General features: G+C 43.5%; 2 protein-coding genes across 2 annotated transcripts; one reads left to right on the top strand and one right to left on the bottom strand.

Moving 5' to 3' along the window:
- Positions 1 to 13,781: 13,781 nt before the first annotated feature.
- TRMT112 (tRNA methyltransferase activator subunit 11-2) lies at positions 13,782 to 32,691 on the bottom strand. Its single transcript, XM_078660506.1, has 4 exons — positions 32,563 to 32,691; positions 24,496 to 24,597; positions 22,138 to 22,230; positions 13,782 to 14,095 (listed from the first exon to the last, which is right to left on the bottom strand). The coding sequence occupies exons 1-4, from the start codon at positions 32,635 to 32,637 to the stop codon at positions 13,994 to 13,996; spliced, it is 372 nt and encodes a 123-aa protein (XP_078516632.1). The 5' UTR covers positions 32,638 to 32,691; the 3' UTR covers positions 13,782 to 13,993.
- A 194-nt stretch (positions 32,692 to 32,885) lies between these two features.
- Positions 32,886 to 70,531, top strand: PRDX5 (peroxiredoxin 5). Its single transcript, XM_078660505.1, has 6 exons — positions 32,886 to 33,023; positions 55,304 to 55,444; positions 58,838 to 58,969; positions 65,488 to 65,526; positions 66,165 to 66,226; positions 69,120 to 70,531. The coding sequence occupies exons 1-6, from the start codon at positions 32,925 to 32,927 to the stop codon at positions 69,223 to 69,225; spliced, it is 579 nt and encodes a 192-aa protein (XP_078516631.1). The 5' UTR covers positions 32,886 to 32,924; the 3' UTR covers positions 69,226 to 70,531.
- The last annotated feature ends 1,558 nt before the right edge of the window (positions 70,532 to 72,089 follow it).

Genomic DNA, 72,089 nt, shown 5'->3' with positions numbered 1-72,089 from the left:
GAGGGTGATAGATAGAGTGATGGCGAAAGATAGACAGAGCAATAGAGTGAGGGCGATAGAGCGAGTGAGGGCGATCGATAGATAGATAGAGTTAGGGCGATATATATAGATAGAGTTAGGGCAATAGATAGATCGATCCTGTCCAGCAACGTAGCTATAGACAAGACCTCCAATAGGTCACATTGTCATTTACAAGTTGACTTGTAGTTTGCAATGCAATAGGTCTCCCATTAAGGATCGAGCTATTGGCACTGCAAATAATAATGCAAAATCAATAAATCAAACTTTCAGTAACGCAAGACCTATTGCAGCCAGACCTCCTGTGTGTATGTTGGGGTCCTGAATGGTAGATACGGGTTGATGCAAATAAAGATAAAAGTAGTTGAGGCTTTTGCAGCCTGTCAAAGTAAACGGTATGGTTTGTTCACAAAAATAAACGTATTTGAGAGGCTTCTGCAGCCAACTGAATAATTGTGTAAATGCTAAATGTATGCAGCCTACAAAATGAAACGGCATAGAGTTTACTAAAGTAACAGAATTGTGCATGGGAGTAAGAATTATTTTTAAAAGAAGCATAAGAAGACGTAACAAACTACAAGTATTTGTTTTTTTTTAAAGAACAATATTAAAAGAAAAGAATAGCAAGCGAGCTGTAAATGGAAGCTGTTAGGCCTGCTGTGTGTATGGTGGTGGGTGCGCGGCTAAGACGGAGTGACAAATACAAGCATTAGCGAATACTGAACTGCGTGCTGGTGGCACAAACACTTTTTAAAATGTGTAATTGCCTAAACAACGTAAATACTGAACAGCCATCAGAGGTTGAATCCTAATAATTTGAAAGAGCACCTAAACCGGTCAAGCATTTATAAAAATGCATGCTGCTGCTACTGAAGTTGATATTATGTAAAAGATAAATAATGACTTTTAAGGCATTAGAGACCAAAATCTTTTTAAAAACCATAAGTGGCTGTGAAAAAACACGCATACATTTCCTGATGTTGCTATGGCACTAGTTCTGAAAGTATATGGTAAAAACTGAAGTTAATTATTTACTAAGTATTTGAGCTAATATTTTTGTAAAAAAATTTAAATCTACAGGAAACTGTTTTTGCAATGTGTGCAGATGAGGGAATGCGTGCAGACATGAGCAGATAAACAACCCCAAAAAGTACATTTGAAATATGTGGCGATAGGAGGAGCCAAAGTACTTACAACAAAGGGTGTTAACAAGGAGGCTCGAAATCCAGAGCGATTGCAATTAGGGAAATGAGGCTACAACCAGGTCAAGCTTCCTCAGGGACAGGAGACTCTTAGGGGCCCCTGCCAAGTGTCCTGTATGCATGGCCTGGGGTGCGAGGTAGAGAGGTGGTGTGGTGATTTCTGATAAACTTGTTTGTGAGGCTTCTGCAGCCAGAGCAATATTTACATATTGCTAAATGCACGCACACTGGGAAAGTGAAGGGTTGCGCCAAAATAAAAGTTCACAGCTTCATTAGCTTAAAAACTGCTATTGAAATGTGCAGAAAGCATTAAAAAACATCAAATAATTTCCCCTCGTAAATAAAGCTAGCCCAGGCATATGGAGTCCGAGTTCCTGGCAGCCATACAACTCAGCCTGCTGTCGTGGGCTGCTGATCAACAGCTGCAGGGGAGGAGGGGAGGCAGGCAGTTCGGAGCCCAGCACAGCGGCTGATCACCATGAACGGCAGAGGCTTTTCCCGGCCGCTAATGAAGAGGTGAGAGGAGCGTGAAATATGCAGCTTGTTTTTGGTGGCAGGAGGTGGAGCAGATGCAGCTTTGAAGCTGCAAATAAAATGAAAGTATAGTGCTTTAAAGCTGCAAAAGATAATTAAAGCTCAGCGCTTACAAAAAATGGTGGAATGCAAGCAATGATGAAACAAGCTCTTGGCATTGCTGTGGCGGGGGAGCGCATTCCTTTGAAAGCTGCAAAAGATAATTAAAGCTCAGCGCTTACAAAAAATGGCGGAATGCAAGCAATGATGAAACAAGCTCTTGGCATTGCTGTGGCGGGGGTGCGCATTCCTTTGAAGTCTGATGGGGGGGGGGGGGGAGCGGCTTCCTTTGAAGTCTGATGCCGAGGCATGGTGTGGGATGTGCCTGGCGATGTACACGCGCCTGGGTCACATGAACTGTATCGAATCCGCAGTTTGGGGAGGTTTTTCGGACGCCTTACTAGAATCTCGACAAACAAGCATTGCTAAAAGAATGCTGTAGGTCGAGACCTAAAAAAAAAAAAAAGAGTCTGGGTAAGCAACCTGCAGGGTAATGCAAGCTCTCGAGCTTCTTCTAGTAGTCTGATATGTAAGCTTGCTGCTGAGCAGTACTAGCGATTAAGGAGGAAAAAACTCAGCATTCAGTGTCCACCTCATCTGCAGCACTTGCCCATTTGTCTGCAAAGTGCGTGTCTCATGTGGAACATGGAAAGATCACTCCCAACCAGCAAACCATCACCCTTCACCACCATCCTCCCACCCAGTCATCTGGCTCTTGATTTCCTGTCTCCAATCTACGCACTTGTTTCACCTCAGCAGGGCAGAATTTGTGTTTGATATTTTTTCAGAAAGTCTCTTAACCCCTTCCATGCTGGGCCGATTCTGCTCCTGTGCTGAAGATTTCAGCGCGGGTGCGGTCATGACGGCCCCCAGCGGTCATCAGCACACGAGCACTGTAGTGCATGACGGCTGGGGGCCGTCATCAGCATGGAAGGGGTTAAGTTGTGCACCCAAACAATGATCTGACTGTTGTGACCATGTGAAGCGCATCGCCCGAGAGCAGTCCTAATCTGGTTTGTACGAACTCTGCCACCAGGCAAATAAAATAGTGTTTATTTCCACGTCTGACTGAAAAGGAAAAGATACACTCAATCTGAAAAGCAAAATAAATGTATATGGGACAAAGGCAGCCTTTTTTCATGGTAAGTGATATTCCTGTTTATTTGTGCAGAGCCAACTTTTTTCTCTTGCCAGTGTACTTCTCAGGCTGCTCTCTAGACACAGTCATTGTATAAAGTGATACTTCTCACTGCAGGCAGGAGCTGACTCCTAGATAAGGTACCCACAACATGGGCACAATTAAGTCTGAGATCACGGCATCTAGTTATGATCAACCTCCCATGCAGCAGGTAAGAGCAGGGAAAAGGGCTGATATGGTCTAGAAAAGCCTCACCTTGAGCAACAAAAATTAGTCCGAGCCTCATCCAACAATGGCACTGTTGAAGAAGAACTAATTGCAGCACCTTGATAACAGTCTTTATGGAAATTCTAGGGGTAGCCTTGTCCCCGTCCTCCCCCTCACTTCAGTGTTAGGGGCGTTGCCTTCTAACCACAGGAATGGAGGCATAACTATTCCAAGGTCTGTGGAGGCTATCCTCAGCCACACTTCATTTCAAAGAGTCTTGGAAAGTCATATGCCTGTAACCTAAAGCGCATCTATTACTCCACCATCCATCAGCATGATCATACCAAATTCCTATGAATTTAATCTATCGCAAAATAGGTGAATAGCATGGTTTCCTAGACAGCACAAGACTAAACCCAATAACCACTGGATTAACCCCTAATCTTGCATTCCGTTGAAACAGGCAGTCTGGCATAAAACGCAAAACCACATATGGGGTATTAGGTGATATTGATATACAAACGGAATTACAATTATATAGTTGCATTCGGTACTGTGCCCAAGAATAGAGGCTCTCTTTAGGATGTGATATCATCTTGCCTGATATGACATAAAACTCATATTTGTGTAACGTTGCAATCTGGACTTCGTTATATGAGTAACTGAGCATGCAGTTCTTACGGAATGCATTGTAAGGGTCTGAGACACTGAGATTCCTAACCATCTGTTCCACTTATCCTTCTTTTTCTGGAGGTCCGGAGGACAGGATATTAATAGGAAGCATATGAATACACATCAATGATTTGCCACAATTGTATAGATAAAAAGAAACTACAGAAAGGAATGACATTCTATGCAGTTTTCCTGCAGATTTAAAAAGCTTGTTAAATGCCCACAATGACACAATTAGCAGAAACACTGTGTTGGGGTACTCAGCCAAGTTCAGCAATTATCCATCAATAATATAGAAGGGAGAGAGCTGCTGCCTAAGAGAATCCAACTTATGTGTTTTTTCGGTATTTTAAAATGCCCGAGTACATCAAGCCCAGTTCTGCTAAGTACCTTTATCATCCTAAAATGACATACTTTAGGTGACATTCTGTGGCATATGTTTGTACAAAATGGTGTAGTTCATGACGCTTGGCGCCATGTCAGATCAGCAACATCAAGTCTTGGCCTTTGAGGCTTTGGCCAAGAATATTCAGTGGTAAAATCTAGACTTAGGCAATGCCCAGCCTTCTTGCATTCAAGTTAGACACTAATAGTGCATAGCTCACCTCAGCCATAATTGCCTCAAACACAAGAAGAAATTGCAGAACTAAGCCATAAAATACTGAAGCTGGAACTTCGAGAGGTAAAGTTCTAAATAAGAATACTATATTGGAAAATATAGTAATCTTTATCAAGTTTCTCTTCAACATAGGGGAAAAGGGTAGATTCTCCAGTCTCTTACATATATAGATGCATTCCTTCCGAAACAATTCATACCTTGCCTTTAACATATTCACATTTTTGTACCTGTAACAATCTTCATCAGTAACTCGGGTATCCAAGTAGTCTGTGCCCCCTTACTATATCCCCTCTGACTTGGAGAGATTTAATGTGTCCCACGAAAACCCTCAAATGCCCCAGGCCACAGCACTACAGCAGGCACTGCAATCGAAGGGTAAGGAGCGCAAATCAACAAACTACACCCAGGAGCTAAAATCTTAATTTCAGAGGCCGCTACTAATAATGGCAGTGTCTGCTGGATAGGAAGACCATTTGTGTAATAGGTTCCACATAAAATACACATCGACCTCAGAAAGGAGACAGCAGTTTGCTCCCCTTGCAATTCTAAACGTTTTGGATATAGCACGGTTAACACAGTATAGTACCTAATAATTTGCATTCACCCAGTAAATATGCATCGATGCGTATTCTCATTATCTCCATTACTGCCCATAAAGAAAGTTCAACGTCAAAAGTCTATTTGACTGCGGTACCCCTGCCTAGTACAAAGCTACTGATTGGCAGAAACTAATGAGCAGATCATCTCAGACAGTCTTCTCAATACTGCTTAGATTTTGGTTCCTGTATTTAAACAAATACGAGGTGATACCAGGAGAAACATCCTTTAAAACTAAGACGGAATCATGCTGTGCCTTTACAAAGGAGGTAATCGAACAAACATGTCGTTATCACACATTCGTTTAGAACGCAAGTCGTTACAACGACATGCTTTAAGGGGGTGCATTGGTGGAGTGGAATGGTGTTGAATTTAAAGTCCAACACCTTAACTACTGTTGCGCAGACTGGAGTTGGCAAATCGTTGTGATGACTTGCATACTAATAAAAACACGTCGCAACAATGCATTTGTTCTAATGCCCGCATTGTAAAGGCATGTGTGCTAAACGCATGCGGGATTACGTCATAAAACCAATTACAGCTGGGATGAAGTGGCGATTTACCCAGTTGTGGAAAAGACAATATTCTTAGTGACTGATCAGGGAGAGAGTCACCTTGCCATAAAAACTTGATTAGGGAAAGGTTGGAGAAAAGGAAGAGTTAGGGAAATGCGGATTCAAAGAAATATTGGGAGTTAAAAGAGAAAGTTAGAGAAATGATCAAGTGAACACAAATTTTTAGGAAACACTGAAGTGCACCAAGACCCCTATGGGAAAGCAGGACTGATCAGTGGAATCAGAAAGGGTGTCCAGCTCTAAAAATCACTCCAACAATAGCATGTTTAGATCAATGTTTTGGCTCTTTAATATACGGAGCAAGACTGCCATCAAAGTAACATCTCGGCACAAAACTGGCTGAGCAATTACTTTTATGCCTTTAGAGAAGCATCCCCTAAATTCCTTCTTGCACATACTATAATAATCACCAAAAGGAGCTACCAAAAAAGTAAATAGATAAAAACAGACAAAATTAGAAACAAAACTGCAAATGCCTTTATTTTTTTGCAGTTTTATATAACGCAAACTTGACCCAAATCGGGTATCAGAGCGCTTTACATAGCACCACTTACGTTACATGAGGACATACATTCTTTTTTGTTATGCACAGGGAGATTAAGTTATTTGCCCAGAATCACAGGATGTTTTAGCGTCATTACCAAGACTAGAACCCAGTTCCCCCAGGTCCGAGTTATATCAATCGGGGCTAGTTAGCAAAATTAAGACCGGGGGGGGGGGGGGGGGGGGGGTAGGTGACAAGACATTCTGTCACTTAACATCTGTACTGTAAACAATTATGTAATCTCTGGGTTCATACCGGATTTCTAGTGTTACCAATCTCAATGGTACAATATTTATCAATTTGTGAACATTGAAGTACTGGATAGACTCAAAAGGAATTGAACATGCGAGAAAAAATAGATTACTTTCATATAGAGTGCTTCATACCGCACTTCAAAAGGATCTAAATATCATGGTACCATTATCCAGTTAGACTGCAAAAGGATGAAAGACCGGGCCCGACTAGTCTGGATATGGAACTAGGTGCGCATGGATTCTTTATCAGACTTCACACTTTGGCACGAAACGCACACACAGAAATATAATGCTATCTGTAGCCCAAACTCCTGTGATAAGACAAAGCCCTAGCAAAGCACATAGGTCTCACCTTCGGAAGCCGGTGTGATAGTTATTTTTAAGTTTCACCCACAAAGCGCTTGCGAAATCTGCTGTAAACCAACAAACAAAAACTAAATTAAAACATGCTTAGAGCCCACCTATTGCTTAACATTGATTGGCTCCCTTGTCACTCTTGTTTTCTGGATTCTTACTGGTCAGTCACTGCATTACCATCCTCCTGGGGTTTCAAGTGTGTCTCTGCCGTGGAGCAAGGACCAACTACAGCTTCCTGTCTGCGGCCAGAGTCCTTCCACTGGCCCCAGATTCCTACACCTACTATTTTTTTCACTTTTTTAACATGCACTCTTATAGAGTGCATGTCTCTTCAGTCCGCCATCTTTCCACTGTTACTGTTCTCTCGTTTTGCTAATTCTTGTAATAGATAAATAACCTAAAAGAGCTTTGCAACATTATATTCTTAATTGAGTTTAAGCATGGTGTAATCACATTGAGTGGCAAAACAAACCCAAATTCAACAACAATATATAACTACCTGACTGGCCAGCTTCCAGGTGACAACTATGTGCCTATGGGCTTAGGCCAAGGTCAAGGTCAATCTCTAGGGAGTACAGATTTACTCTTGAGGAGCTTGCTGTTTGGAGAACAGCCACGATCTGATCCCAAACTGCAGGCTCCTGTAACCAAAATTAAACAGCAATCTTGACTGTCTGAATATGAATTAGAAATGTAGGTTTTTTGGAGTACTGAGTTTTTTTTTGGTTAAAAGCCTCGATGGGCAATCTTCCGTTTCTCTAAGCCAGCCTGAAGTTTGTACTGCAATTGGGCAGTGGCCACTGTTCGTTTTTGTTAACAGAACGTAACTTAAAAAATATGTTTGTGTTTTGTCCACATTTGTAATTAACAGTAGCAGTTACAGTTGTGCAACACAGACAGTTAGGGTGAGCAGGAAATCAAAAGAGGTCATGAGGCAATGCAAATTCAAATTTCAAAGCTTTATTCGACATTTGTCATAAAAGCATCCTTCCTAACCATGATAGAATAAATACTACATTTAAAAATAATTCTAAAACACATATTAAACAATGACAGTCGAATAGTATACATGATAAATACAGAAAATTTCCAATTATTTCTAAAAATATTTCTTTAAAAACAATTCATACAATAGACTAATTAGATTAGGGCAACACTATTTCATTTACGTTTGACTTTAAAGTGCGTGTGCGGATTGTCCATGCCCATGCAAGAAATTTGGCTACAGCAACAAAAAATGGTGTAGAACAATCAGATTCAAGTATTCTGAGGGCTGTCGATTGGCTCCGGGTGCCAATATTAAGGCACACTGGCTTCAGCCATTTACGTCTAGGGCTAGCATATAATGGGCAACAGAACAACAAATGGGAAATATGCTCGATTTGATCTTTACAATAATAGCAATGATCATCCCACATTGGAGACCAGTGTTTTTTAAATGCATTCACTGGTAACGTTCCTATACGAAATTGGAAGTATAATTTCCTATCATATGGTTGTTCTATTATGTCCCAATATGTTTCACATGATGGATACATTTTAATATCACAAAAGCGAATTGTCAGTTTTGATTGGGGACCTTTACAGAACATTGTTACATAGACCATCTCCCAGTATAATTCTTTCAATTTCGTCTTCGAAGGGAAACTAGCCACATCATGGTTGCCCCAGAGGTGTTCCAGCTTCAACAATACAAGAAGCCCCCGTAGTTCTTTCAGCCATTCAATACAATGAAAACGATCGAACTCGACAACATCTTCCAGAGCTGCCACATAATGGCTCAACTCTGGGGTGACCATCAGACGTCTCCAGTATAGGAGTGGCCGTAGTCTGGCAATATCCTCAATATTTTTTCTACCTAGGTCCAGTTTCAACGGGACTGTGGGTGTGCTTTGGGGAACCATAACAAGCCCTCGTAAAAATCTGTTTTCCGCACGTCCCAACTCTCCCAAGTTTGAAAACCCCCATAATTCAGATCCATATAAGCAGGCACCCAATACTTTCATATTATATATTTCAAGTGCACAGTTAACCGGCTTTGTTAGTGATTTGCGATGTTTTAAGGCTACTGCGCCAGCAAGCTGGTTAAACTTCAATAGTGTCTTATTAATGTGCGATTTCCACTTCATGTTTCCCTGAAGGGTGATGCCTAAATAAGTAAAAGCATCCACTTTCTCTAAGGGGGTACCTGAGGCAATGCAAAAAAAACCAAGAAACTAGTATGCATTTGTAGCGAGTAAAATGACAAATCACAGAGACACGCTTCAGTACATACAAATTGCTCGATATTAAGAAACATATCGTAGTTCGCTGTTAAACCTACCACAGATGTATCCCCTTTTTAAAAAAATACTCCAATATACACTATCTGCATTTAATTTGGAGTTCTGCCTTGCAGGTGCGTTTAATGCACACAGAGGTTAGCATGAGCAGCCATTTTACATGTACTATTCAAATGACCATTAATATGCAAATGAATCGCCATTTCCTACTGGCAAGCAGCAGTAATGCTTAGCAGGACATAATTCAGTTGAAAAAGGGCTGCACTTTTTATATTCCAATTGGCAGGCGTGAGTTGAGCATCCAACTGGCAATGGGGTCTACTCAGATTTTCATCTTTCCGAGGTCTACATCATGAGGTCCATCCAGGTGGGCAATCTTAACAGTATTACCAGCCTCTGTTCAGCGGTGTTTGCTCAGGGTGCTTACCAGTTTACTTTGATAGTGTGACCTGTGATACTGTCTGCAACTGATACTGGATAGTCAATCTGTATTTTACACAAGCAATCACCTGGAATTCTGAATAGAAAAACTGAGATTTGCGAAGTTATTGCCTTTCATTTGACAGTCAGATGAGAAGAGTGCTAATTGCTTGAGAGTGTACACGTGCAATAGATGCAATTTTGTGTGATGTGTGCTGCTTGATAGTCGATGACTGCAGTAAGCGGAATTCAACCACAACTGTATTCATGCTCTGTCTATTTCCAGGGGCGGCTGGTGACATTTGAAAGTGGTGCGGCGTAAATACTGCACTGTGGCGAGCGCGCGCAGCGAGCGATGCCCAACCACCTATGGGGGATTCGGGGGTTCTCCCACGAGAACATTTTGAAAAAAGATTGGGCAAATGGTGCATTCTCAAGCACATTTGAGAAAGAGGTATCTTGGCCAATACATCTCTGGGAGTAAGTAGCCAGACAAGTCTCTTTGCACTTGCACAGATACATCTCTCTCCCTGCATTCGCATAGGCACAGTCACCCTGCACTCATAGACCCATTACTCACCCTTCCCTGACACATCACTCAGCCAGCATTCACCCATCCACATCACTCACCCTGGACTCACACAGGCACACTGCTCACCCTGCGCTTACACAGACATCACCAACCCAGCACTGTCACAGACATCACTCACCCTGGACTCACACAGGCACACTGCTCACCCTGCGCTCACACAGACATCACTCACCCTGGACTCACACAGGCACACTGCTCACCCTGCATTCACAGACATCAATCACCCTTCAATGCACTGCACTCAATAGGTTTCATGTCTTTAAGCCTGTCTAGGCCCGATATTGCCTGGTAACAGACTCCAGTACATAAAACCACGTCAGCTGGGGCCTCTGAGCAGCTGGGGGTGCTCAGCACAGACCCAAGAATGCAAGCAGCCCCCCCACAGACACTGGTGTTATTGTAGGCTGTTCGTCACTGCAACAGCCGACACTGCAAAGGAAAGTGGGTTTAGATGCAGCAGCCAGAATAGAACCGTGGGTCAATGCGCCTGTTGCAGTGTGTAGCGTTTTTGGCTGTCAAATGGGGGATATCGAATTCCATCTAACTACTGCGGTATAGGTAAACAATACAGGTGGTGAACGTGTTGTGACAGCAGATGACCGTCAGTGCAGTGCTGCACAGGACTCGGAGCCGTCCGGTTAACGCAGGCCCAAGGGCCTCCTAATAAACATAACCGAGAAGGGAGTGTGCCACTAACCAGTACCACAGCTTGTATGCAGACAGAGGAACCTGTGTGCTCGGTCCTATCCACCGTTCATGGCAACTCGATCAACGCTGTGCTACACTTAAAACCGTCAAGTTTCTTCAGCGCCAAGAGATGCACAATAAACACACCCATACCAATCCATAGAGCCGTGAAGTAATCTCAGGCCCAAGAGTCGCACAATAAACATACCCAATGAAGGCCTGTTTAACTAAACTTAACCACAACATGTATGAAAACAGAGGAACATGTGCGCTCGCTCTAGTCCTCTGCTCATTGCACACAGTCACGGCTCGCAGTACTCGCGAGGGGGGGTGGCGGGAGGTTTGCAGGGGGAGGGGGTCGCGGTGGGGGGTGCGCCAAGGGAGAATAACATTGAGAAAACTTACCTGACCGCCTCTGCTCCTGGTCCGCGTTGGCGCCTCATCTTCAAACAGGAACCGGAACCGGAACAGGAACAGCAGCACTGAGTGGCAACCCCCTAAGCCAATCTGCAGTGCCAGGGCACAGTTACTCCTCGCCCGCAGCACGCCCATTAGGAGACCGAGGGGCTCCTAATGGGCATGCGCTAACAAGTAAAAACACAAGTGCGCATGAGTGGGCACGGTGCGAAAATTCGCCCTCCGTCCCCATTCATGCACACTTGTGTTGTGCTGCTGCCTGCTGCCCCCATGTCTGACAATGCATGTCAGTCAACATGACGCCAGACCGCCCACCCCCTTCAGTCTCTGAAGGGGGTGGGCGGTCTGACGTCATGCTGACTGGCATGCATTGTCAGTTCTCCCTCGGCGTCGGTCTTTGAACTTAAGTAAACTATTCAGTTTACTTAAGTTCAGAAACGTCAGAGCTGCGGGCGGCTGCGGGCGGGGGGGCTACGCCCCCACGCCCCAATGGACGCCCCTCTATTTCACGTATAACATCGGTCACGTTGAAGCAGTATTCAGCAAAGCTAATGAACACTAAACCCACTCAAAGAGATAGTTTGAGGCTACACTATTTTGTGCCAGGAGACACCCCCCACCCAATCCGACATCTTAAAAAAACAAACATGCATTGGCAAATCCAATAGGTTTTGCCTACGCAAGATATATTGGCTTTGACAATGTTTCTGAAATTACTATTTTAACAGAACAGTGAGAGTGCTTCCTAGCTGGCAGAAGTACTAGTACAGCTTTAGAAACACTTTAGTTTTATATTACACCTCAGGAAAGATGAATCCGATTGGTACAAAGAAAATATATTATTGGCCTGTAATTACTAGAACATAATGTCAAAGATTAAACACACTAGGATGACTAAAAATATAAATAAGGATGGAGAATGAGAGTAAAATATCAGTGGGCAAAGTAAAGCATTGGCCACCAAGCCTGGCACTAAACTACACACCTTTGTAAGGAGAAGCATTCGGGTTATCAGGGAGAATGTCAAACTCACAGTGCAAAAGATTCAAAGATTAAAATGACCTGCCCCAATCAGTGGTGGGTGGAATCAAAGAATGAGCGACAGCTGAACACACTAATAATGGATGTAAAGAGCTGATCCAAAGCCGCTCTCTATGTGTATGAATTTGTATTTTATTATTTTTTTGATTGCATGACGCTGTTAAGACAACCAACGCTGTCTCTAAGCCAGACTTAAAGAACAATGTAGTGAATGGTTAATCATTATTGTGCAAAGCGATGTGCCTAATGAAATTTCAATGTTCTTAGTCCAGTTAGCTTATAAATATGTTGATAGGGCTTACCCCTAGTCCAGCGATTCTTAAACTGTAGTCTGGAGACCCCTGAAGGTCCCCGACTAATTAGATAATTAAGTAATATTAGCAGATTCATTAAGTGTATATAAATAAAGAAGCAAAAATGTAAACTGCAATTGTTAAACGTTCCCCAAGTATGAAGGGAATTCAAATTGGTGGGCAATAATTAAGTCAGTGGCATCAGATTGAATTGTGGTTATGCATCAAAAAGAATATAGTTTGGAAGATGTATGGCCTCAGCTGAATTTAGAAAAGCCTCAACCTTTTCATTAAAATGTATATTTTTTTATATTGGACTGTTATTTAAATGAAATATGTTGTCATTTATTTGTGTATTTGTTTTATGAATGTTTGCTTCTGTATTTTGTGCATTGTTTTGTGGCTCAAATCATCAAAATTGCTTGAGCCGAGGTCTGCATTGCTCCAGTAATGAATACGTGGCGGACCACAGAAGTCAAAACATTAAGAACCGTTGCCCAAGTCCAAAAACCAGTCACAGGCCCAGTGAAGGCTCTGGGTGGTTGGATCAGCTGTAGAGAGCAGCACTCTTGATGGAGATTCACACACTTGGTGTGCAGAAGAAAACTGGAGTATGAGACCTTCTGAGGTGAATGGTGTTCAGACAATATTTACCTCAGTCACTATGTTTCGGGCATTATACAAGAAGCTGAATGTGCTACTAAATAAACACTGCTGTATTGCAATGCATTAATGAGAATACTGTATAATACTATTTAAGTTACCAGAAGTCCCAATCCTGGCAACCCCTCATAATTCACCCATGGGAATATGAAATATCAAACTGTGGAGAAAAAGTCCATTATTAAAATGTAATTAGAGGTGCACTAGGTACACTGAACAGTAGGTCATGATTTATGTCAGGATTAAGGTACTGGCAGAGTAAAATTCAGGAAGACAATTTGTTATATCCTATTTACTAGTATAACATGTACTCTAGCCCTGCTACCTCTAGCTGCTCAGCCAGAATGTGACTTGATCTTAGAATGTTGGTGTGCCTGTGATGCGTGCAATGCCTGGGTGTATGAGTGGGATGAATGTGGAGGTTAGAGATGGGCTGAGCAGCTAGGCAGGCTGCTCCTGGTGGGGCTGGTACCACACTAGGCTGGCTGGAGTCAAGACAGAGGTAACCTGAACTGAAGACTGAATAAAGAAGACCTAAATATACATCCTGGCTCCGGGTGTCTTTCTACATAGGACACAACACAATTCCAGCAGGAAATTAGTATGGCATGAAAAATAATTAAGAAACTGTACTCATTACCTTCTTTAATTTACAAAAATGAAACATCTTTACAAAATAAACAACAACAGAAATAGCAATGATCAGCAGAAAATGTCAAATACTGAGAACAATGCTTAACTACAACCTGGCCACGGACTTTGACCAGTCCACGGATGGTTGCAAAATGGGGGGCGCCACTAACCCAGGCACCTGTAAACCCAAGGGAACGTTCTTCCATCCCTCAGCTCTCGTCTTCATTGAGCAGCATGTTTGGGATACCCTTGGTGATTGGAAACTCCCGTCCAGATTCCGGGCACTTCAATGTCCCCTCGATGACCTCCACCTGCACCCGAAGGAAAAAACAAATGGTTTAGGCCATAGTCATACACCATGCAGCTCAATTAAAAGCAGTGAACATTACAGAGCGCTTCCTATTTATCTGGCTAACCCTTTTCCCGCCACACTAGACCACCACCGTTTCTGCCGGACTTTCGCCTTTTATTCTATAACAGCATTCATTTAAAGCACACTTTCCCGGGATACTAAGCAAGAAGTGTGGTTTACAAACAACGACCAACCAATCTGAAATTACGCCAAGAATGATTATCTGCTGACTAAAAGAGAGCATATCAATGTTTATTTTAAATTCAGGAAAAAGCCTCCTAAGAGGTGAATCTCCTATAAAATGTAGTCCACAAGAACATAAAAAAGTGTGAACTATGTAAGAAGCAGGTCAGCGAGGATAATGTACCCACGGAGAAGATTATTTCCTAACTCTAAACATCACTAAGCTTTTGCTAATGCAAGTGGTTGGTTTAGGTCAAGATGGTGAAAAAGTGTTCTCAGCTATTATACGGAGGTATCCATTTGAATATTCTATGGGGAGCCATCCAAAAGAAACATGATCTTCTTTGTTATTCTTGTACTCTTAGTTCTTGCTCGCCCTATTTCATAGCTAGTTGAAAATTGCCTGCACTGGATTGCAGGAACAGAAAAACCGTTCACCAAAACCAATGCAGCCAGCAACCATGTTCCAGTATCCTTCCACGAATTTGAGGGTCACCGTCACTTGTTACAATGTTATAGCAAACCATATGCTGACTGGGACGGGGTGGTTTATTAATTAGGATAGGAAAATTACCATGAAAGTAATTGTGCCTTACTCAGTCGTCCTGCTTTTCTTTCTTCTCAACCTAACTCTGACGGTCTCAGACAGCACACATCTCAACCATGCTTAAAATAAGGGCACTTCACAAACTGTACTACACAAAAGCTGCTTCTTTCCTAGAAGATGGTTCCAGTCAAGTAATTCTTTGGAGAAAAAAAGCATGCAGTTGCCCATGTGGCTGCCATACAAATGCTGTAATGGGAACGTATCTTCAGATAGCCACTCTGGCTACTTTGCTCGAGGGGATGGGCATGAAGTGTTTGAGGCTAAACTCCTTATTTCTTGGAAGATTTTGAAACTTAAGAAAATGTTCACTCACCAAGAGCTGATGCAGTGGGTTTAAAGCTTTGTGAAAAAGTGCCAAAGATACACAGAAAACATGACTGATTTCATCCGTTACAATTACAGTTAGAATCTTCAGAAGAAAATGTTCACAGTACAATATTGTAGTTGTTTAAGACAATGTAATGTCCTACGGTTTCGACTTGATGAGATTCAGATTCCAATGTGAAGCGTAATATATAATGGGTTAATGGAAATGCAGGAAGCTGTCATTATTAGATATAACTGCTTAATGTTCCTAAAAAAAGTATCAGCATTTTCACCAGGGTTAGTCACAGGGCCTAGTCAGTAAAGTATACAGGAATCAACTTGAATCCCTTTATGAGTCAAAGAAGTAATGAATCCGACAACATCATTCAAAGAAGGCTTTACTGGATTCAAATCCCTTTCTTCTGAGATGTCCAAATCTGCAGATGCTAACTTTACAGGAACTTACAGCCTGATTCATCATTCTCCCGTTTTGCGAGCCCCTAATCGCGATTCATAAGGAATCGCTATTAAGGACTTGCAAAACGGGATTCATGTAGAAATTGCATAAAGAAATGCGATTCCTACACATTCCTTATTTGCGATTAGCAAATTGCTAATCGCAAATAAGGAATAACTCCCCATTCATTCCTATGGGCCTAAAGGCTCATAGGAATGAATGGGGAGTTATTCCTTATTTGCGAATAGCAATTTGCTAATCGCAAATAAGATAGCGATTTCAAGGGTGCCAGGGGTGTCCAAAGGACACCCTGTAGCACCCCTGAAATGTAATCTACATTGGTGTTGCGCACACACATGTCCAAAGGACATGTGTGTGTGTGACATGCAACTTAGAAAAATGCTTTTAAATGCATTTTTCTAAGTTTTCGCTATTTACCACGAGGTTTGACCTCGCGGTAAATAGCAGCCCAAAATTGCGATTTCGGTATTTTAAAATGGTTCATGAATTGCATTTAAGGAATCTCAAATAGAGATTCCTTAAATGCAATTCCTCGCAAATATGCGAATTCTTTAATAGCGAATTTTGCATTTGGGATGATGAATCCCAAATGCAAAAATTGCACTCGCAAAGGGCCAGATTCTCAGAATCTGGCCCTTTGCGAGCGCAATTAAGCTTGATGAATCAGGCTGTATGTTCTAGTTTTTAGCGATCGACAGGGCTGATGAGGTTTTCCACTCCTGTTGCCAAAAGCGAAGACTAATCAACAAACCGAACCAGGTGGAAAGTAATCTACCACAAGAAACCATCCCAGTTTTAGGTGGGGTTTGATACAGGATCCTAGGCAATTGAAGTGCCCATGAGGGAGGTGTAGGCAAATACAGCAGCATTAAAATGTAGCCACTGCATAATTTATTTAACATAGGTAGTCATCGTCGGTGTAAAATAAAATCCCTAGTCCTCAAGAAATACCACAGATCCAGTATGCTCCATCATGCATGAAATAAGTAGATGCTTACAGACAAAAAGGTTAGTAACTTGTCCTTTGACTTTTTAGGTTCGTCATAGGGTAACAATATTAAATTACGTTAAATCAACCGTAGACAACCCTACATTTGTAGGGGTATTAAATGAGAACTGAAAAAGCTTGGTTGTGTTTTCACACCATGTTAGTCAATAATATCCAAGCACTGTGAGGTCTTAAAGAGCTTTCCCTGTCAAAGAGCTTCAAAGAGGAGCAGACCAAGGGATGAAACAGGCCACCTTGTGTGGGTGATGTCCAAGCATCCTGCATAAATGTTTTCATTAGATGTTCAACTCCCATCTTTGCGGACTACTAGGTCAATGCCTAGTGCCAGTGGTCTGTTCTTTTTTTTCACACTTTAGTTCTCTGGTTATGGAGAACAAACCAACAGGCCTTAAGTATTCCTGTTGTTCCTCCTTTGTGTGATTCTAGGGATAAAATATAAACTATTCCTGCAAAAGAAGAGCTTTTACAGGGACTTGTTCCTGCATCTTTGAGCACATGGTGTTTACTTCTGAAAAGAAAAAATATATGTAGATAGTCCCAGGTTTTTCAGGTCCTCCAACACATTTCAACTGATGCACCACTTGTGGAGGATAATGCAGTCCGATGAGAATGCTTGAAGATAAGACACTATCAGGAAAGGGTTACTGTTATTTGACCAATCCCAAAGGCGAGAAGTCAGCCGAAAAAGTATTGTCGAAGAGGGAACTGTAAAACTCTAGCAGGAAAGAAAGGATGGGCTTTAGGTCAAGAAAATACCATTTTGCGCTCGAGATAGATTTCTGTTCTGGAGAATCCAGAGTCCATGAGCCAGTTGAATTTCACAATGAGCTCCCCAGGCGTACTGGTAAAAGTCCGATATTCATGACACAGAATCAACGAAGAATCAAGCCTGAAACTAACTCCCTCTATCATGTTGAACACTAAATTCAACCAGTGAAAAACGCCAAAATATGGCTAGAGGTTGCGCAGTTCTTCAGTTGAGGTTCAACAGATTGAGTAAAGCTCTGAGGCACCTGATGTTGTAAAATTATTTTCCGCAACTGAACTAAGTACACATCATTGGTCAGACCCCCCAGGATATAGCGGCATGGATTAGCAAATTTAGCGGCACAAAAATGGAAATTTAGCGGCACAAATATGGAAATTTAGCGGCAATTGTGCGGCATTTCATTTGGCCCTGGACCTTGATAAAGCGGCCTCCAGTGACCCTATCCGTCACCCGCCCTTCCTTACACTCTTTCTGCCTCCCAATTCTCCCTCTCTTAGTTGTGTTTTGCCGCTTTTAGCTCCTCTATCTTCCTTCCTGTTTCACTCTTTTCACTGTCCCATTCAGCTTTCTGTTTCTCATGCCCCCTCCTTTCTGTGTCTCATTCACTCATCCTCTCTCTCTCTCTCTCTCTCTCACACACATCTTTCTCTTCTTATCGATATCTCTCTCAGCCCAGTCTCTTCTCCCCCGTCCCTCTCTCTTTCCATCTTTGGATCTCTCTAGTTCTCTCTTGTCGCCCTCTCTCCCTACCTCACCCTCTCTTCTCTCTCTAGCTCTCATACTTTCGTTCTTCCAGACACTGTCTTTCTTCCCCTTTCTCTCTCGCCCTTTCTCGCGCATTCACCCTCCCTCTTTCTCTCCTGCTCACTCCTCTCTACTTTTCTCCACCTTTCACTTTCATTCGCCCAGTTTCTCTCACCCCCTACTACCCTTTACTTCTTTCCCACCTCTGACTCCTTTGCTCACTCCCCCTCTCTTTCACCCCTTCTTTCTCGTCTCACCTGCCCCATACCCTCAGGTTTCATTCTTGCTCCCCCTCTTTACCTTTGCGCTCCACCTTTCACCTTTCTCCTCCCATTTTCTTTCACCCCTACCCTTTCCTTCTAAACCCAGCCACTCCCCCTTTCTTCTCCCCCCACATGTGCCTCCACCCCCTCTTTCTCTCTCCCTCCTGTCTGTGGTCCTCTGTGCAGGAAGCCGATGGTAACTGCCGCTCGCATCCTCCGGAGAGAAACCCCGGGGTCTCGCAGAACTAGAGCAAGAAAAAAGAAAAGCCCGAAATAAACCAGCTCTAGAAATTAGCCGGAGGAGGAGGGGGGGGGGCTTCTCCCCAAATGAAGGGCAGAAACCATCAGCACGTGAGGGGGCCTGGCTGCCCCCTGCCTCCGTGCCCTGTTTGTACGTCTGAGGTATGTTTGTGCCGAGGCTCACACAGCGTGAAACTGGATGAGCTGCGTCATTCTTTATAGAAAACAAAGTGGGCTGGGCAATGCCAACAGGAAATAATTGGCTGTTAGCCACGACTGGCCCACTGCTACTGGATTGGGCAAAAGTAGGCACAGGCTGGAGGCTACTCACATCGGTGATTACTCAGGCTTTTAAGTGAAAGTGACACACTTTTCGATGCTTGATAATGTGCAATTTGAAAGTAGCACTTATTCCGATGTGCTACTCTGTAGTTGCTGACGTTGCAACGTGATTTGTTGATAGTATCAAGACTGTCGTTGAGGATATCTTCAAGGGGCCGGTAGAAATTGTAGCATGGCTTTATCGTTTAGGACCCTTGAACATTTGACTCTAATTATCGTTTATCCATAATGAGCGTATTTCCTTTTGAAGCTCATTACCTGCCTTTGCATTTCAGACCTAGGTTTACTGCCAATTTTATCTGTGAAGCAAGAGGAGTTCAGTGCTGTGGGGTCTCTGCCTCTTATGCACTTTGAAACACAAATCCACCGGCTCCCAGAGGTTCATCCTTCCTCACACAGGTCAGCGAACAATCACCCTTTCTATTCTTTCCCATATCGACCCTCGGCTCCAGGGGAGAGGGCGGGGGCTCGCCCCAGTCACCGGGAGGGTCTCCAGCGGGGAGCCAGACGCGGGAGGGGCACTTCAAAGCCCGTCGCAGTGAGCTGCTAATGCCCCATTAAGCCCGGAATGTTATTCTTTCGTGCTTCTGTGTCCTTCCCGCCCGCCCCAATAAACAACGTAAGTCAGACGCCCCCAGGATATAGGCGGCTTTTGTAAAAATGCCGCGATTTCTACAAAAAGTGCCGATTTCGCGGGCACTTTTGTAAAAATCGCGGCATTTTTACTAAAGTGCCGATTTCGCGGCAAATCGCGAAATCGCGATATCCTGGAGGGTCTGATTGGTGTAAGAGGCCTTTAGACCCAAGAGCCTATGAAACCATCCAACTGAAGACTGATTAAAATGTTGTTGCATTTCATGATTAAGGAAGAAAATCATCTTTGGCGATGGAAACACAGACCAACTGAGGAGTCAATCATGGCTTCTTTAAAAGGAAGCATCTATGTAGGTAGGATCAGATAAGAGAGTGCACCTCTACTTGTTAATGGAAAATACCAGATTCGAAAGGGGTAAAAAAAAATCTGACAAAAGCTATCCCCAAGGGAAGTTTGACACTGCATTTTGTTCAGCCAATCATCTAAGTGGAAAAACAAATGTGTCACCTGATGGTGAGGATATAAAACTGCACTTCTAGAACTTTTGTCAACACCCAGAGAACAGAATTCATGCTGGACCACAAACATCAGTATTGATAGTAATTATATCATACTCTAATCTTCAAATCCTAGTGTCAGTACTATTACTTTATAAAAAACCGAAGCATGACTTTGACACTTGCCAAAGTCATCCAATCCCTTATCCGCATGGCCTCCAGAATCTGAGTTTGTGCCAACATGTGGAAAGGCCCCATAAGAGAAGCTTATTCAACTCATCAAGTTCTGTCACAAGCATATTGGCCTGACAGTTTTAGACTCAATAAAATACCTGGAATATAATCTGAGTCCTTTTTCATTCTACAGGACTAAGTCAACAGCTCCAGGAAGCACCTATTCTGTATGAAGGACGTGAAAGAAGGATTATGACGCGCTTGTCCTAAAATAGCACGTAGGGATCTGTCCCAAGTGATATCTATTCACTAAAGGTGAAAGGACAGCAGTGATACTCCAACCAGTGATGCATTCCAAGGATATTCACATAAGCCTCATGGACACCCAATATTTTTCAAAGTTAGTTTGTAGCTCTTGAAGAAGCGATTAGAATCTAATAAGCTATTATGCTTGATTAGATATCGATACTTTTTGCCTGATGAAGGTTTCATTAAACTAATGCTTAGGGGCCGACTACAATCTCGTTAGGAAAGGCTCCAAACGGGATTCGGAATCTTCATATCCGATTCGGAGTCTAGGTTTCTGACCGAATCGTCCAACTTTCCAGATGACCAATGCGAGGAAGCCGTCTGAAGTGACCAAATTGGTTCCGAACGCGATTCAGTCAGTCCGACTTGTTCGGAGCCGAATGGTGAAGCTCAATAGGGACGGCTTCCAAACGAGCGAGTATGATGACCGATTCTGACAGCTGAACTGACTCGGTTTTGCCGAGATAAAACAGCTACGGGAATTGGACTAGTCCCCACCTCTCTTTACCAAGGGTCCTCCGAATCGGTCGCAGGGGGGGTACTCATGGGCAGGGTTGGATTGGGATCAAAAAACGGCCTGGGCACACCAAAAAAAAGTGGCCCACATTTGCATATTGCCTTTCCACAAACACTGCTTTGGCTAAGTTTTATGAAAAGAAAGGGGGTGTGGGGCATGTTTTATTAACTTCACATCGATAAAAAAAAGGAACAGATTAGTTCACACTGCTGAGCCACACATGAATGCAAATGAGACCACTTTTGCTCAGGCCCTCTACCCCCGCTCAATCAGCATACATTAATGGGTCGGCCCAGCAAGAGAAAAGGAGTGATACCTCCGCCCATCTGCTTTTAGAAAGGCCACTCAGACACCCACTGGGCCGCTGGCAGCATCCGAACAGCACAGACAGCCCCCAGGCTGCCCAAAAATGCAGCCCACAGCTGGAACTAGGCTACATGCCCTTCGGTCATTTCCTGAGTGCCCAGGCTACCAATCTGACCCTGCCCATGGGCCCCCCCTTTCCATGCATGCACAGTGTGGTTGACACCATGGGGTGCCCGGCACAGGGTGCACACATTTTCCCACCCACCCCTTTTTCAATGGGAGCATGTGTTCACGTTGTACACAGGCTCCCACTGAATTCAATGGGAGTCCGACTGAACCGAGTCCGTACACAAACGGACACATCGTAATCAGTCGGTGGGACTCCCTGAGTGCGATTTGTACGTCGGTAGTAATGCTTTCCAAACAAGATCGTAATCGGCTCCTTAGTCTTGAGGGCATTAAAGGCGTTTAATCTAAGAATCTGGTGTCATATATGTGGTTCCGATTATGTAAAAAAATATGAGACTGCAACTACCAAAGTTTTACATTTCCCTAATACCTCATATGTTGAAGGTGAAAATATTGTTTTTTTCGAAGACCACTGGACCAGACTGGCAGGAGCAAAAGGGATAGAGTGCTGCCGGTTGATTTGTTCACATTACCTCCAGGAGAACGTGATGTACTTTCCGCAGGAAGTCTTCATTGCTTTCATAGTCAGTGATCAGATCGCTAGGGAGATCTGACAGGTGGCCCAGCTGTAGAGGGAAAGAAAGAACGAAACTGTGAAAAGCAAAGACATGGTATAAGCGGAATGTGCATGCTGCAGGTCATACTAGGAATAGCTTTTCACTGAAAGATCAAATATGTTAAATGGTTTATGCAGTGCCATTTTGGAAGCCAGCGCCAGTGCATGGGACCTAGTAATGTTGCTAGTTATTGCCTCTTATTTCTCTTAATTGCTAATTACTCCATTTCCACATAAAATAATTTACTGGATGATGGTAAAAAAAAAATAATACAACCATTGCATGCCCAATATCACTTTCCATAAGACCAGACACATCCCTTGGTTTGCTCACGCTACCAAACAACTTAAAGAAAGTGAAAAAATTGGTATTGGAGGAAGAGATGCACTGAGCCATAATCACTTTATTGCCCTAATTCCATGGCGGAATGCCATAGACTTGAAGGAGAGTTGGAGGGCAGAACTGAAGGGAGATAGTAGATAGAAGCGCAGCCCTGCCCTACAGCACCTAGGACATTAAATTGTGCTTTGCCTATGTTTGTGTGCAGTATCCAGTTCTAACCTACATTAAAGTATTTTTTCCTTCTTGTAAGATAATCACGAAGTTGGACATTCAGTTACTGCGCTGCTGTGTGACTGTTTAGTCCTGAGCTCAAGTTGCTCCAAACTACCTCCAAGAGAAGTCCGACTGCCCGCCACTTCTACCACGAAGAGTCAAGTGCTGAAGGGGTTGTACTTGGCCCAGTTTGCAGAGTCATAGTAGCACAAACCCTGGGACAATTTACGCACTTGCCCTCTACGAATGAGACCCAGTAGTTTGGTTTACTCCTTGGCCCCCATGGGGTCAGTCAGCCCTGTTCAGTGCTCATGAACTTTGGTGCAGCTGCACCAGGAGGATTTTGGAGAGAATGTGGGTACTGGGGTGGATAGCTGGGGCAAGAGTTGAGGGTTGAAGCTGGGATGAGGTAGAGGATGAGAGGGGTTAGAAGGCGGGCAACAGGTGGTAGTGTTCTTTTTTGTGTTTAACATGAAAATGAAATTTAAAAAAAAATTATCTGAAAAGGAAGAGAGTTTTGGATATAGTACACAGTAACGCTAAAGGATGCCCTCTATGACTTTTCCAGCACTCATACCGACCATTAGGGACGTGATTAGATTCACCTTTGAACAGAGGACTACAGCAAATCTCATTTAACTCAAGCAAGGGTTGTGCTGTTCACTCTAACAAGCCTTAGTGTCTTATCTGCCACAGATACTAGTGTTTTTAGATATGCTCACTAACGACCGGTCTGTTCACACATATCAGGATTTTATACGAGCTGTCCCTGTATAACCCTGCCTGCTCCCACAAACAACTCAAGGTAAATGTTTTGGTTGGCAACTTTGCCATTGTTGTCCCCAGTTCATGTGCGTCTGTGGTTTGATCCGCTGGACTTAGGCAAAGATTTTGCTGTGATTTCCACATACTTATGGACGTGTCGCATTTGCCACATAAATTGCTGCATTAAAATTACCCTTTTTCACTGCATAATTTAGTCAACCCTACAGCGTAATTTGATGCTCCAATGCAGCATAATTCCCATGGCACTGGGTTAATGGGAGGGACTAACACACACCTAGTACTGCCTCACTACATTTCTCTTGCTTATAACGGCTTGGACTTTACTGCTGCACCACTTCCTACCACCTTTGACAATTCACCCACACATGAAATCTACCAAAAAGTTGGTCGCTAACAGCACCTTGCTACACTTTTTTGGCACACCTCTGCAAACTGGCCATGATATATAGCATCCATTTTGCTTGTAGAAGAATGCAACACAGAGTTCATGATCAATAAGATCTACTGCCACTGTTTGAGTAAGGGCAACCCTGTAGAGTGCATTCTATTTTATCTGGTGTTTTGTGTGTTGCAAATAAGATTCTTTCATTACATTAGGGAAACTGAATGACACACCCATTATCATTGTTCATTTGAAAGACTAGATGGACTCTGTACATGACAGGGTGCCAGTTGAATGTTACCTTGCAAGCATCACTAAACTCCTATAAGTTCTTACACCATATGAATACTGGGTATTGTACACTTTGACTGTGAACTAAATCCAACTTCTCTCCTCCCGAGCAATTAACCAGCTCTCTGGCAAACAGCTGCACTTTATACCCTTACAGGGACAAAGCCCCACCTATGCTATCCAGAGATGCTGCCATTTTCCCGTCCGGTTTCCGTAAGGTGTCCATTTGATGCCATTAAGACTATATCCCAGGTACGTACATTGTCTGCAGCCTCCACTAACGCTTTCCACTCCAGCTTAGGGATCATCCGCGCCACAAACTCTTGATTGAAATCCACAGTGTTCACTTTCACCTCAGTGGCCTGTGTGGGAGAGAAAGGAAAGGGTTTGTACGTGGAGAATCAATACATTTTATAATTAGAGCGCCCAGTTTTATGATATTTATTTTCGTTTGTATTTATCCACATTTATTTTCTTGTCATCTTACTGGCATTTATCCATATTTATTTTGTGTTGTGGACATAAAGAGCGTTGCAATGTGGTAGATTTACACATTTAACTAATAAACATGCACTCATACTTTAATGCCTGTTGCATTTTATTACCCCACCGTTTGCCTAATTATTATGTTTTTGATATGTTTTTGCTTACATTTCTCTTGCTTCCTTAGTTCATGCTATGTAATGCAACCTTTATCGCTCACTGTTTTTGGCTAATTATGATGCTGTTGCTTATATCTTTTTTGCTTCCTTGGATCATGCTATGTAATGCAACCTTTTTCTTCTGTGTATATGTAAAGCGCTCTGATACCCATGGGTCAAGCTAGCGTTATATAAAACGTTTAAAATAAATAAGCAGCCAAATATAACATAACACTACACCCACATGTAAATATTAGCATGATATACAAATGTATGTTAACATATGGCTGTATTTAAAGAAATTATCTCATCCTGTTTTAAGTCTCCAAGCTGCCTATCTGCTCAGCTGTTGGTGTGGAATTCAGGAAGGACAGCATGGAGGTACACTCACAAGAAGCGCAATATTCTGCATTTTTCCACTTTTAAAAATAAATACACACTCAGGCAAAACATTGTTTTTGGTCTATAGTTATCTGTAAAAATCAGTACTAACGAAAAACTGGGTGCCTTATTTATAATACATGTAGCTATGGGGCGACGTCAAGCTGGGTGACTGTTGTCACTGTGACGGGGGTTGTTTGTGAGGCAAAGAAATCTTCTGGAGCAGTGGTGACAGTTACTGCCAGGCAGGCAATGGAGCGCCCTGTATGTAGTTGGCTTTAAAGAACAAATGTGGTTTCGCTAACACCCAGGCTATGGATGTTACTTACATTTTGCGATGAGTAAAACCAGCCACGTTGGGGATGAACCCATCGATGGAGAAGCATTTTTAAGGACGCTTGACAGGACGGTTACCCGCAGTGTTTGTGGACGACCTGCTGGTTGCGGTAAGTGATATTGGGCATAATTTTGTTAATTGGTGAGGTGGCCACAAGCGGTCCATGGGAGAAGGCACGAGAGCAGCCAAGTTGCCCGCAAGGGAAACCAGCACACAAGTCTCACTGCATTCTGCGACCAGCTTGCGTGCCTCAGCGTGTCTTGTGTGCAGCCGATCTCATGCCGGGAAGAGCGGCGTGCGCCCCGCAGTGCTCATTACATGTGGTGCCACTGATTGATTTACAGCCGAGTCTTTGTACCTTGGGGCGGAGTAGGGGGTTGTGGTCTTCTCGTAATGTAGGATACGAAGAGAGAGGAAGGACAAAAGTCTTAAGGCCTTATTTAGATTTTGACAAACCGGTTACTCAGTCACAACGGTGACGGATATCCGATTCTCCGAAATATAAAGATTTAAATGTTGGCGGATGGGATATCAGTCTCCTTTGTGACAGAGTAACTAGTCCACCGAAATCAAAACCAGGCCATTAGTTAATAAACATTTAAAGAGAGATACATAAACAAAAGAGCCAGCAACGGCAGATAAGGGTGGAGCACCCAAATTCCAAAGTTCATGTATATCAATGTTTGGTGCAACTACTTCCAGCATCTGCCGTTGTTCGATGCTAAATAGTCTAAAGGAATTCACGAATAAGAATAATAATAAATCCAAGTGAACAGAAATATTCAAAAATTCTTCTTTTATTCATGAATCCATTAAGAGACGGCAAACAGCCAAAGCCACAGGAACTTCTTCAGGGCTAAGAGTCCGTCGAAATGGGGAATAATAGAACCACAGGAATACGGAGTCCAAATAATCCCAATGTCTGCTTGTGTATAGACTTTAAGTTATGTACATAAATGCCATATCAGAATCTGAATCTTAACAAGAGAGGTATGAATAATGCCTCCCATATACAGGTACCGAAACAGATCGTACAAAGTGTAAATCCTGACACGATGTGCAGACGGTACGAGATGCAATTCCCGACTCAAGAAGCAGATGCTTTACAGTATGGTAGTCAATGTGATACGGACGCGACGAGCGGCATGATAACCGGCAGCAATTCCTGCCGGTTATCATGCCGCCCGTCTTGAGTCGGGAATTACATTTCGTACCACCAGCTTTGGCACCTGTACTTTGGAGGCATTATTCACACGTCTTTTTTAATTAAAGACTATTACAATGTAAACCACCTGCACATCGTGTCAGGATTTACACTTCGTACAATCTGCTGCGGTACCTGTATATTGGAGGCATTATTCATACCTCTCTTGTTAAGATTCAGATTCTGATGTGCCATTTATGTACATAACTTAAAGTCTATACACAAGCTGACATTGGGATTATTTGGACTCCGTCTTCCTGTGGTTCTATAATTCCCCATTTCGAGTGACTCTTAGCCCTGAAGAAGTTCCTATGGCAATAGGGAACGAAACGCGTTGGCTGTTTGCCGTCTCTTAATGGATTCATGAATAAAAGAAGAATTTTGGAATATTTCTGTTCACTTGGATTTATTCTTATTCTTATTGAGTGCACCTTCTGATTTGTGAATCTCATTAAAAGAGATATCATCTAGAAATGTGGTGTCTAAAGTGTGTCTTTACTCCCCCTAAAATTCAAACTAAAGTTAATAAAGAAAAACATTGAACTGGGACTACCTTTCTGTTCTTGTACAGCCGTTTCATGGGCATAGAAACAAGACTATTCGAGTGAGAATAAAAATAACATTTCTGCACTTTACCTTCGAAGTTACTTGCGTTTATTTATGAATATTCCATACATAGTCTGAGAACGGTTAGTCAAACAGTGCAATCAGCAGCTACACCTCCAATGTTTCTATCCCAAACAGGTTCACCTCCAATTGAATGGGAGGAGTGGATTGAAAATTCTTTGGAGGCCATCGAAAGGTTACAGTTGCGCTCACCAAGGAAAAGAGAATTATTGATGAGTGCATTGGGGAAGGAAAACCCTAAAATGTTCACATTTTTACTGACAGCTTAAGGAGCAGATAATGAAGAAATAACAGATGCTTAAGTGGAAACTAAAAAATGACTAGAAGTATTTTGGTCAACAAGCAAACATAGTTATGCAGGCATACATTTTATACTCAGCCCCAGAAAAGCCTTGAAACAGTAGATCAGTTTATGACTAGATTACAGGAATTGGCTTTCAAGTGCAACTTTGGAAATATGACTTATCAGATAAGAGACCAGTTGATTGTCTAATGTAGGAAAAGATGATGTAGGAAAAGTTGTGGGTTGCAAGAAATCCCATTCATCAAGAGGCGATAGGTATTACAAAGATAGTGGAAGAATCTCACTTGTATGAGGGAAATGCAACAAACTGAACTCATTAAAATTGAGGAGGTTAATGTAGTGAACAGGAAGAAATGTGGGGTTATTTAAAAAAAAAAACACAGACGTCAAAGAGAAGTTTTTTGTTGAGAAAGGAAAAGACAAATCGAACAGGAATTACGAACAGAATACAAGGGTTGTTACAGATGTGGAAGTATGTCATACTCTGCGGACTACAAAGGATGTTTTGCACAAGATAAGGATTTTCGCAAATGTGGGAAGAAGGGGCATTTAGCCAGGGTGTACAAAGGCATGTCAAAAAATTGTGTAGCCTGTAAAAAAGAGAAGATGATATGCCGGAAAGGGTTCTTTACTTTTAAAGTGGGGAAAATATGAGAAGGAATAGATCAAAAGCAGGATATTTAGTGAATGGGGTAGCGATTGAACTAATGGTGGATCCAGGATTCCTAAAGCTTTATTTGACAAGATGTGGCTTAGGATACAGTTAAAACCGAGTGATATACAACCCAAGGGATATAGTGGGTAAAAGTTGTACATATCTTGGATTTTGTAGAGTCCACATTCTCATTCAAAGGGAGAGTGGCAGAAGGGAATTTATATATCAAAAGATGGTCCCACCATTTCGGGTTGGGTGCAGCAGTATTTCTTACATGTTTTCCTGGATCCTATGTCCAGTGAACAAGTGTTGGTTATACAAGGTGAGGAGGGTCTAGAAGTTATGGTTATACTAGACAAATTCACTGATGTTTTCAAGGAAGAGGTGGGGACTGTGGAAGGTTACGTGCACAAAATAAAGCTTAAGGAGGGTGCTAGACCAGTGAAGCATAATCAACAGAAAGTTCAACCAGGGGTGTGGAATTTATTAAAATATCTACTTGTCCATGGGGCAGGTTGCTTCATAAATCCACTTGTCCTGTAACAAAATCTACTTGTCCCTTTTGTGCCATGTAATTCGGCGACAAATTATGACAGCATATCATTATGCAAGAGCTCTGAAATAGCCTCTCTGATTATGCCAGGGCTCCTTCCATAGTAGGGTTTGAATACTAGCAATTCCCTTATGTTGTCATATTTCCACAGATCTATACTGGTGCTGAAGGTAATTGTAAGCAACAATTCCAGGGTTGGAATGCCCTTTTGAGTCTGTTCAAACCTACTAACTTGCATGTTAAGGGTTTTCACCAACTCTTCTTTAATCTTTTCCCATACTGAGAAAGGTTGGAAATGTACTCCTGACAATAGACATAAAACTTCTTCCAGGGTTAGGGAAAAAAAGTGAATGGAGGTGAACTTGCAAACACTCAGATTTTCCCATTAGCAAATCTACACCTGCATATTTGCTCATGCTAAAATGCAGTTCACAAATATTTTCTAGGAGTACTATTTCTTGTCCTACTTCTGTAAAGTCTTGTGAATTCACAAAAGCTGTATATTTGCACTTAATGCAAGGACATGGGTGCACTTATGAGACTATGTAATGATTAGGCCCCTAATTAGGTTTGGCGTTAACCAAGACCTTTTGTGTTTATTAAAATTATGTCTCTCTTTGTCTATGAGCTAGCTTCACTGTGAGTGACAGCACATTTTGTTCTTTCACAAGAAGCATATCGACACACACAGTCAGTGGCAGGAACTACTGTGGCAGTGTGTGCTTTTTGAGACCAAAACAATTTTTGCTTTTGCTAATGTTTGTTATAATGGTGAGGGTCTAGCAGCTCCTTACACCAGTAAGCTTTTACAAAACCATGCCAAAACAAGTCATACATTGACAAAACCAAAAGGTTGACCAACAATTTCAGACCTACTGCCTTTACTGATGATTGTTATTTTTAGGTTTCCCATATTCTTATTAAAGCTGGTTACCCTGATTTTACATTATGAATATGAATAATTTGGGGGAATACTAGCATACATGAACACATTTTACTAATTGATGCTGCAAGGAAATTGCACCTAACATTTTACAGTAGTTTAGCAAAATGTTTTTGCATTTTCTTGTGAACATTTTATTTTGCAAGCAAAGAACCATCAATCTTGCTTTCAAGCTTCTGCAAATATTTGCATCTAATCAGAGAGCATTCTGGAAGCATTATACATAGCCTCATATTGCTAAAAATTGAAAACGTGTGTACACATTTTTATACTGGAACCACTATCAGTAGTGCAGTCTGAGCTTACAACATTCACTAAGATCGCTCACCCTATTAAAAAGGCTTTGCATTAGTGAACCATAAATACAAGCTTGAACAGCATTAACTCATGGACACAAATATTGCCTTAACTGAAGTTAATGCCTTTCCTTGATCCATAATGTGATACTGTAAACTGGCAGCCAAAGGGTTGGGCCTACTTGTCCCAATGACAAAATATTCATGAAAACTTGTTGCCCTTGACCCCAAACAATATGTCCAGGGCGTTGGGTTATAGGAATTCCACATCCCTGCAGTTCCCATAGTGGTCCGTGACAAAGTGAAAGGATACTGCTAGACAAGCAGAATGATGGAATCATAGAAGCTGCAGAGGCAACTGAGTGGCTTTAGCCTGTGGCGATTACAAAAAACAGGGGTGGTTGCCCGAGATTGTGCATGGATTTGAGGGCCCTCAATCAATGTATTGTGATGGACACCCTTCCCCCCAAAGAATATCGGAAATGGTATTGTTGCTCAATAATGCCAGATGCTTTACCAGGTTAGATTTGAAGTCAGCATATCATCAAATTAAACTTCACCCTAAATCTAAGCATCTCACAGCTTTTATCACCATGTAGGGGGTATTCCAATTTACCAGGCTACCCTACGGCTTGGCATCAGTTTCAAGCTTTTTCCAGCATATGATGAGTAGATTATTTAAAGATGCATGTAATTTTTTCTTCCCCCGGGACAACGTTCTTGTCTTTGGTTCCACGAAGGAGGAACACAACTATGACCTAATTACAGTATTGGAGACTCTGAAGGGAGCAAGTTTAACGCTGCATAAAAAAACATTCTTTTTTATTGAAATAAATTGAATACTTGGGGTATACCATTTCAGAATTACATCTTACCACCATAGAAGACCTTGTCAAAGTCATTAGTTTAACCCCTACTGTTCAGGGGAAAGGTGATTTGTGATTTTTTCATGGGGTTAATAGAATATTAGGCCACGTTTGTCAACGGTTTTGCTGAAAAGACTGAGGCTTTGAGGGAGTTATTGTGGAAGGGGAAAGAGTTTGCTTGGGGTGAGAGGCAAGAGAAGGTAATTGTGAATATCAAATCGGAAATAGCCAAGTCACAAATGTTATCTCCTTTTGATCCAAGAGGGGTGAGCATTCTAACTATTGATGCCAGTGTTCATGGGTTAGGAGCCTTGCTGTCAATGTAAGGATGGGGTAGAGCAAAAAACTTGTGGCATTTGCAGCAAGGTCGTTGATCCAGACAGAACGTAACTACGCTGTTTTAGAGCGAGAAGCATTAGCCGCTGCATGGAGCGCTGATTTTTTTCTGTACATAACTGCTAAAGCGTATTTTTACACTATGCACAAATCACAAACCATTTTTTAGGGTTTTGCAACCCAGGGGTGTTGACAATGTTCCTGCCAGGTTAGCTAGATTTGCACCTCGCTTGTAAGTGCATCGGTATGATGTGGAGTATGTTGCTTGGTGGGGAAATGTACTTGCCGATTGCTTGTTGAGAATGCTGTTGAGTCTGGGTAACGAACAGAAAAGATCACAAGAGTACAGTGAGATGGTGTGTACAGTGACGAGTGTTGAGTATGCGTTGGCGATCTGACTAGTTAGGAGGCTGTAGAGAAGTTTGTACGTGGAGAACCAATAAATCAGTGGAAGCCTTAGCTTGATGGAACTGCGGAGCATTTCAGTAAACTAGCTGAGATCCGCAACTGCACAACTAACTGAAACCCTTTTAGGTGCAATATGAGCTTTATAATGCAAGAAATAAATGCATATTTTCGTCTGGGACTTGATATGAGCGATGTAGTGTGGAAGAAGAGGGAGGAGTTTTCCTGAGGGATGGTCTCAATCAATCAATCAATCAAGCATTTATATAGCGCACTACTCACCCAGAGGGTCTCAAGACGCTAGGGGAGGGGGGTCCGCTACTGCTCGAACAGCCAGGTCTGTGTCTGCACTGAACGTTGTGTTTTTTTGGCAGGTGTTTAGCCCTTAAGGGTTGGGTTGTTTGTAGTTGGTTAAGACTTTTATGTAGTAGGGGTGGGATATCACTTTCTATGAGTGGGTTGTATCATCCAGGTGTGCAACGACTAGGACTTTGGGTTATGTTATTGGAGATGATGGATGTGAATGGAGCAGGGCTCTAAAGTTTCCCAGTTCTATGCGCGAGTAACTCTGTCAGTCCAGATGTTTCTCTTTGCATTCTGCTATGTGTTTTCTTTTATAAAACTGCAACAAAAACGGGAAAAAAAATTGCCAGGATACGTTACTTAAGAGACTGGTACTAGAAAAACCTAAGAGTTCTGGCGTCATTCTGAGAGGCGGCCTCCAGTGTGGGGTGGGTTACTTACATCTCTTCATCCACCTCCCTGCATTGGTACTTTACCTTCAGTCCCAACGGGAAGCCCTGCTTCACACCCCGCACGTGCGAGCTCAGCATGTTGTGCGTTAACAGCTTCATCTTTGCTCCAAGCTGCGCTTCTGCGCGTGACCTCTGAACCGGACCTGCTACGACCGGAAGCGGTTATTCTGTAAACATCCCCAGCCCGGAAGCAAAGGGCACGGACTACGCATCTTTGGCTGTCTGGCGTCTCTGGGCGGGGATAGTGGCAGGGAGTGGTTTAATGAGTGGGCAATGCCCGTTGGAATATGTTATATAAATATTTTAGTAGAACTGGGAGGAGTTATTTGGGGGTAGTGTTACGGAGAGGGGTGTGGTGAAGAGAAAGCGCATGCCCAATCTCCTCCATGGCTCCGTTAATAAGCGCTCATCGGTCACTCTTTCTACTGAGAGCGGTCAGAGCAGTCAGCAGAAGCTTCATAGCATCCAGAACCATGTCTGCGCAGGTAAATATGACCGAAAAGAACCTTTTCTAGGGCGGGGAATGGGTGCCGGAGAGGGCACAGGAGGAGGGAGCAGTAAGAAGAGCAGCTGCTGTTGTACTAGTGGGATCAGAGCAGACGCAGGGTGGAGATTTGTTATTGGGGGTTGTTGCACACATTTCCCCCATGTATACATTCGAAATAATTTCACCAGATATATATACAACTTCAGCAAACATATGCTATATTGGAGAATGCACTGATATGTGGAAATAAAAGCTCATTAACTTCATACATGTTCGTCTTACATGGAATTATTTGGCAAACCATGGGGATTGGGCGAGGCAGAGTCCATTTGGGTGGGGAGACGGTAGGGAGTTACAAAGTTTCAGATTCAGTGCGAAGGTCATTTCGCAACGAGGGTATTAAAGGCGGGTGCCTGCAGAGGGCTAGAGGGAAAGAAATCGGTAGCTGGGGACATAGCGGGAGCAGTAAAGCCACATGTCTATTAGTACAGGTACAGGAGACGGAGATGAAACCTAACGACCAGAGTTGCCAATTTTGGATTAGAGAACCAGATTCAAATCCCGGCGTCCGCTCAAAATCCCGTGATTCTGGGCAAATCACTTAGATTCACATGCCTTTATTAAAATAATCTGGCCTTGTGTAATACAATCTGATACTCATGCAAAGCAGTCTAATGCTTTCAGTTGGTGTTTGTGCTTTATAAAACTGCAGAACAAATTGCAGTATAAACGGAGAGGGGGATTTGGAGCCACTTCTACGATAGGGGAGTATTGAGGCAGTGTCTCCCAGTAAAGGTATTCAACCCAAAAATGGTGGGAAAGCGTTCACCGATATGGTGAGCTGTTTGTATATCTGTTGGCTGTAAAATTAGAGGCTGTAACGTTAGAGGTTTAAGAGGGAGATTCCAATAAGGTGAATACATTGTTTCTTTGGAAGGCGGTCTAGGTTTGAAAAGAATGTGAGCACATTGGTGATTATGGGGTCATCTTGTTTGTCACCAGAGTGACTGAGCGAAGAGAGTGTCACTTGCAAAATGTGGGTGAGTTGACCAATTATGTGGTTTTCTTGAAAAATATAGCAGAGACCCTGCATACGTAGAGTTGTGTATTACCGGGGTCGCGAGTATGCCAATGATCTGGCTGACTCATATGTATTTACGTAGAAGGCTTCGGAGAATAAATGAACTCCCTCCCCTTTGTTGTAAAGTAACTTCGTCTTTATTAGTGAACAGGCCAGGAATGAGCAAACAGTCATGCGCGTCTTGTCAGGTCTGCTCCGGTTAGGAATCGTTTTAGTAGATTTAAAACAGTGCTGCAATTTAGCGCATATGTAATAGCTACCAGGATTCACACCCTCTGCATTCCAAACAGAATCACGTTCTCTATGACCGCACTCTCTTTTCAAATACAGCACGGACATTATGCACATACATTTTCAAGCCAGGGCTCGGTGCCACAGCTATGCCGGTACAGGAAAGCATTCTTTCACATGGGTTGGGGAGATTATCATATTCTGATTTTGTGGGACTGCGGCGAGTAAAAGAGGGGCGATGTCTGGACCGTAAGAAGAGATATGCAACTTGGAGAGAGAGGTGACTGAGCCGTTTGTGAGAAGTTTTGGAGGGGGAGAGGTTAATGTAGGGGCCAGCTCCCATGCCGTTCATGAGCATAATGGATGTAGTCGATTGTGAACTGTTTCAGGTTGGAAATCTCATTCCTAGACTGTACAGAATGTCTGCAGGTACATAAAATACACTCGGCAGTTAAGACAACATGTAAAAATAGTTTATATCCTCTATTTTTATAGAGTACTCTTTCTTAATGGAGACGGGGTTCTTGTCTCTCATCAATGTAACCCAGTTCTAAACTATATTCTGATTTTATAAATGTGGCACTTCATTCCCTTGATGAGATGCTGAAGCACGTATGCAGATTGGTAGCATGCTACCCTAGGATTACTATGAAAAGTCTCTCTGGACTACATGGGTAGTATATATGGTGCTTGAGGGCCAAAGTTGTAAACAAATGTTACTTTGGTCTTCGGCCTGTGTACATGTATGAAGCAAAAATGAATAAGAAATGGGGGATTTAAGCTTTAGGTACCAGTTCATGGGTGTCATTTATGCTCCTTCACCTTTCAGTTCAAATCACTTTTGTTACACTACCTGAGCACCATCCGTTTAGTTTGGAACAGGGTAATCTGTCCAAGTCTAATGCTATTGATCTTTCTCAAGGCGGTGGTAGAAAGTTAGATATCTTTATTAAAAAATAAGTTTCTATAATTTACCCAGTATTATTATGGCAGCTCCTCTATATGATCATGCATGCTTTAACATTTGATCTGTTACACAATATTCATAACAAGTAGAATTACAACTGTAGCAATAGAATGCAAACTGCTAATGTAACAATGAGTGTCACACGCCAATTTTTTACTGTATGCGGTGCATTTAGATGCCAAGTATAAATTGGGTGCAGTGCATTGATCTGGCATTTGTCATGGATAATTGTATAGATTTCAACAGCAAAAGTATTCTTCCTTACACACACTTAAAGTTACTAAATAAAATAAATAACACACATTGGGTGCAACGTTGCATCAGATGCTTTTTGTAAAGTAATTAGCCTATTTTCGACTGTTGTATTAAGGCATTTAAAGTGGTGACACTTTTTTGCTTGGGTGACATTAACATTCACAAATAACAGATACGCCTACAGACTCTTCTCCGCAGTAGGAAGCAGTAACATTGCCTGCTTAAATGTCATTCAAACATTGTGCCACAAATGATTTATTTCTGGTCATGAAACTGTTTGTTTTTTATCTATTCATGTTTAGGTCAGACTCTGTTCTCAAACAGCAGTTATTTTAAGAAAGTACGAACGGGCTTACAAAAATCCTAAATGCATTGCATAGTCTTTTAGGTCGAGACTAGGTAGCGCTTGTGCTGTCTTTTCGAGACATGTTGTAGGCTCCTTGTGGGCTTACATGCCCACCCATTGCCTTTTTATTTGTTGACTCAAATGTCCTTTAAAAAGTCTGGCTTGCTGGTGGTTAACCTTTACTCTTTGCCACTCTTTGTTGTCATTTTTGGGTCTCGCTGGAAAAGCATCCGTAAGGATGCATCCAGCTAGAGACCAGTAGCGATCACTGTGGGAGGAATGACGGACCAGAGGGTGCCCGAGCATTTTCTCTCCTGGATTCGTGTGCGCGAACGCGCACGTCGCGTCTGCGTCCCGCGCCGTACACATCGACTCGCTCGCACACACACCCCTCCCCCACAGTCACACACACACGCACACGCACACGCACACACACACACACACACACACACACAGGCCCCCCACGCCCCCCCCCCCCGCGCGTGTACATGCTTCCCCGCCCGCAGCTCAGCAACGCACTCACCGGCTCTCCTCAGCTGCAGGGCCCGGCAGCAGGACTCTTCTTCCCTCGTTAGGCACCGGGGCGCAGGGTAGGCTCCTGCCTGCTCCGGTGCACGGCTCCAATCGCGGCTCTTCCGTGGGAGGCGGGGTAGGCTCCCGCCCTCCTACTTCCTGTTTCCTGTTGTCGCGCCTGCCTGACTTCCTGGTCGCAGGCCGGCTGAGTAACGAGGATGTTTTGCGGTATTTATTTTTTATTTAATTAAAAATAATTGTCAAAGCTTATATATCTTGAGTAGCCGAGACCTTTTGGCTTTGCCAGTGCTAGTTTGCTATCGGAGTCCAGCAGGAACACAAATATTCTCATTTTGTCTGCCATACCATCAGTAAAGCATTATTCTAGCTGAGATATGAGGAAAGCTGAAATGCAGCATTTAGGATTTGTGTGTAGCCTACAAGCCTTTGAAGGCCTCGGATAGCTATGATCAGATGACGTCGGTATGGTGCACCCAACGTAAGTGTGCTGATCAGAAGGCCAGCGATATAAAAGGTGTAAAGGCCCGTTGAGTCAAGGGACGCTACTGTGTATCTACAACATCTACAGAGACCGTTCATGTAAAGAACAAAGGACCAGGGACAGAGAATCCAAAAATCGTTCAATCATCAAGAGTATGCAGTGTGCAGGCTGGAGAGTTCAGAGACTGCGAGGGGAAACACCGCATAGGAGCAGACCAGAGAGAGGTGGGCTAGCAGAGTTGTAATCTCGCCCTTAGATTGGCTCACGTTTGTATTAGGGTTTTGAAAACAATTGTGCAACAGATGAGGTTCACGAAACGGCCCTAGGTTGCATAACCATTAATCTTGAGCCACTTGCTTCAGCGAAGGTCCAAGAAATCCGGGGTTAGAGGAGTCTCGTGAGCCCTACATGCTTTGAAGGCTGCGAGGACTTATGCAAAGGAAAAAGGAGAGGATATGGCCGAACGGCTAGAGCGGTCGACTTCGAAGCTGGGGAACCAATTCCAGTCTCGACAGGGACGCTCAACATCCTGTGATTCTGGGCAAATCACTTCATCTCCCAGTACCTAGCAAAACATAATAAATATGTCCATCTGTAACGCAACTGGTGCTTATGTAAAGCGCTCTGATCCCTTCGGCTATGTGAAACGCACCCCAAAAAAGACACCACGCCGAAGGTGTGGTGAACTCAGCACTAATACCTTGTACAAGAGAGAAGTTAGTAAGACAAAGGAGAGATGCAAACCGGAGGCGCACAAGATATCTATGGGCCATCTGCTGAACGGTAGCCAGGCCACAGACCCAGGGACAAGAATGACATCTTCAACGGGTCATTTACATGCACATTGTGTAGTGACGTAAGTGTAAGCGAAAAATAAAATGCTTTTAATGTATTTGTACTCAGGAACTTCCGGAGTCTCGTGTAGATCTTCTGTGAACGGCGACGCTGGTACCCCCTATGGGTATTCTCAGGACGCCCATGCAGCTTGGCGCTATACCCGTTCCTTAACATCTAGCCCTCTCGATAAGGAGGTCATCCTGCACCATTGGTGGCTGTGCAAGGCTGCAGGAGGTCAGGATTTACAATGGAGTTGAAGAGAGCCCTGCCAGGGAAACCGAATATTGCATTAACCAAGGAGCTGCAGAATACGAACCCCATCCTAAACACATGTGCACATCCATGGATCTACAGGCTGTCTGGTTTATGTAGACTTGCACCTGCAGCCTGTCTCGAGTCCACACCCTTAGCACGGCTAGGAAACGCATCCAGGTGATGAGTTCCCATACAAAATGGAACTGCTGCATGCACAGCACACTCAGCAGCATTCCCATCTCATCTTCATCCATCAGGGCACCGAGCCCACAGAGGGTAAAGCCACGGGCACCATGGTGTGGGCACCAGGCTTCAGTAATCTGTCCCAACCCTGCCAGCCAGCTGGGTAGCCGATCATTTCTGCGAAGGGAAATGCAGCCCACTCCATTCAGCGCAATGTATAGAGCAGCATGAAATCCAACTGGCATGCTGACGGGCAGGGAGAGAGAAGCAAGCAAACCTTTCTACATGCAATGGGTAAGCTCCTAAAAGAACCGTATTTGGAGGACCTCAGAGAGGCAAACTCGCATGTATGACCCCCCCCCCCCCCCTCACCCCCAAGCTTAAGGCTTACTTTCACAAGATGAAACGGTGAGGGGCAACAGCTATAGAAACCAAGAACTGATAAATGCCCAGACCAAGGTTTCAATTCATCAAACTATATTAAATAGTAACCAATGTGAATTATTCCTAATGAAAGTAAATGGAGCAATCATTAATAACATGGAGTCAATAGCGGCCAAGATGAATCTATTTTAAAGGGTAACATCGTAGGTTAAAATGTTGATTGAAAGCGAATCATAGGGTAAGCTTAGGTGGGCTGAACTAGCCATTGGGCTGGCCTGCCTGACACGCACACTTTAAACCTCTCCACCCAGCTGTCTTGCACAGCTGGGTGGAGAGCAGGGACAGGCTCCAACCAATCCTGGCACTGGTCTCATCCTGTTTAACATTATCAGCAGCATGAGCAATGCGTCTGGATTGGCTAGAGGAATTGGTTCAGACCAGCACCGACCGGCTGAAAGCACGAGGAACGGAGGAGGCGAGCCAGTGTACTGCAGTGCCAGTACATATTTCATTTTTGGGTCTCGCTGGAAAAGCATCCGTAAGGATGCATCCAGCTAGAGACCAGTAGCGATCACTGTGGGAGGAATGACGGACCAGAGGGTGCCCGAGCATTTTCTCTCCTGGATTCGTGTGCGCGAACGCGCACGTCGCGTCCGCGTCCCGCACACATCGACTCGCTCACACACACACCCCCTCCCCCACAGTCACACACACGCACTCCAAGACACATACACACACACACATACATACACAGGCCGCCCCCCCGCGCGCGTGTACATGCTCCCCCCCCCCCCCCCGCGCCTGCCCGCAGCTCAGCAACGCACTCACCGGCTCTCCTCAGCTGCAGGGCCCGGCAGCAGGACTCTTCTTCCCTCGTTAGGCACCGGGGCGCAGGGTAGGCTCCTGCCTGCTCCGGTGCACGGCTCCAATCGCGGCTCTTCCGTGGGAGGCGGGGTAGGCTCCCGCCCTCCTACTTCCTGTTTCCTGTTATCGCGCCGGCCTGCCTGACTTCCTGGTCGCAGGCCGGCAGAGTAACAAGGATGTTTTGCGGTGATTATTTTTTATTTAATTATGCATTTTTATATAGCGCAGACTTTACCCGAAGGCGGTATTTATTTATTTATGTATTTATGCATTTTTATATAGCGCGGACTTTACCTGAAGGCGGTATTTATTTATTCATATATTTATGCATTTTTATATAGCGCGGACTTTACCCGAAAGCGGTATTTATTTATTCATGTATTTATGCATTTTTATAAAGCGCGGACTTTACCCGAAGGCGTCGGAGGCTTCACAACAGGAACAGAAATGAAACATAATAAGAAACATTACAAAAGAACAGGTTGCAAAAACATACGTTACTTACATAAGGTAATAGTGACAATTGTGAGCAAACAAAATACATGAGGTAGTCAAAAGTGCACCAGAGGAAATGAAAGTGACAAGTGTGCAGTTATAAGAGAAAACGGAGTATGAAGCAGAGGTATAGTCCTGCAATAAGTGCTAGACACTCGGGCTCAGGAACAAGCGTTACATGGGCAAGGTGGCACTTGTGCAAGTATCAAAGGTAGCCCGGAATACAGTACCACTGTGAAAACAAAATTCTTAAGCACCCTGCAACACTGGGGATTTACAGGAATCCAAACACCAGCGTAAAGTACTCGAACAACAATAACGTCTGTCTTATAAATGTCACAAAATGTTAATATTTCACTTCTGTTCTTGGATTTCCGTGAAAATACAACACATATTGCATTGCACTCCGTAGTATAAGCACTAATGGGGAGTACTACCTACAAGGCACTCATATTTCTGGTTTTAACATCACTGCTGGCCTGCTTAAGGCTGCACTGAACAGAATCTGCAAACATGCTGAAGGGTCTCCCTCTGAGCCCTTATGTCACCGGTACAAGGCAACCTCGACTACCTCATTTCGGGTAGTCGAGGTTGCATAGTAGAACGCCACGGACTTTCGTACTCGGAACTCTGCACATGTTAAGAATCTACTGGTGACATACCCGTCTACCCAATAAATCTATTTTGCCGAATCAGAACGTCGCGGACTTTCGTACTCGGAACTCTGCACATGTTAAGAACCTACTGGTGACATACCCAATAAATCTACTGTATTGCCGAAGACTGATTGTGGCTAATTGATATTATCAAACTGAAGATACAACCTTTAAACTGACAATTTAGAACGGAAATACCAAGATTACGGAGGAATGACCATATGAAGATTACAATTAGTTTAATTTAAGAATGAAATTATGGATTATTAGGCAACATAACATTTTATAATACTTTGGACGTGGTGATACTTTACGGCCCTGAAGAAGTCGTGGTCGATACAGACCAGACGAAACACGTGTTGGCTGCGTCTGAAATAATTTGGTTTGTAGAAGATGAATTTTCAATGAAGATAATAAATTGAAAATCTTGACAAACTAAAGGACTGAGATTTATGGACATTGAGTGCTCGGTAGAAATTGTTATTATTTGTAAGAAAACCACTTTTGTGATTTGTCTGAGAGGTCGATGTAGCCGCCCTCCTTCGTACCTGAGCACCAGCGTATACTTAACATTGAGATACTTACACCTTTACATGCAGTGCGCTCATCTATAACTGTTACCAATTTTCCGCTTTTAAGTTAATTTGTTTCTTGTACTCCTGTTATTGCAAGGCATTGTACAGTGCTCTGTATTTAATATCACCACATGCTTCTTATATCAACGTTTCGTACAGAGCTCTGAAACCTGGACCGGTTGACTTCAGTATAGAAAACAATCTGTAAATAAACTATTTTACTCTTGCGGTCAATTTCTCCATCCTCTCACACTTACTTTCTTCTTGCCCTCCTCCTCTTTCTAGGTGCATATTAGCCTTTACCTTCCTACTACATCTACCTTCGCTGTCTGAAGCACCTGAGGAGATGCTGCACAATTTGGTTAAAAACCATTGGCAAAGCCAATAGACCTCAATGGAGAAACCTATTGGCTTTGCCAATGCTTGTTCAGGGCTTATGTACAATGTCTTAAAATTCCTTTTAATAGATGGCACATGCATAATAAGTGAAAAGAGGTTTTACAGCACAACTGGCTTGCTCGGAATAAAACTGGCGCATCTTTTATTGCGCGATGTGTGCACATTTAGGCTTGTTTTCTGCTGAATGCACTCTTCAGATCTTTTATACAAACATACTGTGAGTGGCAGAAACCACAGTGTAAATATAATGGTTTTCTTGGGCTTCCAAGTGCAACAGATCCATTCATTTATTGTGAATAACATTTTACCCACCGAAGAGATGTGTAAGCAACTGGTAAATGCTGCGTAGAACACCTAGATACCAAAGTCACATGCTCTCTGCCAATTGAACAACGCACCACTACCCAACCTGATGCTGTAGTAATGGCAGATAAGGCAATCTACGAATGGCAGCAACGTTACATTTTAAATAGCATCCATTGCATGTGCAGACATTTTCTGTTGAATTGGGACATTTTTGTATTGGTGTATTTGATATGTCGACATACATCGATGATAATAATGTCTCCGAATGTTTCCGATAATTCCTTTTATGTATTATTTACTCCTGTTTGTTGCACAGATTGCTCCCTCTTTGCTTCTTAATTCGATTGGACTATATAGGTCACAAAGCTGTATCTAGTCTCATTGGGACAGCCATGCTGTGCTTGAAAGTCACCCTAGTGACTAGAGGGACCGTACGGTTTGCAGTTATCGGCAAGTGCTGCACTTTTTCTTGTAAATGTGCCACACTCACGCAGCACTCTGTTGCTCCATGTGGAGGATATTTGATAGGAGGCTGCATTACTGCTCCACATATTTTTAAGGGTTCATTGTGACATTTAACTTGTTATATGCTACTAGGTCTTTGTGTTTCTGGTACTGCGACCACTTAACGCCAGGTCATTATGGTCACTGCCTTCAGCCCTAAACTTTTCACCTACAAATCTTTGAATGCACGTGTGTTAGTCAAATTACTTAAAAGGCAGCAAAACATGGTACCAACATCAATCAATCAATCATGCCATTTGTATAGCGCACTACTCACCCGGGAGGGTCTCAAGGCGCTTGTCGAGAGTACCTTAGGCTGACACACAAACATCGAAGACTGGAAACTGTCAGTAAGGTCCTAGAGGTGGTCACTCTAGTTTTGGCATGCACAGCTTTCTGTGCCTGCAGTGTAAAATTACGGGGAAACAGCCCAACTCTCCTGCAGCAGTAATACCCAGGTACTGCCAAGTGTACCTGGCACAACAGTCTCAGTCACTGGATCAAAACCTGCAACTGAACTGCCCTTTTTTGCCAGATTACTTTATCAGAGATCAAAAGTGCCCTGTGCCTGTGAGGTGTTAGATACTTTCTGCTGGTGGGGTGTCAAACGAGGAGTGACATGAAGGAGGAAGAGTCTCCGAATTAGGCTTCAAATGTATTTCATGTTTCATAATTCGAGTTTAGTCTTTGAATTTTTTCAAATCTTTTGGCCATCAAATCGCATATAGCAGTTTTAGAGGTGGGTGATCCACTGAAAGCTTGAGTCGGAAACCTGTTTCTGGGTCCTGTTGGAACCTTGAGTCCATAGCTACCGGAGCTTTCATGTGGATTCTACCTGCTGCTCTCCTACTACCTAGGATGTAGTGTTACGGCCAGAGCTGCCAATTTTGGAACCAGGTTCGAGTCTCGGCAGTTGCTCAACATCCTGCAATTCTGGGCAAATCACTCAACCTCTCTGTCTAAAAGTTGAGTGCGTGCTGTATAAAAACTGCAGTAAAACATACAAGGAGGTAAAAACTAAATATTTACATAAAAAGCGAGACCAATACCCATTTAGTGGCTAATTTGTACAAAGTGGAACTAGAAAACCTGGCCAAATGGTGGCTTCCCCGCTAAAACGGTAATATTAGGCAAATGTTCACTAATGGCACTGTCATGTTGAGACTGAGGCGGGAATGATTCCAAGTTCATGATTAGAAACCATTACTTTTAATAAGTACTTCCTCGGTGCTATAATATGAAATATAACTATGAAAGCTTCCAGCGTTAAAGAAATACTTTTTGAATTTTAAGAGACTTTATCACATTTTACATGGTTTGTTGTATGATTTACATAGCAAACATTTTCAGGACTCTACACGTACTCTAATAGCCAAGCCAGACTCTTGGCTTGGCGCTGGCGCAGCTCTCCCCTCCAATTCGCTGGCTCGCTTATCTCTGAGTAGTCCATTGCTAGCCAGACTGTCCCAGCACAAATTTCTGTAGCAGAAATTGATGCCCTAAAAAAACAGTAAAGTGTTAGAAGAATTGCTTGAATTCATCTAGGCTAATGGCAATCCCTTGTGGCACATTCCAGTCCATTGTTTTTACCCACTATGCCAGTCTAGACGGAGACAAGCCATATGTAAATCTGTATTGATACTGTGCAGACTTTAGTAATTGAATAGAGCTCTCTTTCTAAAATCTGTCTTCAAAAGCTGATACTAGGACGTACACACAGAATCATTTTGTGACGGCTAAAGCTTTAGTTCCCATTTCAGTTGCCAGATGTGTAGTTGCAGTTCATGTATCTGGTCACCTCTAAAACTATTAATGCTTCTTCCGCATTACATTCCCCACTCTTACATTAATGGGTTCAGCTAGAATCCCTAAAAGCCTCTTGTCTCAATCATAAAGTATGTTTCCAAAAGCATCTGCAGTTCTCGAACCGCTCTCCCCATGGGGTGACTAGTCCTTCATGCTTTTGTAAAGTGTACAGCAATTACATTTCAATTGTCGTTGAATTCCCGCTTCTAGTCTGATCATGTTACATATCCGTTGTGAAACTGAACTGTTTTTCGCAATCCTTTTGTAGACACCGTTCCCACATAGCTTCCTTTAATTGCTTTGCTTCCTTATAGTTGGGGAAGTACCTCCTTTTAGCGATTCAACCTAATTTAATTGCAAGGTTTTTTTTTTAACATCCTTCATAACTTTAAGGGTTTCACTTCCTTCTATCTCTACCTTCGATTCTCTCTCCGGGTTGTTGCCTGTGCCTTGCCTATATATTGTTTAAGGCACAGGGTGGAGTTCAGCTCTATTACTATGCTCAATGGGACTTACCCCATTTCACACCTATGGATGAGAGCTGAACTTGCCTTGCTTAGGGAAAAACGTTTTGCTTATTTCTAGAGCGCAAATCCTAGATTTGCTTAGAAAAGCGGTGGCATCCCCTCCCTCCATTCTGATGGTATCCAACAGCAGAGTATAGTCGCTGCTTCTAAAAGAATGCACCCAATCCTGTACCACCCCTCATACTACACCGGGGTGGCTGGCAGCTAACAGGGAAGCAGTCTTTTTACCTGCACCCTGGGTGGGAATTATCCACTTCCACACAAAATCCTACATCTCTATTACACCCCACCTCTCTCTAAACGTGTGTGTGTGTATATATATATCTATATCTCAGGATTCATGTCCTTAGTTCCTGTGTCCCTGCACCCAGGCTAGAGCAGTTTAGTCCGTTGAGGTGAGTTATACATTCCTTTCCTTTAAGACCTGTTTCTGGCAACTGTTCTGAAACATACACTTCTTTTAATGTGTTGTCTTGGGAGAACGCATAGCAGTGATGGGATTTTAACTAGGCCCAATATACAAAACTCATTGAATAGTATGGGGCAGGCTGCCTTCCTGCCTGGAAAACCCAGGAAACGATTTGACACAAGAACTTGCTGCCCCTCCTGTTAGGAGTGCTTGGAATTTCAAAAGCTGCTTGTATTATTTTGACCTTGGAGTGCTTCCCACCAATGACCCAAATAAGCATGAATGTTTCTTAGCCTTGGGCCAGAACTTTGTACTTATTATGTCCTTTTAAAGAGTCTGCGCACCAGTTCTATCGGGTATCACAGCAGGTGACGCTGATCTGCCATTGGAGAGGAGATCAAACCCCTGCCCAGAAGAGAGTCCAGTACAAGGGTGTGTTGTACTAGTTCAGTGACTGATACCATGTGTGGACGGTATCTCCAGAGTGATCCTCCTGTAAACCACAAGGATCTTCGTGGCCAGTTTTGAAAGAGGAACCCACAAACAGTAGTTGAAGAGGGCAAATATGCTTGACATGGCGCCAAGTATGACCTGTGGAAGGTTTGGGGTGGCAATATTGAAGCTTCTTACTCTGGCTAGAAACATTTAGGTTGCAATTCAAGGTGGAATGCCCCGGAGTGAGTAGGAGGTAAAGAAACCTTCTTTCCTTTGAGATTCTGGGGATAAAACAGGAAGGAAATTGATGTTCTGCAGCTGTGCTCAGACGAAGGCTCCCTGTACCAATGTTGTGACTCTTGCCATCCCTTTCTTGGGCCTCCTCGGTCTGGTCCTGCACACATTTCACCTAACCTTCATCCTCTTGTGCCATTGAAGTAGTGTTTCTAGTATTGTGCCGTAATGTTGTATTTATCCCTGACCACCTTTGAACTCTGCATCCCCTCGGACTCCAATCCCTTTTCAGTCACTGTGCCCAGGAGCTCTTCCTGTTTATGTATTTATTTTTAACTTTCTCCCAGCCTGCTAGGTTGGCGTGCTTAACTAATCCTTCTTGCGCCCTCCACTATCAGCAGTTTAATGACTTCACTGCTTACCAAAGTCAGGCTCATTTTGAATCCAGGCTGGGCATGCACTTGTGAAGTCCTGAATTGCTGGTGTGGTGGTGTTCCTTGTGGCACTGTGCTCATGTTCCAACCCAGCACTGGAAACGTGATCTAGAGTTGCATGTTCTGCGAACGGATGGGTATGAGATGTGTAATACTGGACTTTCACCATACATGTTTTCAAAACATTTAAATCTTTCCTTGTTTCGCTTCAGTCGTCCTGATGCACTTAAACACATACTTTTTTTTTTGGGGGGGGGGGGTTTGACGTTAACCTGGTTCTTTTTGATTTTACTAAAATTGTATGATAAACTACTAGGACTTTTAACCAAACCCTCTTCAGCCATTTTGTTGTCATTTACGTTTTTTAGGTCTCGCCTGCGGCAGTGCATGCGCTGCAAGTGCATGTGCGCTCACTTGCGAGAGATATTCTATACACAAAAGGGGCTTGCAGAGCCCGCTCATTACCTACCAATGGCTAGCTTGATTCTCATTTTCTTGCTTCTCATTGGTAAATTCATGGGAGCTTCACTTCAGACAATTCAGTTTTTGTAAACGACGGTCTCAGCAGCTCCCCAACTATAAACATTTAGAAAGTCAAAACTAAATAAGCATTGACAAAGCCAAGAGATTAGCAGACAACACAAAACCTATGGGTTTCACAAATACTTTTTTTTTTTTTTTTGCCCGTGTTTCTTCTACTACTATATATATATGTTTGCTAACTTTATCCCTTACCTTCCCCTAATTATTACCAGTAGCTTCTCAACGTCCGTATTTCTTCTCTTGGAAGGACATAAGTTGGGCTTGTACACCCCAGAATGGAGACAAAGAAGTGCAGAAAGAAGACCACGCACCAGCTCCATCAGTGCACACAAGATCAGAAGCAACATCCCTGTATCCATGAGATCTCAACACTCTGCAAGGAAAGAGTTAAATATACTCCTCTTTAGAGAATGCTACACCACAATGCAGTAAATGCCCACATCTGCTTTTAGAACCCAGTTACCAAACCAGCCACCTTTTCAATCAAGCTTTGCTATCGGTGCCTTTTGGCTAGGTTTACACTAAACCTATACCAAATACAGTCTTAAAATTGCATCTCCACATAGCAGGAGATATAACCCTTTACATATGCATGTATTTGTTCCTTATTTCTTCCCCTTTATTAGGCTTGAATTCCCTATGTAATTCAGTATCCTCTCTAGCCCATGTCTCTTATATTAGGATATCAATTTGCTCAATAAACCCTACTTTCGTTTCTTTTTATTTTATTTCCTCTTTTTGGCTTTCTGTTTTCTATAACGAAATCTGTTTATTCTCCCAACTGCCACCCTAACTCTTGCTTTGACTATACTTTTCTATTAGTCTTAATCAATTTACAAGTTTTCCTGCATGTCTCAATATCAGAAACTGACTTTTCTTCCTTTCTTTAACTCCTCATTCTCACGATAGTCTGTCTGCATTTATGTCTGTCTGCATTGATGCTGCCTCCCCCCCCCATTTGATTTTTTTTTTTTTTTTTTTTTGCCCTTGAATACACATTTTTGCCAATGCCTGGTTCCATCCTGGGGTATTGCTCCAGTGGAAAGGTCTGAGGTTTATTTTTCTGAAACACTAGATTAGATACCATCTCTCATGCCAGGCTCGCGGAGAGGTTAAGTTCTGCCGGCATTCAGGGCTTAGCTCTTAAATGGCTGCAGAATTTTCTAACGGACAGACACCAAACGGTCACCATGGGTTCCTATCAGTCTAAAAAAACATCATTAGACAAGGGCGTCCCCCAGGGCTCCTGCCTTAGCCCTACCCTTTATAACAGCTATATGGCACCACTGGCTAAGGCGGTTGAAGCCCTGGGGTTCGAAACGGTGTCGTACGCCGATGATACCCAGCTGCTGTTCAACATCGGCCCTAACCTGGAGGCTGACAGACTCGGGTTTAGCACAGGTATGCTGGAGATATCAAATTGGATGGCCAACAACTGTCTACAGCTGAACCCGAGTAAGACTGAAGTCATGTTGCTGGGGAAGGCGGCAGCAGCCTGGTCCGAGGATTGGTGGCTGATGCAATCGGGCCCCCCCTCCCACGCCAAAATCGAGTGTCAGCAACCTCGGCATCAAGCTGAACCACGCCCTTTCAATGCATGATCACATAACCTCGATCTCTGGGGTCTGTTATTTTAGGTTAAGACTGCTGCGAAAAATCCACCCCTTTATTCCCATGGAACATCGTAGAACGCTGACTCAAGGCACCATCATTAGCCGTTTAGACTATGGGAATGCCCTACTGGCCAAGGTTGGAGTAACTTGCAGGAATAAACTGCAGGTTATCCAGAATACGGCAGCCATGCTGGTCCTGAACCAACCGGCGGGTTCCCCTTCGTTGCCACTGCTGAGAACTCTGCATTGGCTACCAGTTAAAGATCTTTTTTTAAAGTCTGTTGCCTGACCTTCATCGCTCTTCAGGGACAAGGCCCAATATACCTTCAAAAGAAATTGAAAAACCATGTTCCAATCCGCCCGTTGAGATCCAGCACGCTACAACTACTCCATGTATCTCGAATTAAACGTCGTAGATCGGGGAGTATGGCCTTTTCCTACCTGGCCCCTAAATATTGGAACAGTCTTCCAAAGGCGCTACGAGAAATGACATCCTACCGAGCTTTAAGGAAACATCTTAATGCTCTTCTGTACTAAGACGTCCTTTTGCCTAGTTGTTCAACCCCCCCTCCACCCCCCCCACCCCCCAGGTGTTACTCTGAGTTAAGCGCCGAGATGCCCCACGGTGATTCTTGCACTATACAAGACTACCTAACATAACATAACATTAATCTCCTTCTGTTCTTTAAAAGATGATTTCACTTTCTTGTCAAGGCATTCATATCAACCCAATTGATTTTCTGAATTTTCCTAGAATTTTTTTAGGCTTCCTTCAGGTCTCTTGGTAGTTTAAGGAAGAGACTTTTTAGCTTTTCTTTGTTCCATTCTCCAGTGTTTCTCCCACCCTTATCCAGTTCACCTTGGGTCATCCCCCTTTTTGATTTAGCTTCTCACAACATAATAAAAAGAATCTTCTGCTGTTCTCTATGCCGAGGGCTTTATGTGAGGGAGAAAGTGGATCATCCAAATCAAAAGGACAAAGTTCATTTGACTGATTTAAACAAGAATACGAACCCCAAAAGTGGTGATAACTTGGTTAATTGAAACAGAGATCATACAATTTATCGGGTACCAAAGCTTTAAGGTGGCTACATTACCCCACCTATATTTAGAGCCCCCAACAGTTGAATTAAATCTTGACTTTGTTAAGCAGCCATGCGATTTGGCTTTATCTTGTGTGGTGTATTTTCTTGGCGCATGTGCATCTTGGTCTCTGTGCTGTTGTTATGTTCTTCTGTTGTGCAAAACACAGGAACAGCTGCTCTCCCCTTCATTACACAAGCAGTCCCTGGACGAAAGGGATGTGTAGTGTGATGTGCCATCTAATAATAATTTAGACTGACAGCTAGTGACTTCCTGGTGGACTACCGGCCTATATAGCCCACCTTTTTAAAAAAAAATGTTTTAAAAACTGTTACCATCCTTGTGTCAAAGACAGTCTTGCAGTACCATTATCTTAACCCATGAATGTTGCCTCTATAGTAAATTTGTTAGTGGTTTGATTATTACTTTTTAGCTGCCACAAGCAAATGGGGACAACCTGTCAAATGAATTTTGCCCTACAGTAGAAGGGAGATGGTGTTAATAATTTTCAACCTATTGCTAAATATTTACATTACACAGTGCCATAACTGACTTTCCTGCCTATTAACCACTTCGAAAACAATATTAACTTTTCTCTTCTAATGCACTTAGCCGAAACATACATCAGAGGCTTCGCTAATTGGTTTCTTAGAATGCTCTGGGCAAAGCAGAACACACAGTAACTTCTTTGAACGCATCTGTTCACTTCCATGTGAATTCTGCCTTTTTATGTTGGGCATGTGCAAGATTTGAGTGTTTCGCCATAAATGCGATATGTTGTGAAATAAACTTTAAGTAACGGGATGCCATATCCACAAAAGTCCTGAACTGTACAATGGTCTAAGCTGAAGTCACTCTCTGGTTGGCTTACTCGTATTTAATTTTCCTCTGCTTACTGCTTGACTTAAGTGGATCGTGCCTTAAAGCCGCATGTCACTTTGGCCTCTCATCCTGCACCTTAACACATACCCAAGTTGTCATAAATATTTCTCTCCTGAACGAATGTCCACCTCAGCTTTGTGTGTGTGTGGTTTTTTTTTTTTTTTGGTAAGCAGATGTATAACCTTCAGATCCCATTGGCTGATATTTGGCATGCAATTGGGATATATTCAGGCACAAAGGTTTGACCGTGAATCCAAACCTTCACCGAAGAACAGTGTGGTGGCCATTAAGTTATGGTTCACCAAGCAGGATTTATTAATTGCATCAATGTATTGTTCTGGTGGCAGAGGAAGAGGGTCAGTGACTTCAGTGTGTCATAAGTTAGAAGAATGTCTAGGCGTCTAAACTAATGGTGGCATTCATTTGCTTTAATTCACAAACACCAGCAAATATTACAAAGAACTGTGGGATATCTAAATTGTTCCCAACCTACTTGAACTTGTTGAGACCAATTCTGGTGAGCGATAATTATACCTCTTTTATGCATGGGTAGTTTACCATGTCAACCTCATATCCACATTTCTATGTTTTGTCGCTAAACATTCACATAGTTCTGTACAGATTTATAAGTTGCCCATTAACACCTCTCTGTGAATGTAGAATTTATAATGTGATGCACCAGTGTCTGCATCTACTCTGGACAGACATCAGTTAACTCTGTTATGAATTCTTATGTGGTAGATTGTCCGTGTTGTCAGTTGTATTAAATCCATACCTTTCTAAAGGATCATGTCTAAGCTTTTTTCTTGCATAGTGTGAAAGGTAAATTCACATCTCCTGCTATCATAAGAGTAAAAGCTCCGCTCCAGTACAGCAACATGAAGTGAATATACTGCTTTCATACAGTCCCTTCTGTAGGTGTGCTATATCGGAGGGTCTGCTTTTCACATACCTCTGCTGATGGCTTGCAGAAAAGGTCTGCTTCATCTTTGTAAGCCCTGGTTGCGTTTTATGGTCTGGCTTGACAGCACAGCTGTTGCCAGACCATTATGTGAGTACCACCAGTAAGTAGATTGCTTTTGACTCTGCCCACATCTTGGTATCTTGGTGTACATGTTTTGATTGGGCAGAAGTTGTGTGCTTCCACAAAAAAGTGCTCACCCTTTAAACGGCTATGATCACTTTTTTCCAGCTTCCTGAGCTTGACTTTAATCGCATTACAATGGCACGTTTGCCCCTTAAAATGTCTAGATAACGAGAGATTGTGCAGCATTTTTGTCTAGCAGCAGCGCAGATAGGAGGCGTCATTAATGTACATGGAATTTTAGGTCTCGCTTGACACTGCAATCAAAATCTTGACATATCTGCATAGCCAATACTTGTTACATCTTTCGATACACTGATTCAGCTAATACCTCATGTCGCCAGTTCTTCCACAAAGTACAATAAGAAATGCAGAGAGGGCATAGGGCCAGCCATTGGCATTATTTTTTTTTTCTTATTTTTTTTTCTCATGGCCAGTCAGTGTCTGCTCCTTGATGTGACTCCATTGCTTGCACAACAACATGCTAATTTATTGATTTTATTGCTTAGGGAGTGCTTGCTGTTTTGATGACTAGCCTATCATTAAGACATCAAGCTATTCACTAATCACCACCCTTGCCTATCCATTTGTTTTTCAATATTACTGCGATACCATGGTCATGGATTTGCAGTTTTTTTTGTTCACAAATTAGAGATGTGCAATACACTGATTTAAACTGCAACGAAAAATACTGCCACATTTGTCAAATGTATAAACTATGTAGTAGCTCTTTTGTGCATCTTAAGTTCAACACTTACAATGCAATCTTCATCTTCTGGCTCCTTAACACCCTTTTTGACGAGTACAGTTAACTCTGCCACTGTAGTCTGTTCAGCAGAGGGGTACAACGCCCATCTTCCATACTGTTGTATCCAAGATGTTGCTTCATTATGGGCCGTTCTTTATGGGACACCTGTAGGCAACACACAGATTTGCCAAACTACTACCAACCACGTTTTGATAACCATAACACCAATTTGCTTTACTAATGCTTGTTTTCCTAAGTCCCTTTACCTGCAAATTGTCTCCGAAGGGGCTCCAAGTGTTTGCTATGGTTGTTTGTAATCTTTGCCATAAAATTAAACCCTAATTATTTTGTTAGGGAATCTGATCCTTGAGTATACCCAGCAGGGCATCAGAGGCACAAACGGTGGTGAAGGACTGTCATGGCTTCCTGATACAGTGTGACAATCCTCACCTTTTAGAATTACGTTTTTTGTTCAATCTTGAGGGGCTGGTTAAATTTGTTATCGTATTGTCAGGCTGAAGACCTTGGAGGATTGTCATCTAATAGTACCTTTTTTATGCTGGTTTGTTGTAAAGGACTTTGCATGGTCGTCTGTTTCTTTTGGTTTGAACAGGTCGATAAATCTAGTCTAGAGTTTCTCATAACATTTTGTTTAATCTGTTTTGCGGAATACATATGCTCCATTTTTTTTCTGGGTTATCCATGCTGTATACCGAATTGCCTCACACAACCGTACATGACATAAGTCATTACCACAAACAAGAGTCACCCCTCTCTAGCACGCTTCTAGAATTCACATATCTAATGTGGGACTCCGAGTCACACGCTCTTCTTTTACTAAAGTGTTGTCTGGATATCCCCAGAGAAATAAGCTTTGTGAATTTCTCCGGACTCTCCTCTCTGGAAGAGGTAATGTGGCCATTACTTTCTAGTTTGGGAGAGTGTGATCTTCTAACCAACAAAAGTTCCTTTTTGTGGTGAGCAGCTTCGATGTGGGCAGCTTCGACTTCTTGTTGGTTTCCCGAGAATAGTGCCTCCTTTTCCATTTCACTGACTATGTTAAGCTGCTAAAATCATATTAATTTTCCCTCGGTCCTCCTAGCTGTCAATCTCCTTCGCCCCACTTGTGGTATTCTCTTGCATTAATATAGCCTTACAGCCCGCCGTAGAGGGCTATACTGGCTATTAATGGCCCTCTCCAGCGTTAAAGGCCCCGAGCCGAAGGCGAGGGCCTTTAACAAGGGAGAGGGACTTTAATAGCGGTATAGCCCATCTACGAAGGGCTATAAGGCTATTAGAACATTCTGTCACTAGAGGACAGAATGTTCTAACAAAAAAACAAAGCCTTTTGGGAGCGTCAGGGGATTGGAATCCCCTCGGGCTCCCTGAAGCCTTTGTTCACAGCCAGAGCTGTGAACAAAGAAACATTGGCATGTTGGAGCTCCAGGCTTATACCAGCCATTATAAGCCCGGAGCACTCCATTGTTTTCAATGGAGCTCCCAACATTCCAATGTTCTAATAAACCTTCTTACCGAACCTAATCTACGTGTCATGGTTATTATGAATTTTACACCACTCATACCAGAAGTAGACATTTGTGGAGTGGTAGCAGACTGCCTTGTGGCTAATATACGAACACCTCTTGCAGGTTTCAGTAATTAGACTCCTGAAAAAATGATCCAGCAATATGATACGGCTGCCTAGCAGTGGGCGATTACCAGGGTTTTCACCCACTATTGCTGTTATCATTGTTTTGGCCCTTAGACCAAAAGGTGAATTAATGGTTTGTGTTTTTCTGGTTTGCCTGGAATGTAGTTGACCTTCTGCAGTACAATGGTAAGTTGTGAGTCAGTCCTAATATCTTCTGTGTTTCTGCCTCCTCTCGTATAAATAGTTTCTCGGGTTCTCCAGCTACCCCTGTAAGTGGATCAATTGGAGGTTCCTCACAAATCTGGCCATTGAAACCTATGTATAAACCATGATAGTCTTCTCCATTAAAATAAATAAAATGTAATCCATGGTTAATCCAGTCGCCATACCTTTCACTTCTGTTAAAATATGAAGCAGACTGCTGCAAGCCAAAAGAACGGCTAAATTGTTAAAAGCTAAAGAAAGGCAGTGGGCCAGTTTGTTCGACCCTCAAATTATGAAGGTAGAGTTTAGTCACCGACTAATATTAGTTTTTCTCCACCTGCCACCGCTCTAACCACCTCCATCCACTTGCTTGTCTTCTCCCACTCCTATGTCTGGGCTCAAATGCCCGGCAACCTCTTGTTGCTTGGTTGCAATGAGGTATATGGCATTTCACTCATTAGCAACATTGTAAGCTTTGTGTTTAGCACAGCAATAGAAAGTATTTCTTCAGAAATTGTCTGGGGTTCTTGCAGTTCCCAATATGTGACATGAACATCACAATTTAGCAGTAAAGCCCACACTAGTTTGTTTATTTATTTATATATATATATATATATATATATATATATATATATATATACACACACAGAGAGATTGCATAGTGTTAGTACTTAATCTGGCAGCTTCTCTGCCAAAGGATATGCCTTACTCCAATATGCTTTTTCATGGGTATGTGACAATGGACTCTAGGAAGGAGGGTGCAAGAGTTATTTCCATATACTGTGCAGCACCCGAGGTTTCCCAGAAAGTGGGGTTGCTTCAGAATATTAAGTGTTTGCCAACTGTCTGCCCCAACCCTGCCTCTGCGCAGGGCCACCACCTCCACTCAGTTGACTCCTTTGTGCTTCCTGCCCCATCATCTGTCATAATGCCAGCCTTGCCCTCCACCACACCCATCTGCCCCCCTTGCTACCTCTTTCAAAGCAATTGATGCCCCTGCTAATTTTCCCCAGCTAAATCCTCTGCCTACCACTGCTCTCTACTCTGCATGTCAGTAGGGCCAGGGTGGTCTCTTCTTGGCAGTAAGGCATCACCCAACACACCGGAGGGCTGGTGTGAATTATCTTTGCCTGTGTGATGATGTTCTGCAAATGAAAGAGCACTGAAGTAAGAGTAACATTTTACCTGTGGATTGTAGGTCTATTATTCCCCCCCCCCCCCCCCCCCCCATGAGTGGAGCCACATCCCCATAACTCACACTTTTCCCTTCAGTTGCAGGTTGGAGATTCGGTGCCTGATGTAGAGGTCTACGAGGGCGAGCCGGGCAACAAAGTCAGCGTGGCAGAATTTTTCAAGGGCAAAAAGGGAATCCTCTTTGGCGTGCCTGGAGCTTTCACCCCTGGCTGCTCCAAGGTGAGTGCGGTCCTTGTGTGTCTGTCACGGAGTGTTGTGATGAATGCTGAGTTTGTTATTCTTGGGCCTTGTAAGTTGGCAGCATGTGTGAGCGCTAGTCTAACAGTGGTTTCTGAGACCCTCTCTGGTGACCACGGCAATCATTTAGGGTTTGGTGAGAACATGAGATGTAAACCAATTGATTTCACGTTCTACCAAATCGGTGGTTAGTTATCATTTAGTGATGGAAAGCTGTCTTGTTTAGTTCTGGTGCCTTAGCTGGTTCTGTCATCAGGAACCTTCAAGTCCATCCACTTCCAGGCCACAGGCTTCTGAATGTCACTAGGTCTGCCCTACTTAGGGGGTGACTCTTTGCCATTCTTTTATCCTGCCTGGGTCACGATCAAATCCTGACTTAAAGGTGATTTTTCCTGAAATACAAAAAAGGATGCTAAGTGGTCTGCATGACATGATGGCCCACTCTGCATGCACTTTTGGTGAAAATGCCCTCCCAAAATCGACAGCGTGCTGACTTATATGGCAGGCAGTTCACCCAGTTCACTACTGGGCACACAGATTGAGAAAGGGGGAGACCCCAACTTCCAATCCGATTGGCTCCCCTTTCTCAGATGTTTTATTGTTCGTGCTCGATAGACACACAGTTGCTGCTTTGTGCTACTGTATATATTTTTGGTGCTTCCCCAGCACTGCCCTAGGTATGCGCAATATAAATGCAAGAGTAAACAAATGAAGAAATAATTTGTACCTGGCACTGCGTACCAGGCGTGTCTACTTTATCCGTAAAGTAGTGTCTTCCAGTCAGGCAGGTCTCACCGTTTATAAATTATGAAAACCTCTCGGGGAGGGGGTGGGGAGGACTGGGTGAGGTTGTGGCACAGAAGCAGTTTCGTCTCACCTTGAGATAGCAAAGTGCTTCCAGACTGTAGGAGATGCTTTACAGAACCAGGAAACCGTTCTCAAAGTATTTCATAACAGCCCAGGAGAGTGTCGAAAGCCAGTCTTTTCCTCTATGCCCACGGGTTCCAGTAATCTGCAACCGACTCCACCCTGTTAATCCAGTGAATTTATTCTGCTTTTCCTGTTCCTCTTAGCGGCGTCTTTTAGTAACTTGTTTTCTCATTACGTGATTTTTTTTTATTTCCTTCCTTGAAAGATTTGTAATGGGACTAACCGTCACAAACGTTCATGTTTTGGCACTGCTGGCTGCCATGTCTCCTCCAGCTCTCTTTTGTCTCTAGTTGCCCTAATACCCATTATCAGCTAATTACTTCAAATCCCTTCATGGGCACTGCAGTATTATGAATGAAAGTCCGACTTTACCGTTCACTGGCCCATGGTAAAGCTATAGCTCCCATATGTACAGGAAATGGTTGTGCTGTGAGTTGCTTTTCTCCTGCTTATTTACCCCCATAGGTCCGAGAACGTTGTGGTTGTTTTTATCTACCATATGTCTTTAGGGAATGTTTGCTGGTTCATGTGCAAACAATGCCCACACTTCTCTGAACGAGTGGGGTAGCCACCCTTGCTCCCTTTAATCTGGAAATGAAGCAATGGTTTGCGTGTAGAATTGGGATGCTTGTTCTAGTGGCTTACATGTCGCAATTTGATAATCACCTGCAACCAGATCGAGGTAGCCATCTTTACTCCTCCCTGCTATCTGAGTCAGTGGTCTATGCAGGGTAGAGCGGAGATTAACATTTACCCCCAACTTTGTGTTGGGTCTTACTTCATGAAGTGTTGGGGTTTCCATGGGTAGGGAATGTTGGGGGTTTCCAAGGGGATAGAATCTCCTGCTGAAGGATCAGTTGGAGCTGGTCGGTGGCGGTTTGATTCATCCTACTATATACATTTAATTTTAATAAAGTTTTACCTGGACATACCGCATCCTTTTAGTGGCGACGAGAATGGAATATGAACCCACACGTGCAAAACACTATGGATTACATGTGGAAGAAGGTTAAGGTGTCAGTTTGAGATTATGTGAGGATTAAGAATTCAAGAATTTTACTCCAGGGGAGTCTAGCTTTTCAGTACCTAAGAATGTTTTGGAAATGAGGGAGAGTGTGGTGAGATTAGAAGATGGTAAATGGAGAAATTAAGGCAAGATATCGATTGCACATGATGTGGGGTGTGATATTTGATTGAGGAGAGCGTGAGGTGTGGTGAATGATGAAATTGATAATGAAGGGGTGCTAGGGTTTCACAGAGAAGGGAGTTGCCGAACAAATTTCATGATTATGTTTTAAGTTAATGAAGTGCATTGCCATGTTAGTGTCATGAATATTTAATCTGTTTGCAAATCTCATATATATGTTAAGGACGTGCATTGTTCTGCTACTGTCATGAATATTCCATTCTAGTCCTAGTCTTGTTTGTCAAGACTTTTTGTATCTTTAAGTCAGGCGTGCACATGTTTTATAGAGTTCTTCTTACTGGTTTTTGGCACTCTGGTCAGGTGTGCACTACTGTTCATAGAGTTTCCAGTAGTGTCTTTTTTTTTTTTTGTAATTTATTTAGTTTTCTTTTTGTGATATTTTGTTTTAAACTAATGTGTCATAGTATCCCCATTGTCCATGTTCTCATTTAACATGAACGTTGCTGTTTAATGTTCTAAGAGGGAGGATGTGTTGGGTCTTAATCCATGGAGGGTTGGGATTTCCATGGGTAGGGAATGTTGGGATTTCCATGGGGACAATCTCCAGCTGAAGGATCAATGGTAGCCCGTCGGTGGCGGTTGCCCTTTCTGATTCGCCCTGCTAGATTTATTTATTTATTTATTTAGTCATTTGTAAAGCGCATAACAGCTACCCCCAACGGGGGTGTCCCGGCGCTAACAGCAAGTGAGGTCCCAGAAGGTTCAGTAGAGAGTTCCTGCCGGTTAAATCTGAGAGAAAAACCAGGTTTTAAGTTTACTGCGAAAAACAGCCTCGGATGACAGGAGTCTAAGTTCTACTGGCAGAGCATTCCACAGTCTAGAAGTGGCCACGACGAATGCTCTACCGCCTGTTCGGGCCAGACGAAAACGAGGGCAAAACATAAGTCCAAGGTGGTTGGATCTTAAATCCCTCGTAGCAAGAGATCGTCTGATTCCGTGCCTTAAGAAAGCCGGGCCACGATCGTTAAGAGCTCTAAAGAGCTCATTCAATCTTAATAAAGCTTTACCTGGACAGACTGCGTCCTTTTACTTTCTTGTCTGATGCTCTAAGGCAGGTGGGGCTGATGCCAGGTTGAGGAATGTGGAAGCAATTGATTGGCAGTGGAGTGAATGAGTGTGGCCCTAATGCATTTGCTGGTACTGAAGCCCTTCTTATGAACCTGTGAGAGGTAGGAAAATCTCTGATTTCTATTTTTCCATCTTAACTTACCCTTTCCTCCTTCTACCCAATGGACTAGACCCACCTTCCTGGTTACGTGGAGAAAGCTGAAGAGTTGAAGGGGAAGGGCATTGCCGTCATCGCCTGCATCTCTGTCAATGACGTCTTCGTGATGACTGAATGGGGCAAGGCACATCATTCTGAAGGCAAGGTGAGTGTGACATAAGTGCTCTACATAATATGTGCCTCTTACAATCGAAATGTGTTGCAGAATAGCAACGAAGGAGAAAAATAAGGTCTGAAAAGAGTAATGTTTTTAAAGGTGAAACAAAGTGGCAAGTTCTAGTGAAAAAAATGACTACATTATGTAGACATTTTGGATTGTGTTCAAGGTCCAAAAAACGTGTTGGGCGGAACTTCTTTAACCCCTTCGATGCTGATGACGAGCTCAGCTCGTCATGAGGTACACCTCTCGTACGCTCATGACGAGCTGAGCTCGTCATGAACCGCGGGTTTTTCAAAAACTCAGCGCACAGCGGGAAAATGTGCCACACGCATGCGGTTAATAAAACCTTGCAGCATACAGAGCCCATTCTGGGTTCTTATTTAGGTCTGGGCGCTCAGAAGAGTTGATCACTCCAGAGCTCTTAAAAACAAAGCAGAATTGGCTTTCTCTTCCATCTATCCCATGCCAGCCCACCTTTAGGAAGTTCTTATAGTCCTAACCTACTACGCTACAGCCTTTTCTAAACTACTAAGCATCTAGAAATGCAAAAAAACAAAACCAAGGTGAGTAAGTTGAGCATTGCGCATCAAAGGATGCAGGAAGGAAGTGTAACCGAGTATCTCCTTTCCTCAGATCGTAGGAGAAAAGGACATTAGACAACTGGGCTCCGAGAAGTCAGGACGCATCTATGAATGAGTTTCCCAGTCTCCTTGTACCTCTCTTCCCAAGGGAGGCCATTACAGGTCATGCAGCATTCTGTGTGATGAAGTACAATGCCTTTGATGCAAAAGTGCTGCAAGAACAGAGGATTGAAGACTTCTAAATCCATTTCTGAGAATACAAACTGTTATTGAAGTTCTGCTACAGGCACTTGGTCTGTGTGAGACGCACTACTTCCAAAGGAAGTACAACTGGAGGGTACAAAATGAGTTCACTTTCCTATACATTGGGAAACACAAAAAAAGCGTATGTAATCAGACAATTAGTTGAAAGCCCTCCGACTAGAACCAGTACCTCAAATCACCATGGGAGATAACCAACAAGTCTTGCGTGTACTCCGATTGAACCGTCGCATTCACTCAATTATCCACCATGGTACATATCTAAGAAACCTCACACTCGACAAATAACCTTCTTCAACTAGTGCACACCGATCAAATCATTTACAGTAAGCTGTCCGCTTCACCCCGGATGACCCATTACCATGGGCATTCCCAGACATTACCAGGAGTGGCAGGCACCTGCATGCATGCTGCCAACACATCGTTCCACTCATCAAGGCTGATTTTCAGCCAAAAGGAACATGCCTTCAGACAACCAAAACTAGGCAGCCATGCACCTTCTAGATCACCAGGCGCTATACAGTGATGCACATTACAGAAACTCCGTAGCTTTAAATTTACATTTACAATACCAACTGACAGGCACTGGTTGTCCTATCCTATCCACAACGTGCACCTCTCAACCTGAATCGCAACTGTGCCATATGCCAATCTACTGGCAGGGAGTTGCGCAATGCTGCTTACCTCTCCTTCATAACTATACACTACTGTTCAAATATGCACTCTCCAAAACCTGGTCGCACCCAAGCATGCACCGTAACTCCAGTAGTACCTCACTCAACTAGCACCACTCCCAATAGAAGCAGAAATGCTGCACAAACTACTTTCATAACAAAACGTGCATGCATCTGTCGACCACATGCCGCACGGGTCACATCAAATTGGTAAGCTACCAAGGCATATCAACAATTCACGCATACAATGCGCCATCTCCACTATTGCAGCACTTCACTCTAATCCCAACTTTGCAGCCAGTCTCATCCCTTAGTGTCCTGACTGCATTCCCCTTAAGCCAGGTGGCAGTGATACTTCACAGACACTCCAGAGTGATAGAGATTGGACAGAACAAAGAGCTAAAAGTTTGCATCATCTTAAATATTTTTCATGAGACCCTATCAACTTGCAAAATCGTAGCATACATCATCACATACCCTCTTTCTTAGTGTGTGTGTTTTTCTCTTTTTTTTTTTTTTTTTTTTTTTTTTTTTTTTTTTAAATGGGTAAGAGCTCATTCACATTTTGGTCCGTGGCATAATCTTCCAATTTATCAGTGAAACTGCATGTCTGTGGAAATGTAATTTTCATTTTAATTGAAATGTGTTGTCTGAAATGGCAGTGTTCTACCATACTCCACTCCAGTCTACTCTGAGGCGCTGCGCCACTCTGTTCCGCGCTGTGCCACTCTGTTCCGCGCTGCGCCACGGCACTCTATTGCACTCTCTGCCACGACTCTACTCTACTCTACAGCTAATCTAAAACTCTATGCCACTGAGCGACACTCTCCTCTATGCTCCAAACATTTAGCCATGCTGAAAAACCGCCACAATGGAGTACAACATGGCTAAAACACATTGGCAAAGTTAATAACTCTTGCATTAGTGAGGACTATTGGCTTTGACCATGCTGGTTTCTATCTCTCTCATTCCCTTGTCCTTTACATGTCCCCTGCCTCTTACACCCTCACTGGCGTCTCTTCTGTTTTGTGTCAGCACAGGTGTCCTCTGCATATATCTGGTTTCCTCAGCCTTTCATCATCTGAGAACGTGCCCCTCCTCCTCTCTCCTGTACCTGCTGTGTTTGGTTTCCTTGACTCCCTGGCAGGGCCGGCTCATGCCGGCTTCTTTTCAGGTGGCACAGAGCAGCAGACGTACCAGACACTGCCAAGGCCTGTGACAACTCGGGCCTTGGGCGTATGTGCACGGCTCTGTCAATGGCTCAGCTCCACATAGTGAACTTGGAAGTAGTGGTCAAAAAGACAGGCCTTCTTGTCCTCTCCTCTCCATTCCTAAGACTAAGCTAAGACCTCTCCCTCTGCCCCAGTTTTACAGAGCGCCTTTTGACTGACTAGTGTGTGACCGCAGGCCAGTCTCTTCCATTCCCAGTGCCACTGCCCACTCTCAGCTGGTGAGTGAGCTAAGAGGGCAGATCACTTTCACCTCCCTGTGCCTTGGTTTCTAGTGGTGCTGGAATAATGTTCAGAGTGGGGGTGCTGCCATCATTGTTACTTCACCCACATCCTAGGGATTGTGGAAAATCCAAGCGTCATTGAAAAAGCAAAGAAGCTCCACCCGTTCAGCAGGAGAGTGGCAAGGGTATGGTATGCAGCCTGGTGCATTTTGGAGCACAATGCTGCAAATCTATTACTAAGTGATTGTGTCATTGCTCACTCATTTACAGACCACACATTCAAATGGCAACTAAATTTGCAGACATGTAGTTTTACTGATAAAAGTATATGGAGCACAATCAACGTGTGAAAATTGCTTTCAGTGAATAATTATTATTTTCATGTCACAAGTGTCTTGATTTGTTTCCACCCTATGAAATGTTTGTTTCCACCACATCTCAGAATTATAAAAAGTATAAATTGTGCTTTCTTAACTACTGATATATTTTGAACTATATGTGGGGTCCTTCTTCTACTCCGTTTTGGATTGGAATACATGGCATCATACAGTCTTATCTTTCACGCTTACTGTGCTCCGGCAAGATTGATCCAGTTCGTTTTACAAAATCCTCTCACTTAGCAGTCAAAGAACAAAGGTCAACCCCAACCTTCATGTTAAACGAATAAACAAATATCAGAAACAAAGCCTGACATTTCACCTCTGTCTTTAAAGCACAGCATTTGCCTTCTGAACTCAAGCATGGCTGTTAGTTACCACTGCTTTGCTTCCCGGTTCTTCCCTGTGCCTCAGTCTGCATTTGTGTGCCCCCCCTGACTGCATAGGTGATCTCATGCAAGGCCCTGTCTCTCATACAAGGCCCGTCTCAACTGTTGCAAAAAACACAGTTGATGGACAGAATGTAGAACAATGTCATACATTCACCCCAGTACAAGGATCTGGGCCTAAATCCATCGTTTTTTTGCACTCCACACCACCCTGGGTTAGACACTGGTTATATGCAAATTAGCTCTGACCCTGTGCCTCATGGGAACAGTCCAGTCCGAACTAACAAGCCATGTCTTTCCCAGACCGGAATCAAGCATCCAAGGACCGGTTTCTGGCTATCAGCCTTCATCAGCCTGGATAGCTTGACTCCAGTGGTGTGGAGAGCCTGGGACTCACGTCTGAGCATCCCCAGCCCACTCGGGGTGAAAATTGCAAAGAACACAGTTGATGGACAGAATGTAGAACAATGTCATACATTCACCCCAGTACAAGGATCTGGGCCTAAATCCATCGTTTTTTTGCACTCCACACCACCCTGGGTTAGACACTGGCTATATGCTTGATTCCGGTCTGGGAAAGACATGGCTTGGTAGTTCGGACATTCTGTCCAACTGTTTTTTGCAATTTTCACCCCCGAGTGGGCTGGGTATGCTCAGACGTGAGTCCCAGGCTCTCCACACCACTGGAGTCAAGCTATCCAGGCTGAATGAAGGCTGATCGCCAGAAACCGGTCCTTGGATTCTTGATTCCGGTCTGGGAAAGACATGGCTTGGTAGTTCGGACTGGACTGTTCCCATGAGGCACAGGGTCAGAGCTGATTTGCATATAGCCAGTGTCTAACCCAGGGTGGTGTGGAGTGCAAAAAAACGATGGATGTAGGCCCAGATCCTTGTACTGGGGTGAATATATGACATTGTTCTACATTCTGTCCATCAACTGTGTTTTTTGCCCGTCTCGCCCTGTGCCTTTAAGCCTCTATCTCATGCTACCTCCCTGTGTGACGTCAGACCACTCACCTCCACTCGCGTCCATCCATGATTTAGTGTTGTATTCTTAGTGCGCCTCGGTCTGACCCCAGCTTTGACCTCTCGCATGTGCCTCCTTTTCTCTCTGCCTCATTCTAGCGCCGCCTCGAGTGCTGGCCCGGTGTGACGTAGCCAGAGTTGGTTTTTCCTGCCCCCTCAGCTCGTTCAGCCCTAGATCGGCTGCGGACACCGTGTAAACTTGTGCAAGCCCCTTCTGTTCAACTGATTCTGACTCGTGTTAACCAATCAAACCGTGCAATGCGTCCCGTCGCACCTTTGATCTGCTACTGGTCTAGGCATCGGGTGCCTCTGACGGAACAAAATGTTTCTGTGAAATGAGAGACCGCACAGTGAAGTGGATCAGCTCAAGTGTAATCAAAAGACAGAAACCAGTCCCAATAAACACCCATGCCTCCCTCTCGCACCACCATCCCTCCTCCACTGTGACACAAAGCATTCTATTAGACCTGTCTTTTCACGCCTTTCCTCCCCCATTTTATTGTAATGTTCTATGAGTGTTTGCACCTTTTTTTAATGTTCTTGTTTTAAACGGCACATCGATTATTTTAGCTTCCTTATAAAGTTTTCTAGAAGTACTTAAACATATTTTATACGCTAACGATAACATGCCCTAATATTCATTTTGAAATCATTTTTATCAAAATGCGATAAAGCACCCCGTCTCTAAGGGACCCCGTCTCTAAGGCGCCTTATTCATGCGCATAAACGCACACAAATATGAACAAACCAGTCCCTGAGAAGCTAAGATTGCGCAGTAGCAGCCCTCCAGCTTATTTAGGGTTCCAGAAATAGGTTGTGCGTTGGGTAGGAGCTCTGCAAAATCCTAAAATGCTTTGAGTCCTATAAAGAGCAATTTTATTTTGAGAGTTTTATGAAGTGAAGGTGTCAGAATGCTGTAAAAAGACAAAACATCCGTTCCATCATGTGAAATATGTACCAACTCAACCAACAATCTTGTCGATATTATGACCCAGGTAAGTACCACAAAAGGCTCTTCGTCCTTGAACTCTTCTCACGGATTGTCAGCGAGGCCACTGTGAGTGTGGCAAGAGTTTCCCCAGTGAGTCTGGCTGTCCTGCTGTCTTCCCTGGATATGATCATCACGTGGGGAATGTATAATCAAATCCATACTTTTTTTTTTTTTTGTGATTGGCGATGGGTTCGATCAATTATCAGTGGTAGAGAGTTTTGGTTGAGAAATTGCAGCCATAGGCCTTATTCTTTTTACTGAATCGAGGTGTTTGAGCTGAAGATAACTTGTACTCTTTAGATCCTGAGAGAGCAGATACCTCCTGAGATAGTGAGATTGTGGGCTAGGTACTTGGGTGTGTCATAGCCGTCACAAATTAAGATCGATGAGATGATGGTAAAAGTTTCCTGTTGAAGGCTCGTCGGGTCAGTGTTCCCGGCGGTGCTCTCTCTCATCCCATTTGAGAGACTTTAGCTTGTTTATTTTGTTCTTATTTCTTTCCTGTAAGAACACAACGTTGGTCTTTAATATATGCCTACACTGCCTAGGCTTTGGAGTGTTCTCCAGGTAGATTTAATTTGTGGCAGCTCACTAGTTTGTGGGCTATGGTGGTCAGTTCACCTCCTACACCCAGCCTAGGTCCTGAGGCCTGGCTTGCACTTCTGCTGTGCCCACAGGAGTCTTTTCGCCTACTTGGACCTTCGCCTTGAGGAGTCTTGGTGTAATCGCTGGTTTCTTTTCTTTCCCACAGGTGCGGATGCTGGCTGATCCCACTGGGGCCTTCCCAAAGGTATGAAACTTCAAGTACTCAGCCCTTCATTGCCTTACTCTGTCTTCTCACCCACTGCCCTCTTTCCTGACATGTTTATGATGGGGGTGAGGGTTAAAGGATCAGGAAGTGGACCCTGCTGGTGCGACAGCTGTGAAGAGAAACTGGCCAGTCTTGGTCTTACTATGGTACCTTTTGGCAAGGGCTGCGAGTGCTGCTGAAGTAAGAGCTCCTGGGGAGGGTGAGCAAAATCAGCTCCGACAGAGGTATCTATTGGCAGTGCATAGGTTTGCTGCAGAAGCATTCCCATTCCTCGGGAGGCAGAGCCAAGCAGTTCTGTTAGGCAGAGTGACCTCTTCTGAGAAAGGGTCCCAAGTTGCTAAGAGTACAGCTCCTGTAGAAGGAAAGCCTGGTATTATTTTTTTAATGGTACTTTCTGGCAAGGTATTGGGAGTGCTGCTGAGATAACACACCAGCTGGGGAGAGAGTGGTAATGGCCCCTCCAATAGGGGAAGGGCTATGAATGCTGTTGATACTTTTTCTGGGGATGATGCACAGGCAAACAGTACTGATACAGCGACTCCTGCTAACGGTGGGTCGAAAAACTGCTGAGTTGAATGTATTTTTTTTAAAATTGTTTTTATATATTTTTTTTGTAGGCAGCAGGTCTGCTTCTGGATACAAAGCTTGTGCCTCTCTTTGGAAACCAGCGATGCAAGAGGTAAGCATTATTAGGCTTTTGGAAGTAAAAGTGACTATGGTGTTTACCGAGAGGCCATGGGAGCCAGTAAATAAACTTGCCTTCCGCCCCCACACCAACAGCATTATAGTCCTTTCTTGAGAGTATGATGCTTTTCTAGGACGAAAAATGGACATACTTGCTCTGAAAGTCTAAATTCAGTTAATTAAAATGGGGTCAAAATATGAGGAGGAATCTTTCAAATTTATATACGGCTGATAATCCTAAATAAACTAGCATGATTACTTAACCATAAAAACATAAGTTTTGTGAATGCCAAATGTTTGAGTCCAAAAGTAATGTATACTTGATTTTGGACCAGAATTAATGGTATCTTGGGCTGCTGTGCTGCATTTTTTTTTTCTCTTACAATTTTCCGCTAAAGCAGTATGATCACACTGGGATGGTTATCTAATTGGCAGTAGGTGGACACCTGCATTTTGTTTTCCTCTAGTGTGTATGCTAAAAGCTTATTCACATTGGATTGTAAATGCAAAAGTCCCACTATGATATGCCATTGAAGGGGGGGGGGGGGGGGGTTATATTAACACTCCTGTGTGGCAGGTGGTTGTTGGCATTGTGGAGAAAAGAGTGGTATCCTCCCGCCTTTTCAGACTGTCTTCAGGGCAAATAGTTCCACCATGGACAATATCGTAGCGCTCTTACCTCTCGCAGCAAGACGTATTGAATAATAACCTGCCCCTGTTTTGCTGCTTCATAGACTACTCCACGGCCTTCGACAGTCATCCAAAGACTGTTATGGGTAAAACTTGAATCTTGGGGGATCCCGGAAACCCTGCTAAAAGCAATAAAAGCCCTCTACAAGGGGACATGGGTCCGGGTCAAATTAAGTCAAACAATGGTAACACCAAGAATCCAAACTAACACCGGGCTAAAGCAGGGATGTGTTTTGGCCCCCCTACTATTTAACTTGGCCCCCCTACTATTTAACTTATAAGCTGCAGACTTTGGGCCACTTGAAAGGCGCCAGCCTAGTACCACTGAGATTGGGGAAGTTCGCCTCGGGAACTCTCCAGTATGTGGATGATACAGTGGTCATGGACCACACTAGGGTGGGGGCTCCTAAGAGCATTAAATAGTCTTGCAGTGTACAACAAGGAAAATAGTCTACAGATCAATGAGAGCAAGATCAGGATAGTAATCTTCGATAAATACCCTCACAAAAACCATGCAACATGGTCTCTGGATGAGCACAGATTCAGGACCGCTACATCCTAAAATTACTGGGGAGAGGGGGGGTATATGGGTAAAGGAGAGGGCCACAGAAGCAAACACATAAAGGAGTTAACACCGAGAATTAACAAAACAATTCTGTCACTCAGACATCTAAGCCATCGCCTTGTAAGTCCATCTATAGAACCCATGCTGACTGTATCTGGGCAAAACTAACTCCAGCAATCACTTCAGGTCACTTAGCCTCCTCAGGAGCACTTGAGAAAGTCATCAATGCTGCCCATTTAAAAGCTTACAAGACAGTGCTACAAGCTCCCAGACCAGCAAGGAACCCCAGGTTAAGGCTGGAAATAGGACTGAACAGACCGGACTAGGCACTACAGGGGGACCTAATAAAATATTACATCGGAGTACTGAAAGCCCCTAAAAAAAAATCTTAAATGTCCTAAAATTAATTTTCAGGGCAGAGGGTTCCCCATGGCGCTCAAAGTTGGATCAAGCAATAGACCAACTGAAAATCGAGGCAAAGAGCATGCCCCTTCACAAAATTCCTTACTCTGCCTGGGCCAAAGCTATGAAGCGCCAAGTCCAGACTAGCTCGTCTGCACTTGATCGATCATCACTCCGGTACAACTCTCACACCGGCCCTGAATAAGTCATATACTCCTGGGGTAGCTCAACCATATTTGCGAGACTCTCTCAGCCCAAGCAAGAAAGAAAATTCTGTACTTGTGGTTCACGCCACTCAAGATTTTGGTTTTCAACCCAAAATGGGCACGTACAGACATCAGCTCCTGCCGGTTATGCAATTATCGCAGAGAATCATGGCTACATCTCTTATGCTGCTGCCCAAAGCTGGCCAGTAATCGTCGTCCTAGTCGTTTGCTGGGCCTGGTCCTAGGGGACATGGGCCTCAGAACTTGCAGTGAGGCCTTGGAATGGTGCTTCTCAGAAACCACCACTTGCTTACTTGCCAGAGTTGGCAAGTTTACCCATCAAATTAGAATTGTACTTGATTCCTATCAAAAGGCCACAGATTTCAGGGTCCCTGTCATTCTGTAACGAAAATCATCTGTTGCCCGAACCCTGTCAGTCGTCACCAAACTCAGTGGTTTTTTGCACGGACACTGGAATCCTAAAGTGAAATTGGGGCCCACCAGGGGGCACGCTAAGAACTTTTATTAATGACAATTAACATCACGGAGGGAATGACCCTGTTGGATTTTTATATAACCATTGATCCCTACAGGAGAAAAAATGTGACAGGGTGGTGACCCAATATTTTAACTCCTTTTTAAATGTAAGTTTTAAATGGACATTAAGCAGTAAATGAAGCCCATGTAGCCATGGTGCAATTTTAAAGCTGAATACCGGGTTGTCCCTGTGAGAAGGGTGGTTGGGAGGGGGGGGGTTGCTGTTCATGTGTTTTGTACTGTAAAGATTTTAAGTAATCGCACAGTTAATAATAAAAGAATCCGGGTCTGCCTGCAGGCTTAAGTTTTGCATGTCCTGCTTAAGCCCCTATGCTTTCTTACCAAGCACAAGCAAGGTGCAGACTTGCTTTACGTGTCCTAAATGATGTGCCCAAGTAGAACAACAACAAGGGCCTACTTAGAGCGTAAGCCCCTTATCTGAGACTGTTTGTAATTAATGGTCTCTTTTCCTCTTTGCTCTTTCCTAGGTTCTCTATGGTCATTGATAATTGCATCGTGAAGTCTATCAACGTTGAAGAAGATGGCACCGGCTTGAGCTGCAGCCTGGCCAACAATATTGTGTCTCAGCTCTGAGTGGTTGTTAGCAAACCTTTACTCCTCACCACTGTGCAGCCTAGAGTGTAGCTGGTTGTGCTTGCTTGTGTTACCATCCTTCCCTCTTCTCCCCCCACCTTTCCCCCCCGAGTCCTCCGCTTTTATAATGTTTCTCCACCAGCATCCTTGTCCTTTTCAACGGTTTGCTTCTCTCGTCCTACCGTGCTGCAGCTGAGGGCATTGAACAGTTTTACTGCTCCAAGACTATGTAACCAGACTCTCCTTGCTGACCAACAACCTTCCTCGTTAATTGCAGTCAAAATTTGTAAGTGAAACTGGTGCCGGCTACCAGCGGGGCAACATTGACCTCCAGAATGACAACTGTTGTATTACTAAAAGGGTAGTGTAACCAGATCATTCAGGACCTTTTGGTGCCCCTCCCATAATGCCATGAAGAATCTGGGATTTCAGCCAGTATGGGATTCTCTGTGGGCCACAGGTGTTGAGCATTTTACTTATGTATTTAACGAGGATCCTGTTTGGCGCCTGACACTGGCACTGGGCTCATCCCAGCCTTTGAAGCATCTGAAGATCTAGACACACAACAGGGCGGTTGGATCATGCGTTCAACTGCTTGGAGAGCTAGTAGCAGCATCCAGGGTGGGCCATTATTGAACGGTTGGTGCAGTGTCGAAACAGCGCACCTTTATGGTTCTTCAGATAAAATGGTAATTCTTGCAGTATGTTCAGTTTTTCAAAACAAAGCACTTATAGATGCGAGCCAATTGGGGCGGGGGGGGGGGGGGGGTCAAATACAGGCACAAAGTGTACACTTAGATGTAATTTTCTCATTTGGACAGAAAGCTATGTGTACAAGTTAATTCCACTAGAATGGGACCTTGTTGCTAGTAGCCTGGTGGTGATGGGGCAACTCGTACCACTCTGTTTTGATGACGAAATATTTTATGCATGATTTCTGACGCTTAAAAACTGAATGGGGGTCCTCTGTATCTGCGTTTGCTTTGTTCTGGTTTAGATAGTTAATTGAGTTCAGATGCTGCCCTCATTGCCATAATCTCTGTCTTATGGTGTAGGTCGGAGAGAGACTTGGCACAGTCGTAGGCCTTTAACTATATGTTGAGACTGCTGTAGGACGAGTTGATGCGGATGGGCAGGGTTGTATGTTGCACTAACACAGGAAGTGAATGATTTGCAGCCAGCCCCAGTCTTCTAGCTCCCCTGTGGCACTTTGTTGTGGCGGAAAAGAGTACTTTATAAAGTCAAATTTGAAAGAGTATGTCGGATTTTATTTGCTCTGCAATAAACTGGAAATGGCACTATACAATTTGCTTTCTGTGTGTTATTTATTTTTGTAATTTTTTTTTATGGTGGTTCTTGGTGACCTGAGAACGTGTATGAGGGTGGCGAGGAGTATGTGTAGAACTAAGGACCGCTCTGAAATCAGAAGGTGTGTAGCCCAAAGGACTGCGTGAATGAGCAGCTGCAGGAGGAATGTTGTAGAACAGATTTCTCCAACGAGTAACTTTTGAGCTACTGGTAGCTCGCCAACTACCTGTGAGTAGCTCTCCTGTTTGCAGCCCAGCCTACCAATTTAGAAGCACTTGCTTTGATGAATTAATAGATGTGTAACAAAATTAAAGAGCCTTTATTTGAGACGTAAATATGCATATTTTCCGAGCTCATAAGCTGATGATCAGAAAAAATGGTTGAATTACCAAAATATATTTAATGATGACGTTTGATAGATCATAAAGTACTGGAGAAACGTATTACAATTACCTTGGTACCAGTGGCATTGCAGCTGTGTCTGTCATGCATTTGCCATGTAGAGGCATTAAAAACTTTTTTTTTTTTTTTTTTTAAACAATACTTTTGGCAAACCTACTTGGTGATCGTGAGTGATAATCTTGCTTTGGGTAGCCACTAATGTAGTCTTGTCTGATGTGCTTACTGTTGCAGCACTAATCATATTAGTAACGCAGGATGATTTTCATTGAACAAAAGTAGCTGTTTTTACAAAAAAAAAAGGTTGCAGACCCATGTTGTAGACGCTCTTGCTTCCTTCAGCTTACCTTACTTCAGACTGAGCCCTCACTGAAGGAACTAGACATTAGTCAGTGGCACATTTTCTGAGTTCCTGGTGCAGAAAACAGAAAATCGTTTCTTCAAGGAAGGAAGTTAAACCTAGAATAGCAATATTACAAAATATGAATTGTATGTTGTTAAATTGAATGCCCTTCCCAGTTCTTTGCGTAATGTGGGCTTGAAACCCCCCCCCCCCCCCCAATACATGGTACAAACACGCCTCATGCAGAAACATATAAAACCAGTATTTACAAATGGAATAGGTCTGGCCTTGCCTGATACAATCGCCACAAACCGGGCATCAGAAAAATCTTTGCACTTCAGAGTGTTGGCTTTTGTTAAGATTGACAGTCCAATACCCTAGAGAAGTGCCACGTGATGCAAATTTATCTCTTGGGGCTTTGGGGGGGTGCTTAGGGTACTGATACGAGCCATATAGCCTCTTCAGGCCGTGCAAGAGCCTTGCCGGAGGACAGCTGACAACCGAACCCTCCCTGGTGATGTTCTAAATTGTGGGGAAAGGAGGTGCGCTGTCGGGGGACCCTCTGGAAGTGCACTTAGAACTGGCAGTGTTTTAGGGATGGAGCAGTTCTACACTATGGGAGTGAGGTTACTGCTAGGCTACGTTTCACCAGGGTGCTCAGGTCTGCCACCTGGTACCGCTGCCGCTCATAGGTGGGTGACGAGTGACACAGCAAAGAGGTAGGGTCGTACAGAGCCAGTATCTTGTCCCTTCTATTCCAGGGCCCTGCTCACATGGTTGTTTACTGCATTTGTCTCCCATGCCTTCAATTTAG

The sequence above is a fragment of the Lissotriton helveticus genome, chromosome 9, assembly GCF_964261635.1.
Source record: "Lissotriton helveticus chromosome 9, aLisHel1.1, whole genome shotgun sequence".
NCBI lineage: Eukaryota > Metazoa > Chordata > Amphibia > Caudata > Salamandridae > Lissotriton > Lissotriton helveticus.
The sequence above is the reverse complement of the archived record's forward strand: the minus strand, read 5'-3'. Positions and strand labels throughout refer to the sequence as shown.

What these genes read in the sequence shown, in the direction of transcription:
- TRMT112 (XM_078660506.1), bottom strand. Translation starts at nt 32,637, where the DNA reads ATGAAGCTGTTAACGCACAACATGCTGAGCTCGCACGTGCGGGGTGTG. An exon ending in GCTTCCCGTTGGGACTGAAG is followed by an intron (nt 24,598 to 32,562) that starts GTAAAGTACCAA and finishes TCTCCCACACAG; the next exon opens with GCCACTGAGGTGAAAGTGAA. An exon ending in TACATCACGTTCTCCTGGAG is followed by an intron (nt 14,096 to 22,137) that starts GTAATGTGAACA and finishes CTTCGGGTGCAG; the next exon opens with GTGGAGGTCATCGAGGGGAC.
- PRDX5 (XM_078660505.1), top strand. Translation starts at nt 32,925, where the DNA reads ATGGCTCCGTTAATAAGCGCTCATCGGTCACTCTTTCTACTGAGAGCG. An exon ending in TCACCCCTGGCTGCTCCAAG is followed by an intron (nt 55,445 to 58,837) that starts GTGAGTGCGGTC and finishes CCAATGGACTAG; the next exon opens with ACCCACCTTCCTGGTTACGT. An exon ending in CCACTGGGGCCTTCCCAAAG is followed by an intron (nt 65,527 to 66,164) that starts GTATGAAACTTC and finishes TTTTTTTTGTAG; the next exon opens with GCAGCAGGTCTGCTTCTGGA.